We start from the raw sequence: 72,089 nt of genomic DNA, 5'->3' as shown, positions 1-72,089 counted from the left end.
AATGAACAATAAAGCCATGATGTGGGAGAAAATATTTGTGAAGGACATCTGACAGAGGACTATATAAAGAATTGAAAACTCAGTAACAAGACAAACCCAATTAAAACAGATGGATGGTAAACAAACTGTGATCCATCCATACTATGAAATACTACTCAGCCATGAAAAAGAAGAGATTATTAATACACACAACCTGAGCAAAACTTTAGAGAATTATGCTAAGTGAAAAGCTAATACCTAGAAGTTACATACCATATGATTCCATGTATATAACTTGCTCAAAACAGCAAAATTATAGAAATGAAGAACAGATTAGCTATTGCCAGGGGTTAGGAGAAGGCAGAGGGGAAGGGGGAAGTGGCCGTGGCTGTAAAGGGGAACACAAGGGGCCTTGTGATGAGGGAATCGTTCTGAACCTTGACTGCATCTAAGTCCACATCTTGATTTTGAGACTGTAGAGCAGTTTAATAAGATGTTCTCAACAGGGAAACTGAGTAAAGACTCCAGAGGAACTCTATTATTTCTTACAACTGCAAGTGAATCTATACCTCAAAAGAGAAAAAAAAGGTTAATTTAAAAAATGGACAAAAGAGTCATATCAGCCAGGGTGGTGGCGCATGCCTATAATCCCAGCAGCTTGGGAGGCTGAGACAGGAGGATCGTGAGTTCAAAGCCAGCCTCAGCAAAAGTGAGGCAACTCAGTGAGACCCTGTTTTTGAGGCATTAAGCAACTCAGTGAGACCCTGTTTTTAAATAAAATACAAAATAGGGCTGGGGACGTGGCTCAGTGGTCAAGTGCTCCTGAGTTTAATCCCTAGTCCCAAAAAAAGAAAAGAGTCAAATGAATGATAAATGAGCACATAAAAAGTGCTTAGCCTCTTACATCATTAGAGAAATGCAAATTAAAACCATCATAAAATGCTACTACTTATCTTTTGAAATGACTTTAAAAGACAAATAAAATATAAAGCATTGATGAGGGTACATGGAAAAATTAGAACCTTCATTCGTCACTCGTGGAAACTCTAAATGGCACAACACCCATTTCACACAACCCATCGTTCCGCACTCAGATATTCATCCAAGAGAATCAGAAATATATCTACCCCAAATTCTACATGAGTGTTGCAGATTCATTCATAATCACCCCAAACCACAAACAACCAAATGTCTTCCAATTGGTAGATAAACAGACAGAACACCTTCATACAGCAGAGCACTGGTCGGTAACAGAAGGCAGAGAACTACTGATACACACAGACGGACGGACTCCCATGCATTAGGTGAAGTGCCAGGAGCCCCACCACAGGGGGCTACACACTGTGGGGACGCATTTTATGACACCCTAGAAAAGCAAATGACAGGAACAGGAAACAGATCAGTGGTTGCCAGGGACTGTGAGAGGGGAAGGGTAGTGACTAGGGACGTGGAAGAGACGGGCAGGGGCTTCCAGAGGTGCTGATCGTTTAGGATTTCACATCGATCATGTATACATCACATATATCTCAGATATCATGTATTGGTGTAGCGTAGATCAAAACTCACGGAATTGAAAAGGGTGGATTCACTGTATGTAAAGCATTCCTCAACAGACCTGAGTGGTAAAAACGGTTAGAGAAAAATCAATTATGTCTATGAAGTGAAGAATGAATACAGCATGGTATGTCTGTCCATATAAAGGAGGATTATTCAGCCATAAAATGGAAGGAAATACGGACACATGCTCAACGTGAATGAAACTTAAAAGCTGTGTGGCTCTGTTTATATGAAATGACTGAGAAAGGCCGCTGCAGAGGCAGGAAGTAGTCAGTGTTTTCCCAGACTGAGGTGAGGGGCAAATAAGCAGCAACTACTAATGGGTCCAGGGTTTCCTTAGGGGTGATAAAAATGTTCTAAAATTCAATGGTGGTGACGCCAACCAACTTTGCAAATATACTAATAGCCACTGAGTTGTACGCTTTTTATTTTATTTTATTTATTTATTTATATTTCACATGTTTTTGGTATTGCAGATTGAACCCAGGGGTGTTCAACCCCTGAGCTACATCCCCAGCCTTTTAAAAATATTTTATTTAGAGACAGGGTCTTGCTGAGCTGCTTAGGACCTCCCTAAGCAACTGTTTTTCACATGTTTTCTAACATTATGTGAAATTACTAACAGTAATTATTTTGGAAGGTTTCAATTATTATGACTAATAACATAATGTTAAACAATTAGTAAAATATTATTTGACCGTGAGAAACAGACTAGGATATTTAAGAAATTAAGACTGATTAAGCTTTCTGTGAGAAAATAGGCCTTTCATCAGTTAAAATATTCTGCTATAAAAATATTCTGTAAAAAATCAAGGAGAAGCCATAGTTCTTTTTAAATCAAAAGTGTCTGGGGCTGGGAGTATAGCTCACTGATAGAGTTTTTGCTTTGCATGAACTGGGCCCTGGGTTAGAGGCTCAGAAATGAAAAAAAAAAAAAAAAATTCAATTCAATTCAATTCAAGTATCAAAATGGCACAACTTTTCCAAGGATTGATCATGGTTAGTAACACAACCTGAACTTGCCTTTGTATAATTTTTTTGTAGTTATAGCTGAAATCCTGAAAATCTGTATCTTGTATTGAAAAGTTCTTGTTTTCTGAGTATTCTCTCTATTTTTTTTAGCTTGATTACTTGTATTTTTATCTTATCATTTAACAACCAAGGCTGGTGATTTAATTTATGGAGACTAATAAATGTTTATACATATTCAAGATAATGGTAATTCAGGAATACTTACAGAAGAGATAAATTCTAACTCCACATGCTTTAAGAATGCTGGCCCTTTGAGAAAGTTTCAAACAAACAAAAATCTCTGGGTGGCAGTTCAGTAAAAGTGTTTATTGGCCTCTATGAATCACTCAGAATAGGAACTCTTTCAACTTAGGTTTTAGAGTCCAATTTATTAACCCCTTCCAAAGGTAGCCGGAGAGAGAAAAAAATCTATCTTTAGAAAGGTCTTCATACTCACACAACGGGAGCATGTCCTCAGGTCAGGTTTGTTGACTCCGAGGTGCTGTTTATGGGTGATTTCTGCTGTTCGGGTTTGTGCTGTTTTCTATGTTTTTGTTCAGAAAGGTTGTCTCTTAAATCAAGAGCCCAAATTTATGAATGGCATGAACCTTGTTGTCGAAGCTTTTCTGCAATATTGGAGTCAGCCCCTCAAACCCCACTTCTCTCTAAAAGCAGGAAGACTGCCAGCAAGAACCGTCGAAATTTGATTTTTCAGATGTGTGGAAATTCATCAAAGGCTTGCAACAACCCAAGGAGCATTATTCAAGAAAACCAGCTGGAACTTGGTAAAAACAATGACCTCGTGACATTTTAATTTGCTCTACTTCATCCTCCTCTGTGACTCTGCAGTAGCCTTGAAAACCACCAGTCTCAGAATCGCAGCAGCTGTGACCCTAGCTGCCCACTGAGGGCTGCTGAAGGGAGAGGAATGGCTCTGGAGTGTCCCCCAAAGCCACATTTAGAGAGAATTGTCATTATCTGACCTGCCTGGCCGCTTCCCCACCCCACATAGAGGCCATGGACAAGGCAGAACCAGATTTGGCCCAGAAGTAAAGTCAGAACTCAAGAGCCAATGAGATGGAGCCCAGCGTGGGGGCACACACCTGTAATCCCACAGCTCGGAGGATGCGGCAGGAGGACCATGAATTCAAAGCCAACCTCAGCAACTTAGTGAGGCCCTAAGCAACTCAGTGAGACCCTGTCTCTAAATGAAATATAAAGAAGGGCTGCGGGTGTGCTCAGTGGGTCAGCTCCCCTGGGTTCAATCCCTGGTACCAAAAAAAAAAAAAAAAAAAAGCCAACGAGCTCAGTGAGCCCATAAGGACACTCACCAGTGGACCCAAGATAAGGCAAACCTTGACAAGGGGTCGGGGGTGTGCTCTCAAGCTCTGAGCTTCTGATCTCAGTGGGGCTCCTGAAAATAATGTCAAAGAACAGTTCAAAGGAAGGGAATTTAGTGAAGAGCATGGCTAAGGCTTGCTTGTGTACAAGGCAGATCCATTCTGTACAAATTGTCACTGAACGAAGGCAAGGCAAAGTTTATGCAAGTAGAAATCCCTGTGCGTCAGAGACTATCCTTATTTTTTGTGCTTGGGCGAGCTAATAGAATGAAAACTACCAATGCAGGCAATTTCAGTGATTTAAGGGTTTTCCAAGAAATCTTGCGGTTTCAGCTGTGGACGGACGTGGCCTCTATCTCTCACATAAAGGAGACTAGAGCCTGCGCAGTGGTACCAGGGCCTCACGTCAGGACGGCTTCACTTCCTCAGTCACCACTCTTCACAGGTTAGAAGCATTGGCCTAGAGCCCCTTAGATCCGGCCTCTTGTTGTCTCTTACCTGGGACAAGTAATTTTTCCATCTGAAAATGGAGACAATTATATGTACATTATAGCATCATTATTAGGGTTAAATCAGATAATGTTCGTAACATGCTTAGCCCAGTATTTCCCATATAAGAAACATCAACACATGGTAGCCTTTATTGTACATTATTATAGGAATAAACTCACTGAGCAAGGCATAGCCCAATCAGACAAGATTTTTTTTTTTGTGGGGGGTAGTACTGGGGATTGAACTCATGGGCAATCGACCACTGAGCCACAACCCCAGCCCTATTTTGATTTTAGTTATTTTTTATTTTATCACTGAGTTGCTTAGCACTTGGATGGCTTTGGATTCCTGATCCTCCTGCCTCAGTCTCCCAAGCTGCTGGGATTACAGGCGTGCGCCACTGTGCCTGGCCAAACAAGATTTTAATATAATTTATTCAGTGTAGCTGGGCGCAGTGGTGCACACATGTGATCTCAGAGATGCAGGAAGCTGAGACAGGAGAATTGTTGTTCAAGGCCAGCCTCAGCAGCTTGGTAAGACTGTCTCAAAATAAAAAGTGAAAAGGGCTGGGGGTGTAGCTCAGTGGTAAAGTGCCCCTGGGTTCAATCCCCAGCACCCTCCCAAATTACTCAATGTAATGGAGGATTACCTAAGGGATATAGGGAAAGAGACACCACCTCCAGGGCCAAGGTGGAGCACCCAAGACAGGAGGAAACCTGGCAGAAGAGGAGGAATCCCTCTGGTCAGGACTGAGATCCAGGCCTTGCTGAAGTGGCTGAGGCTATGCCCACCGGATTGTGCAGAGGTTGGCTAAGATTCCACACCAGCAAAACTCAATGGGTCTCTGTTAGGTCAGTGGTGGCGACTTGGTGGCGACTTAGTGGCTACTTAGAACAAAGCAGCCTGCGCAGGAAAAGAACATCAATCAGATGCCGACGGAAATGCCTGTCAATCAGCAGGACCCCCTGGCCAATCCTGGAGTTCAGCCAACTCCCCTGACCAACTCCAAGGGGGCAAGGGACCCTAGAAACACCTTTTCCTGTCCCAAGCCCTTCCCTTCCTGCTGTAAGCCCCATAAAAGTCCAGTCCGGAGGAGCTTCCACGCGGTTTCTCCTCAGACCCTTCCCCTGTCCCCTCTGTGGGTCTGATAGAGTTCCGCCCGGGAGTGATATCTCAATAAAGCCTGTTCAGCGGCACTTTTAAATCTGCCTCCTTTGGCCGCTGCCCGCCTCGCCTGATCTGACAGTCTCTGCCCTCTGGTGCCTGGGAAACCTGCCCCAGGGAGATGCTGATTGTGGAAATCCCTGGGAGGCCACCCATGGGGGTGCCCCAGGAAACTAACCAGGGTGAGCTCCACTGGGTGACTTGTGACCACAGGACAAACAGAAGAGCCCTTGAGTCAGTTTGGGCTGTTTTAGCAAAATATTTTAGACCTGGAATTTCTATATAACAGAAATTATTTCCTGAAGTTCTGAACTCAAGAGCCAATGAGCTCAAGCCCAGCATGGTGGCACACACCTGTAATCCCACAGCTCGGAGGCTGAGGCAGGAGGATTCAAAATCCAGCCTCAGCAATTTAGCCAGGCCCTAAGCAACTCGGTGAGACCCATCTCTAAATAAAATATAAAAAAAGGCTGGGGATGTGGCTCAGTGATGGAGTGCCCCTGATTCAATCCCTGGAACCCCGCCCCCAAAAAAAAAGTTCCTCCTGGGGACACCATGAAGGATGGCTTGGGTTGTGGTAAGGGTCACTCACCTAAGGGCCCACAGGTGCAGCTGCCTGTGACCTGCGACTGCTGCAGGCACCGGACCTGGTCTCGGGATGAGCTCTTTCCTTCCTCTGAGCTTCTGCTACTCTGATTTCTGATTCCTGGCAGGTTTCTTTAACCTGGCACTTAAATGAAAACAAAGGAATTAGCTGACAAGAAGCAAAGCTAAAGTGAGGCTTAGCCATGCCCGGATTTAATAATGTGTGATTTAAGCATATAAGCGCAGCTGATCCCGGACATTTGTATTTCACAGGTGTGGTCTAATTTCTAATGCCAATTTCCTCCTCTTATGGAATTAGCAGCTTTCTAACAATTTTTTTCCTGTTCTTTAAAAAATTGTGTTTCAATGGTTCATTATTTTGCTTGATCTTATTATTTTGAATTAATCATTGGTGCAAGTTCTGTTTTTATTTTTTTCAGTTTCTAGCTTGTCCAATGCCAATTTGTGGAACAATATTCATTAATTTGCTCCTTTTCTAAATCTTTTAACGAGGTCTGCTTTGTACCTCTTTCATCTTCTTTTTCACATGTGTATTTGGAGAAACTCATTTTCTTCTGAATAAATCTTTGCGCTCATGAATGTGGATGGGTGGAGTTGTGCTTTAAATGGGGTGTGATTAATTTCTGTGGACTTTCTCGGTGACTCCATTGCCACTGTGGGGAGTGATTCTGTGTGTGTGTGTGGGGGGGGGTCAGGTAAGGCGTTTTCAGTTTTGGGATAACTTTTGCAAACATGGGGAGTATGGGAAGGAGCCCAGAGCAGCTCCAAACCAGGAAGGGAAAAGCAACAGCCGGCGCCCCGCAATCTGGGGCCTGCAGCCGCGAGGGCCCGTGGCTTCAATGGGACCCAGCTGGACAGTCATGTCAAGCCGCTCTCTCTGCACCAGGGTTAAGTTACTGGGAAAAGAAATCTGGTTGGCCCTACTTGGGTCAGGTGTCCGCTTTGGAATGGAGAGAAGATCTAGTGTCACAGACATGGCTGTTGGGGACTGTCCCCCGAGGGTCCCAGCATGGAGAAGGCTGACCTGCACAGCCATTCCCATTCACGGGCAGGGACCATCACTTCCTAGTGAGGCCTTTGGGCAGTGACTCAGCATCGCTTCAGTTCTCTCATCATGAAATGCTAACAGCAGCTGCCTCAGGGTTCTGGTGAAGGCGGGAGGAGTTCATATTTGTAAATAGAACAGTCCTGTCACCTGAGGACCTGAACTTGCTATTCTAATTTTACCAGCAGAAGGCCTATTGATCTGCTCTTTTTATTAACTTGAACATTCTTCATGTAAAATGCAGTTGTTTGGGGTGTGAGAGAGGTTTATGTACTTTTCAAAAAGGTGGAGTCTCATATTCCCACCAGATTCTCTGAAAACTGATAGTTCTGCTTACGAGTGGTGCCATTTGGCTTTGAGACATTCTGTTGTTTATTCGATCTGTCATATTCTGAAAACAGGGTACCAAGGAATCCAGAGAGTCTCACTTATTTCTTCCTGGATATCTGTTGCCTGCCCATTGATATTTTTGTTGCTGGTGCCTGACAAGTACTTGCTGTGGGTTTGTCAACCAAATATGTCACTCTTGCTATGTCCCCAGGCTTTCCTTTAAAGTCTGTTTTGTCCAGGATGGTGATTAAAACTCCTGCCTTCCTTACATTTGCATGAGCATTAATTTTAATCCGCCTCTTGTCTTTCAATATGTCCTTGGACGCAATTCTGAGCCATCACATCCTGGATTTCATTTACAAATTCACTGGATGACTTTTCCCTTTCAGAGGAGAATTTGGTCCATGGTGTGACTGTCCCGTGGCGCTCTAGTTCACCATCGTGTGTCTTACTTGGTGGATAAGCTCCTTATGTAACCTAGATGTCACCTGACCTGTGTCCTTGTTGCTAGTTCTGCATTCGGGCTGTGCGCTGCTGAACGCAGAACTTGGCCTGGCTTCGCGCATGCCCGAGCGGGCACACGCACATGCACACACACTTGCGTAAACACACACAGGCACAGGCACACAGCCCGCTTTCCCCAACCACCAACAAGACCACTAACGACCCATTTGTCTCCTCTGAGGACTGGGGAGGATACAGGAGGATGACAGCCCCCCCCCCCCCAGGACGCTGCCATCTGCTCCTTTCCCTGCAGGCAGCTCCGTCCTCTCAGAAGCCTGTGGCTGCCGGACCTCACCTTCTACCCCAAGCACTGCCCAGAGCACTTCTCCAAAATCAATATTTCTTGGAGTTTATTCTCCTTTGTCTCATTATATTTGTGTTATTAAATTTCACCTGTTGCAAAATGTGTATTTACTTAATTCTTTTGAGGTGAGACCAAGAAATAATTCTTTAATCAGCCCGAGTCTAAAGTCTTGCCTCCTGCAGGGTGGTTTGTGGATGAGTGGAGTCTGCTCGACTTCAGGGCCCGCCCAGATGACGGAATCAGAATCCATATTTGAACAAGACCGCCTGGTGAGCCTACACGGGTGGAAATTTGAGAACCGCCGGTTTAGTGAAATCTCCTTAACACTTCCAAGTTCAAGTTCAGTTCAATAGAATTTGCCATTGTTCTTGCTCCTTAAAACCTGGTCCTCTGTCAAAAGCCTTTCAGACAGCCCTGCCTCCACCCCCAGCCACCTGCCCTTCAAGTCCAGCCAGTGTCTGTGTTCTCTTGACTCTGTCCTTGACATCCCAGTTCCAGTCCCATTGCCTCCCCTCCAATCCCACTGCCAACCCCCAGCCCCGGTCCCTGGGTCTCTTCTCAGGGACTGCTGCCACATGGCCCTGCTCAGCCCACCCACCACAGCCTGCCCTTCTCCCCAAAGCACAAAACAGAGAGTCTTCCCAAACTGGGAATCGACCCACCTCTCTCTACCCAGATCCCCACGCTCCCGGTTGCCTTCAGGATGGGATCCAGACTCTTCATGGAATATAGGACCTTCTTACCAGAACCCTGCCACCTGCGCAGTCAGGCCCTCCTGCTCTGCCATGTCCTCAGATGCTGACCTCTCCCTCTGCCTCGGGTCCCTCTTTCTTTGCCTGGACAAGCCCTCGCTACCCTCAACATTTCATTTCAGAGGCTGCCCCTCCAGAAGCCTTCTCTTTCTTACACCTTCCTCATCTGTCTCCTCATGCAGCTTGAGTGGAGCCAATGGCACCTATTACAGTGGCACTGTTGCCACCCCGGCTTGCCCATCTTACCTGTACGCCTGTGAGCAACCCCAGGCCAGGCCTGTAGACGTAATCCCTGCTTCCCAGCTCCCAGAATGGACTGTGGCTCGTAGCCAGCACTCCATAAATGGTTGTTGAAAAAAATGAGTGAATGAGATATGAATCTTGCCATTTGTGGAGTTTTGAAAATGGCCTGAAGTTCCTTTTGAGGCACAACTGGTTTCATTGTCTTCTCTCTTATCTTTGTTAAGTCATTAATATGATTGCTTTTAAAGCTTCTTGGTTCCTTTTCTGGGAACGTTTTATATATTATATTTTCCATTAAGACAAAAGATAATAATTTGTGCCATCAAACTTTCCCCATTAGTCATCTTGACAAATTTATCTTTCCTTTGAGTCTGTTTGAAATGCAAATTAAATTGTCCATTTTTAATGATCCCTGAAATGAATGATTTTCCATGGTAGCCCTTTCTGTTCTCGGGGACTTAAAAATGTTGCTCTTCTGCTTTCAAACAGAGCAGCTTGACAGGCTAGTGACCTGGGATTGATAATGCCTGGTCTTAAATCGCCCTGCAAATATCTTCCCTGATTTTTTTTTTTTTTTAGTTGTAAAATTGAGACTTTCCTGTCTTCACATCTCTGGGACCTACTTAACTCTGGTGCCTGCATTAACCTTTAAAAAATACTGTTTAGTCATAGAACATAGTAACAGAACAGAGACGCTCCATTTACAGTGGCCGCTAATAAGCAAAACTACTGAGGAATAAATTTAACAGATGTTGCTTGTAAGGACTGAAGTTCCATGGGCTGCCATGATAACCCTGAGGCCTACAGGCCCCAGGGGTTCAGCCACGGTCTCCTGTAGCCGTCAGACACTCCCAGCCCCTGCGCCCAGTGGGAAAGCCTCCCCATCTTTATTCAGGCAAGCCAATCACAGGGTCCTGTGGGAGCCAGGGCACTGCCCCGCTTGTTACTACTCAGCCACCTCCTGAGTCCCCGCTGGTCTTCTCTGCTTCCTGCAACGTGGTGGGGCTCTGCATGGTGTCCGGTGTCTTCCTCCCCGGGGCTGGAAGTGTGGGTAACTCATGCACTACCAGCCAGTGCAGGTGCCCAGTGCTAGGTGTGCTCAGCTCACACACATTGTGCGGGGTGGGGCGCTGCCCTGACCGATAGGGGGAAGAGAAGTGAGCAGACAGGGGTGGAGGAAACATTTCAAATGCTCTGGAAAGACAAAACCTAGACTTGAATAAAAAGAAAGACATCCTCTCGACTTGGATAGGATGACTCAACAGCTTGAAGCTGTCAATTATCTCTAACTTAATTGACAAATTTGATGACATCCCACCCAATAAGAATACCAACATGACGTCTTTTAGAGTTCAACAACGTGATTCTAGAATCCTGTGGAAAATAAGCATGCCAGAAGAGCCAGGAGAACACCGAAAAATAAACTTGAAAAATGAATCTCAACTTAAACCTCGTACAAAGAAAAAAAAAAAAAAAAGGTGAAAATGGATCATAGACTTAAATATCAAGCCCAGATTCAAAAGCGAGAATCTAAGCAACTCAGTGAGACCCTGTCTCTAAATAAATACAAAATAGGGCTGGGGATGGGGTTCAGTGGTTGAGTGCCCCTGAGTTCAATCCCTGGTACCAAAAAAAAAAAGAACCAAAGCTTTAAAATGTGAGTGGCAACTTACCTTTTGCCACGAGTGAGAACTCCTTTCCATGATATGACTTCATCAGTCTCAGGTTAGTCATTCACAGTAGTGAAATCTCAGTCTGCACAACAGGCCCTTTATTCTTCCCTTCTAGAGACATCACCTGGGTTGTGCGTGTGCGTTTGTGTGTGTGTGTGTGTATTTTAATAACGTTATTTTCATGTGGTGCTAAGGATTGAACCCAGTGCCTCACACGTGTCAGGCGAGCACTCCACCACTAAGCCCCAGCCCCAGCCCCATCTGGGTTCTTGTTTTTACCTTCACTCGGAGCCCTGGTCCCAAGGAGGAGACACTCTTCCTGTCTGCTGGCGCAGGAAGCCATCGGCAAGTTGAATGAACAAAATCAGGGTCGCTGCTTCCCTTTTTCCGCTGCCTGTGTTACTAACCTGTGAAACCAGCAACTCTTATTTTTAAGTCTTACATTGCAGAAAACTGAGGGAAAATGATTCCATTCCAGTGCCAAAAGAGAATCTGAGTTTGTTTTATTTGCTTCAAAGAATGTCTTGGTTCTTAAGGACTCATGGGAAGAGAGAATCTGTCTGCAGATTTATTTTCAGCCCCTGGCTGTCTCCTTGGCCCATGCACAGCAAAAGATACAGATATCTCACCAAACAGGAGAAAGGGATGGCAAATATGCAAATGAAAAGATATTCAACATCATTAGCCTGTAGGAAAATGCAAATTAAAACTGCAGTGAGATATTACTACACACTCATTAGAATAACTAAAATGCAAAATAGTGACAACACCCAATGCTGATGAGGATGCAGAGAAACCCCATCTTTCACACTTTGCTGGTGGGAATGTAAAATGGCCCAGTTGCTCTGGAGAACAGGTGACAGTTCTAACAAAGCTAAACATGCATTTCTCTTTCAGTCTAGCTATTCATAGACTTCTTCCCCCTAGAAAAATAAAGATTTGTTTCTACAAAAACCCTCTGTATGGATGCTCAGAGCATCCTTCCTGGTTATAACCAATTGGAAATAATTCAAATGTCCTTCAGTGGCTGAATGGTTGAAGGAACCTTCTTATGTCCATACCGTGGCACACTTAACAATAAAAAGAAACGAACACACAACCACGACCCCCCCCAGATGGACTTGAAGGACATTATCTTTGGTGGGGGAAAAAAAAATCAACCTCAAAAGGTTACCTTACTGTATGAGTTCATTTACGTAACATTCTTGAAATGACAAAACCGTAGAGATATTATAGAGATGGAATACAGAATGCTGATTCCACTGCTGCAGCCAAGCGGGGACAGTGTTGACACAAAGAGCAGTGCAGGGCATTCCTTTTTGCTGATGTAACAGCTGAGCCTCAGCTCGTCTCGGGTGGTAATTACCCTACAGCCTCTACAGGTGACAAAGTCCTATGGCCTATACAAACACATATACACACACATAAATGGATTTTTATGTAATCGAATAAGGTCTAGTTAATAATAATGCACACATGTCAATTTCCAGAACTGCACGTTGTCCTGTAGCTAGGGAGATAAGATGTCACCATTGAGAGCGGCTGGTGAAGGGTGTCTGTGTTGGAAAACTTCCCTTCTATGGGCGACACTAGACATAGCCATGAGGAACGATATCATGGATGTGGACAGAGCGTTGGAACTTGAAGGATGGGTGAGCCACCCCTAGAGATGGGCGAGGGCTGCTGTTTGTGAGGATGAGCCCCTGGGGGTGAGAAGGGGATGGAGGGTTTTGGGACAAAGAAGACCAAACAAGAAGATGGCCAAAGGCTGAAGCACATGAAGTACTCAGCAGGGAGTCAGGGCTTCCAGGACCCCAGCTGTGCTGCTGCATTCAAGACCTGCAGCTAGCAGGGAACCAGGAAGGCAGCATTCGGATCCTGAGAATAAAGACCCATAATTTATTTTATTTTTGTGGCACCGGGGATTGAATCCAGGGGCACTTGACCACTGAGCCACATCCCTCAAAACATGTTTTGAGACAGGGTCTCACTAAGTTGCTTAGGGCCTCATTAAATTGCTGAGGCTGGCTTTGAACTTGCGATCCTCCTGCCTCAACTTCCCGCTGGGATTACAGGTGTGCACCACTGTGCCCAGCTAGGACCCATAAATTTTTAAAAAATATTAAAAGAAAAAAAAGCTTGACTTCATAATCTCGAGAGTCGTACTTTCAAAGACAAACCTATTAAAGCAAGTTCCTTTGCATTTTGTTTAGGTAGGATAAGCTTACTATAAAACCACACTGCACAAGAAATATAAAGCCAGCTACGTACGCAATTTAAAATGTCTTAGTAAGCCATCCTTTAAAAAGTAAAAAGATGAAATTAATTTTAGTAGTATTTTTATTGAAACCTGTATACCCAAAATAGTATCACATTAACGTGGGATCTTATTATTAAGATTATTAAAGAGATTCTTTTTTTCATGCAAAGTCTTCTGAAGGCAGGTGTGTGTTTTATGCTTGCAGCACATCTGGACTCCTCAGCCACGTCCTGAGTTCCACGCCACGTGCGCTGGTGGCTGTGGTCACACAGCTCAGCTTTAGAGCATTACCTTCACACGAGACCTTCCGAGGGGTTCGATTCTTTGAAGACAGAGAGGAGTCATCCATCTCTGACTCTCCAGCGTTCCCTCTGAGCGGGGATCATTTTTCACTCACACGTGTGAGCATTCAAATGCCAGCCTGGCCATAGCTCGCGCTCAGCTATTGAATCCCTCTCAAATTAATCACAAGAAGGAGAAAAGCCGCTGCGTCTTTCAGATCTCCTTGCCTATGACTTGTCTGACACCCACCTGGGAGAGGCGAGCAGGTGACAAGTTCATCCTCTGGTATTCCAGCCCCAGGTGCTCTGGCTGCAGGCGTGGGGGGCACTGTGCCTCCCACGGGAATGCCCTCTGCAGCAGGCTTCCCCGAGGCACCCCCATCTGCTCTGTCTGCTCAGCGCTGGTGACAGAAACTCATTCCCCATGGTTCTGGAGGCTGGAAGTCCAGGACTGAGACACCAGCAGATTCGGTGTGGGGAGGGTCTACTTCCTGCTTCATAGATGACTTTATTTTCGGGGGTGGGGTGGGCATCATCACATTGCAGAAGAGGTGAGAGATTTCTCGGGGTCTACTCTATAAGAGCACTAATGCCATCATGGGGGCTCTGCCCTTGGGACCTAATCATCTCCCACAGGACCTGCCTCCAAATACTGTCACATTTGAGCTTAGGTTTCAATATGAATTTTGTGAAAGCATCCAGTCTGTAGCACCACTCCAGTCTAGATGGGGACTCTGTTTATATATCCCCAAATCATCCCTTCCCAGTTCTGGGCAGGGCAGTGCAAACTCCCATGTGTTTGTGTGCACACCCATTTGGCTTGGAGGGCAGTGGGCTGTGCTCTTTCCCAACTGCTCTCACCCCAGTACTCCACAAATACTCGTTGAGTACCCAGCCTTCATACAGGGGCATGTCCAGCCCCATTGTGACGTTCTTCTCCTCTTAGGTCTGGCTTCAAATACCTCATTTAGCCCCCAAAAGGTCTCTGCAGGAAAAGGCTAGCATCTGTTTGTGTTATCAGTTCAATGAATGAAGACTTTGTAAAGTACTTCAGCTCCTCAGGGAAGAGTTTTCTATGGAGCATCCAACACCCAGCCACCCACACGCACATGGGAAAACATGGAGCACGTGCGGGCACTCGTTCGACATCCCCATCTGGCCACCAGCTGTGCTGGGCCCCACCCTCCACGTATGCAGACTGGCCTGCCCGCTGCTGCTGTCTCCACCATCTGGTCTGCTATGACTCGCAGAGCCATCTTCATTTCCCCTCTGCCTCCTTCTGTCCTCCCAGAAGACTCTTCACCACTGCCCCCCACCATTGTGATCCTTTCAACACACAAGTCAGACTCCTGCAAAAACCCGTGACAACTACAGTCTCAGAATAAAGTCCCAAGCCCTCACATGGTTTCAAGGACACACACACCCTGATGCCCTATCTCACTGAGCCTGATGTCCTCAGGGGCCATCTGTGGAGCAGCATGCTTCCTTTTGAAGGCTGAGTTCTCCACTGTGTGTGTGAACACATTTGGTTTACCTGTCTTCGAGGGACACTGGGGTTGATTTTCCCTTGTGGCTGTCATGAACAGCACCACGATGAACACAAGTGTAGATACCTCTTCAAGCCTCTGATTTCCATTCTTTTGGATACATACCCAGACATGGGATTGCTGGACTCTAGAGTAATTCTGTTTAATTTTGGGAAGGGATATGCTGGGCATTGAACTCAGGAGCATTCTGTCTCTGAGCTGCACATTCCCAGCCCTTTATACAATTTTTTGTTTTGAGACAGGGACTCAGTAAGTTGCTGAGGCTGGCCTTGAACTTTGATCCTCCTGTCTCAGCCTCCAGAGCAGCTGGGATTGTACCACCCTACCGGCTAGGTTAAATTTTTTCAGGAGCCACCATGTGTGTTCCACTGCAGCTAAACTATTTTACATTCCCACCTGGAACTTTTCTCGATTTGCAGATCTGCACTTCCATCTCTTTCTAGAGGACTACAGCACTTGGGGCTATGACTATGGCTCCCACAACTCCTGCTATGCAACTCCTGTGACTTCTGTGGATGCCACTGCTAATGACTCCTCTCTGCAGAGGGTCACTCTGTGCCAGGCACTGTTCTAAATGCCTCAGGGGCATTAATTCATTCAGTCCTCACAACCACGCTGTGAGGTGGGTGCATCACACATCCCACGGGATGAGGGTGGGTTTAGTTGGTTATTCCTGCGGGTTAAACTCCAGCTTTTCCAGGGACTCACAGTGGCAGTCCCATTAGTCACAGTGTGGTCCCTGGACTGAGAGCACTGACACCACCTGAGAGTTTGTTAGAAATGCAGACTCCGAGCGGAGCCCTCCCTGGAATGAGTGAATTATGATCTGCATTTGAACGAGGCCCCGGGAATCTCCCTGCAGGCTGAAGTGCAGCACTGACCCCAACCTCAGGGGCTCCACTTCCGGAGCAGAGTTGCTCTTGGTGCTGCAGGAATGGTCTTTGCTTGGCTCAGCCTCCTCCTGTTCTTTCTTGCCTGCCTTCAGGTATGGCAAAGCCTGGAAGGGCGTAAACCATCCTTCCCAGACTGCCCCGCGGTGGGTTTCACTGGACAGGCTTCCATCCTGTGCTGCCTGCACACTGGGCCTGAACTGAGAGCGGACGCGGTGGTGAGAGGCCGCGGGGCTCGGCAGAACCACCCATGGAGAGCTGCTGGGCTGCCGCTGCCTGTGAACTAGGATGGGTGCCTCTGGAGACCAGAGGATTGTGGTTGCCTTCCTCCTCTTTCTAGCACGCAGAGGTCACTGCGGTTGTTCTGTGGTCTGGAAGTGGTTGAGCAGAGACTAGACTGAAGCTTTGGGTGCGACCCCCACAAACTGGAATCCATGAAGGAGAAGTCCATCTCACAGCTCACCTATATCAGCCTCCCAGAAATTGTGAGCAGCGCCTACATCTGGAGATCTTGGATAAAATGTCTTCTTAATCACTGGGGCTGCTCCATGGGTGGAGGCTTTTGAACTCTTACTGGGGGAAACGCCAAAGCGCAAAGTCCCCAAACCTCCAATCCAAAGCCTCTTTGATCTGCAGTTCCTAAGCCAGGATCTGCCTCTTTCCAGAATAATGGAAATGAAAATGTTGTTCCCATTTAAGGGAAATTTCCATGCTCCCTCAGGGGGTCATGGGACTGTCTTTTAGGCTGCAAAGAAAACCACCATATGCTTTAGAACACACAAGCTTTGACTGAATCCTGAAAGCAATCAGTGGCGTGTTCTTGTTCCCACATTGTGTGGGAGAGGAATTCAAATTGGGCACTAATGACAAAAGATAGAATTTAACAAATCCAGTGATATCAAAATCATGTGCTTTTATCATATATAAAAGGCTTTTATTTTCTTCATAGGCATATTCCAAATTTCTAATAATGTCAAAACTACTCACCATCTGGTATACACACTACTTTTCAGAAATGTGTTCAGTTCAACTTGGATTTTATGGTAACATGTTATTTCCCAAATTTTCTAATATTTATCATCAATGACTTCCTTAAATTCATTCTGGTTTTAAAACTCATTTCCTCCAAATTCTTCGTACTTCTTTGCTTTACCGTGTTGGAGGCCATAATTCTGATGGGCACGTGTACAACTTGGGACCTAAGCATTGCCTTAAAAATAATGCTAGATAATTAAACAGCAATGAATTCTTCCCCAGGTATTAATGAAGGTCAAATAATTAGTTGCCATTTATTAGACACTGAATGAATACAAAGGATGTTTTAAAAATCCTCCTGCTTGAAAGCATTGGAGGACCAAAAGAGAGAATGCAAACATACAACTAATTAACCCAGAGGAGCGCCGGCTGGGCTGTGAATCACCTGCTCTCTTTTTTTTTTTTTTTCCTGAATGGACTAATTATTCATGATAACCTGCATTTATTGCTTCTTTGTTTTCTGAAAGTTGCAGGGAAGGCCAAATGTACCATCTTACCGCCAGCAGAAAATGGCAGACATGTTATAGCTTACCTGACAACTGACGAGTTCATAGCTTTCAGGGGTGTGTGTGAGTGTGTGTGTGTGTGTGTGTGTGTGTGTGTGTGTGAATGCTGGGGATGGAACACAAGGTAAGCACAGGTTCTACCACTGACAAGTCCCCAGCCTCAGGCACTCCTGGTGTTACCGGTGCACTTTATGAACAGCTTCAACACAGGCCAGTATTCCCTCTCGTCCCCTCAATAATCCTAGTCATTGTTCTCTAAGTTTTTAAAGCAGCCACACGCCTCTACTGCCCTCTCAAGGTCCACATTTTTTTCCAGAGACACATTTTTCAATAACCAAAAATACGAGCCAAATGTAACCTAAAAACCATGCAAAGCTGCTAACAGTGCAGACTACTTATTATTAAAAAGCAGTAATACTCTTTTCCGCTCACTTCCCTGTGTGGGTTGGCTACTTTCTTCCCAACAGTGCGATTCAGAGATGATGAATCCTTAAAATGTGTCACTAAAATCATATTTTTGCATACATTTCAAGGTAAAAGGGTAAAATATTTTTTCATATATAATGTTACTAGATTTCAAGATGATGTTATAAATCCTATCATGCCCACTATCTTATCTACTAAATTTCTGTTCTAAGATGAAAGAATTCACCAGGCAATATAAAATGTCCACTTGCAGATAATGTAAAACTTTTTTTTTTAAGAAAATGATGTAAAGTAGGTGGAGAAAGGCCCACTGTGGCTACCTGCAGATGACTGTCTACAGGAGGGGTGGGATGTGCATTTAGGAAATGTCCATCACACCCATCTTTCTACTTTTCATCACTCACTGCTCTGCAAGGCGAGTTCAGTGAGGCGGGAAAGCAGAAGGCCTGGGACGAAGCGGCCCGTGCGGAGCTGGCGCTCTCCCTCTGCATGATTCTGGCCACACTCTCAGAAAATACTACATACACCTCGTTTAGGTTATAACAGAAAAGTCAATTTGCTGGTGTTTGTGATAATTTATTTTTGATTCTTGCACAAGTGTACATATTTAGAGGTGCAATGTAACGTCATGATCAAATCAGGGTGACTGGCACTTCCATCACCTTAAACATCATTTATTATTTCTTTGTGGTGAGGACAAAGCTATCTTGAAGTACACATCATTGTTATACACAGTCACCCCACCATGCAGGACCCAGAACGTCTATCTCACTTTAACACTGTACTCTTCCCCCTGCTATACCCTCCCTATCTTCTGGTAACCACTATTCATCCACTCTCAACTTCTATGAGATCAACTTTTTTAGATCCTACATACTAGAGAGATAAGTAGTATTTTTCTTCCTATGTCTGGCTTATTTCACTTGTCTTCAAACGTTCCTTTCGTAATGCTGCAATTGACAGAATTTCATCCCTTTTTATGGTTTAATAGTATTCCATGTGTGCCCATAAATGCACGTAAGTATTTACACCGTATGTACTTTACATATACACACTTTCTTTATCCATTGATCCACTACTGGACTGTTAGGTTGATTCCATCTCTTGATCTGGGAGAAGTGCTATAATGAACATGGGAGTGCAGATGTCTTCTTGACATACTTGATTTCATTTGCTTTGGGATTGCTGGATCATATGATATTCTACCAAAGAAATTTATTTTTACCCATAATGGGGATTGAACCCAGGGGCATTTAATCACTGAGCCACATTCCCATCCCTTTTTAAATTTTTTCAGACAGTGTCTTATTAAGTATTTTAGGCCTCGATAAATTGGTGAGGCTGGCCTTGAATTTGGGATCCTCCTGCCTCGGCCTCCAGAGTTGCTGGGATTACAGGCATGCACCATCACGCCTGGCCTATATAAAAATTTTTAAGGAATCTCTATACTTTTTTTGGTAATGGCTGTGCCAATCTACATTCCCTCCAACAGTTTTCTCCACATTCTCATCTATTCTGTAGTTTTTTCTTTGTTTTCTTTAGTTGTCGATAGACATTTATTCATTTATTTTTATGTGGTGCTGAGGATGGAACCCAGTGCCTCACACATGCTAGGCAAGCGTTCTACCACTGAGCCACAATCCCAGCCCCTCTGTAGTTTTTTTGATAATAGTCATTGGGAGGCCAGATAGTGTCTTCTGGGTTTGATTTGCATTTCCAACAACTAAACTAGTGATGCTGGGCATTTTTTCTTACACTTCTTTGCTACTTGTCTTCTTTTTGGAAGTATACAGGTCTTTTGCCTCATTTAAAAATCAGGTTTCTTCTATTTATTTATTTATTTCTTAGGTTATTTTAGGTGTCAATACCTCATCAGATGTGTAGTCGGTAGGCTGTCCCCTTTATTTAGTTTGCTGTGCAGAAGCTTTTAGCTCTCAACAAAGCCATATTTATTTTTGACTCTGTGGTCTTATTTTAAAAAGAAATCTTAGCTGGGCATGGTGGCGCATGCCTGAAATCCCAGTGACTTGGGAGACTGAGGTGGGAGACTGCAAGCTCAGGACAGGCCTGGACAACTTGGCGACACCCTGTCTCAAAATAAAACAGAAAGGGCTGGGGATAAAGCTCAATGGTTAAGGTCCCTGGGTTCAATCCCTAGTACCACAAAAAACACCACTCCCAACACTGCCCTGTTTACTTCTAGAAGTTTCAGTTTCACAGCTTACATTTAAACCTTTAATCTATTTTTAGTTGATTTTTGTATATGATCAAATAGGGGCATAGTAATTTCTCGACATATTCAGTCTTTCTGATACTATTTATTGAAGAGACCCCTTTCCCCAATGTGTGCTTTTGTCATCTTTACTGAAAATCAGTTGGCTCTGTGGATTTATTTATTTAGATCTTTTTTATGTGGTGCTGAGGATTGAACCCAGTGCCTCATGCATGTGAGGCAAGAGCTACATAACCCCAGCCCAGGCTCTGCGGATTTACTTAGAGGCTTCCTCTGTTTCTATGTCATTACCATGTTGTTTTGATTACTACAGCTTTGTTGGGTTTTCTGGGGGTGGTACTGGGGAATTGAACCCAGGAATGCTTTATCACTGAGCTACCCTATCCTTCCAGTCCTTAATTTGTTTTTTGTACTGGGATGGAACTCAGGGTCACTCACTGAGTCCACATCCCCAGCTCTGTATTTTATTTAGAGACAGGGTTTCATTGAATTGTTTAGCGCCTTGCTGTTGCTGAGGCAGGCTTTGAACTTATGATCCTCCTATCTCAGCCTCCTAAACTGCTGGATTACAGGTGTGAGCCACTGTGCCTACTGGCATTCTCATCACAAGAATGGATGCATTTGCGAGGAACTGTTTAGAAGTGACAAAATCCTTCCAATAGCTCCATTGAGGAGTCGCTGCTGAGGGGCAGAACTGCAGTGGGCACAGGTGCAGGAAAGGCACAGAGGCTCTCAGTACCAAAGGAGAGAGGGAAAACTGCCCCTTACCTGCAGCCAGGCAGTTTTGGAAACTGCAGAAAGCCTGTGGGTGTGGGCCCCTTAATTGGCAGGGAGCCAGTTGGGGCTACTGGGAACTTCGGGAGGGAGGGGCTTCAAGTAACTGGAGTTGGAGGAGAGGGCATTTTAATTAGGTCCCGCTTGCTGTCCGTCCATTCTTGCAAACCTTTGCCAAGTGACTCCTTGGAGTTCACCATCACTACAGCCCAGCAGTCACTGGGGGGAAGGTACTCAGCCTGAGTGGCCCTTGGGCTGAATGAAAATAGATCACACCCGAAGACACTGCCCCAAGCCCAGTTCCCAAGTCTCTTGAGGTTTGTTCCTGGAGGGCAGCAACAGGGTCTCCCCTTTAGCCCTCAATCTAAATCCCAATCTCCGTCACAGGCCTCGGATATGAAACCGTTGCTATTAGGACAGTCACTATTCTTTCAAGAACTGATCACAGTAACCATTTTCCTCCAGTATTAAGTGTCCTTGTTTGTGTTGCTGTTTCATATTTTTACTCTTTTCTAATAGCCACAATGTGAGCTTTTGTCTTATGGCATTTGTCTTTTTATATTTGGTAACCTTTTCCCTTAAGAACCAATTTAAGAACAATAAAAATATTGCTAGACCATATTTTTCTTACAGTAGCTCATATTTCTTTAAAATGTTGGAATTTTTTCCCTTACATTTTCCTTAAACTATAGAATAATTTAATTAGCTAACGCAGTTAAGGGTGATTAACTGCTTAAATATTTTTACTTTCAGCATTTCCTGGCCAAGGGGATTTAATTTGTAAAATACCATGTGTGTAAGCTGAGACCAAAATTTTGAGGAAATACAGGTGCATGAAATTAGGCAATGGAAGATTTCAGCTGGGACGCACCAAAGGAGACCACCTGCCCCTTCTAGGTATGGATGAATGAAGTAATTTGAATTTGGGGGTGGGGTCAACTCTCTAAATGGTTTGCCCATAATCTGACACATTCTTTCTCCACTGTCAACTCAATTATAATTAGAGGGAAACTAGCTTGCAGCAATATTTGCCCTTGAAAGGATCCACAGGTGGGTGACAGGTAAGAGGACTACTTTCCTGGACTTCTGCCTGTCTGGCTGAGTTCATCCTCCAAAACAGTGCAGACTGTGTGTCAGTCCTTAATGAGACCCTCTGGCAACCCCAACAGTGGGTGGCAGGGCTGGAGAGAATGTCCATCCCAGGCTGTATTTTCTCCATGACTAGGAGTGCTTGTTTGATCTCTGGTGTAGTTTGCTATAATTTCCTGGATGCACATCTTAATGGCAGTGTTAAATACACAGTGTGATCTTTTCCCCATCTTCATACTACCCACTTGGTACACCCCCTACTTTGCCTTTGTTTATGAAACTGTGTACTCCGTTAGCACAAACCATGTCTACCTCAGCACTTCACTGGTAACACAGTCTGGTCAGTGGTGTAATGTCACTTATTGGTTACTAATTACTTCCATTTTCCATGCTGTACATTTATCTGACACAGATGTTATACCAATTTACTTCCATCTATTCAAGCACATGTACACATCATAGCAAGTCTACATGGCTAGATGCTTCACATGTAGGCCTTACAACAGCCCAGGGGACAGCTGTTCCCTTTGCTTTACTTGGAGCTCACTGGGTCCTGAGGTAGAAAGCAGCAGGGGTGGGGAGACAGCTGGCCAGGCATGCCAGCTCTCCTTTCAGGTACATGGCAATGATAGTGACCTCACCCTACCCAAGTACCAAGTTCATGTCAGTATGAGACACAAGTTCTATTGATCCAGAGTTTAGTGAATTTGGAACCATTAAGTCCAAGTGAGCAGATATATAAACCACCATTTTTTTAGTCTGTTTTTGTAAAAATTTCACTAACAGCCTCACCTAATTGTTCAGTATCATTTGCGGTGGCTACTTTTATGCTACAATGGCAAAGTTAGGTAGTTGCAACAGATTGTGGCCTGCAAATCCTAAAATATGAACTATGAGTCTTCACAGAATGAGTTGGCTAATCCATGGTCTTAACTATGCAATATTATGATCTTTTAAAGTATACTTTAAACATACAGTAACAAGTTGTTAGACTGTAATTAAAAACCTTTTCAAATGTTATTACCAATAAACATGAAAGCATGGAAAAAGAGTACTTAGGAGTGAAAAATTAGGCTATGTTACCTCCAAAATGTTTGCACTATGTATATTTTTTTCATTTATACACATAATGAATATATGTAGAAGTATAAGTCCAAATATCATGTGGCATACACTGTCAGGATTACAGCTGTATGTGATTAAGGGCAGAGAGCCAAATTCAGGATGGATTCAGAAGTTAACCTCTGTTCTAAATACGTGCTCCCCTTCAGAAGTTCCAAATGCTAAAAGTAAAAACCCAAGCGCATCCCTAAGTTTGATGTGTGTACTAGTGGGTAATTAACTTTGTTTTAAAATAGTGTTACCTGTATTTTTGGGATCAAGAAGGAGAATCTGCTTAGGAAAATGTAACATGGTAGGTTTTAGCTATTACTCCTTTTTATGGCAAAGAGTGATAAAGAGAACTCTAGGAAATAAGACAAGAAACAGAGACACCAACAATACTCCTAGGCAGAAGCAGGGCTAATTAAGTAAAATATTTAGCTAGCTCTTTAGCCTTTCAAGATCACCAATTCTTAACTCCAAACAGGCAATCATTCAATATGACTAAATCATAAAATACAACGTTTACTAGGCTATACATGTACATGCAAACCCCCTATTTATTGAGACCACGTGCATCAAGAATGTTTATTCTTATGGATTTACTAATAATTCTATTAACTCAGATCACAACTCCATAGTTATGAAAAAAGTGCCTGTTGTTACAGGAATGATCAATTACCTTAAAAGATAATTTTACTTTAAATTTACATCATAAAAAATATTACAAATTGAATTATGCTAAAAGTTTCTAACACTTGAGCGTGTAACTGAATTCTTTTAGAAAATTTCCCAAAATGTAAGAGCCACACACATTGTCCCCCCTCAGAAATGGTTCAGATTCATAAAGAATACAGCACTACTTGCTAACATACAAGGCCACTAAATGTGGTACAAAAGAAAAAAAATTTTTTCCCCCATTTTGCTTACACAGAATGAGGAGCTATCAAAAAAGGTTTCAAGTTTATGTCAAAGAATTGTTAGTTCACAGAATATCATCTTACAGTTAGTTCTGAGCTCTGGGTTTCAGGATCACATGGCATTAGCAACCTTTAATGCCACCCATTCTTATGAATTCGATTCTATTTCCATTACTCCTTTGCTATTGCACTTTTATCAAAAAGGATATATACAGTCTATACTTAGCAGATGTACCCATTTGAACTCTTCTTCCAGGAATTTTAGATCTTAATTACTACAGGTACATTTTCTGAATAACCTGAAATGGTTTAACTGGAAGTAGATTCTTGCTCCAACAGTACTTTTAGCACAGTGCTCTTTTTGCAAACACAAGCTTCTCCATAAAACCCACACACCTTCTGACCGTACTGCCACCACCTGTACTTAGAAGGCATGTCATGTTTTTCCACTGGTTTTCACTTCAATTCCCATTTTTTCTTCCACAGGAATACAGGATAAAGGTAGGTCTAAACACCTTACAAGAGTCCCAGAGGTACCACCCATTCAAAGCAATGACTATGCTGGTGGAATTATGCAATGTTGTTCTGCCAAATACCAAAGCCTTGAGACTAATAGCATTGTGTTGCAAACTGAAAATATATTTGAAGGGAATTTCCTAACAAGTGAACCACCTAAATATAGTCCATCCTCTTCTCTATTCCATTTCAGATTTAGTTTTAATAAAGTAATGCGAATCATTTAAAGAAAAAAACTTTAATTTAAAATTCTGATCTATGCATAAAATTCATTTTCATATCACGGTTAAATTTAGTACAAACTATAAAAATGTTAACACTGAAGTTTTCAACAGAAATCTATTCAGATCCCTTAGAAAAATTACTTAAAGAAACAACAGCAAGTCATTTACTGCTATAAGGTTAATACATAAAGAAAAAAAACATTCACACATTTTACTGAAATTTTCAGTAAGTAATTTTAGCCATAATACTTATTGCAAAATTAAAGTTCAAAAGTTGTGTGTGGCTCTACAGCAATTACAGTTTGTAATGAAAACACTAAGCCAAATCTCTCTTATCTAACCATAACAATCCAAGCTCAAAAAAACTATTGGTTGAAATTTGTAACCTTACGAAGGATACCAACTGTGAACGGAATAGGTGTATCATAACTTAGCTTAAATTAACGTGGAAGACAGTAAAAACTAGATGCTTTTAAGGTTGAATTGCACAAGGAAAATATTAGAGGGAAAACCATTCAGAGCCATAGCTATTGCTTTAAAAAAATATTAGATCATTTTTATATTAAAAACACTAAAATGAATCAAAGCCAGACAGTACTGAATTTTTACACAAGCTTCTTTTGTATTTCAATGTTGTTTATTGAGGAGTGAATGAGAGACTACTGCCAGACATGCCAACGACACTTCACATTCAAGGGCTGGAAGCTGAAAAGCCTCCCAACTGAGTCCCTGTATAAGCCTTTTGGGAAAAACAACCAAAACTGACAATCAAATGTGACAGCCTCATGCGTGTTGTTTATCATCAGGTTTTTTTCCCCCAACTTTTGCATCTACTGCTTTGCTGGGGTGAAGGCTTCCTTTTACCCCACAAAAAGACTCCACTCCGATTAATAGAATGAACACTAGATGTCTAGCAATTTGTTTTAACACACACCTACACTGAGTAACTGATCTTAAAGCTGTTTTTCCTTAAGTTTCCTTATGTCTAATGAGAAAAGTTAATTTTATTTCCCTTCCCCTTCACATGGGTGGGATATACCAATAGAAAAATACTTTTCAGTGCTACTGTAGGGCTTACGGGGAACTCCTTCAGTGATCTGATAGAAATCCACTGCAACTCCACTCCACACACAGGGATGCTCTTCCTGCTTGTGGATCTCCAGAAGAATGGCCTACACACAACACTACCGCTCTCTTGCTCAAAAACAAAACAAAGAAACCTAAACAAAAAGGGTAAACGTTTATTTGGAGTTAGTTTTCTGGTGGGTGGTATTAAGGCCCTTCAAGCAGAGTTCAGGAGCTCCTGTATGGCTGCCTGCTGCTCGGGACTGAGCTGTGCTATGCATTCAGTCCACAATCCTCCAGAAGTCTAGGGAAAAAAACGTGCACAAATTTAGATAAGGTGAAGCAATCATCTGGAAGGATTTTAATAATCATTGTGTAGATACTGTAACAATGCCAAAACACCTTCTAAGTATCTTAGTTTGAAGGAAATTATTGTAAAAGCAATTTATCTATCCATTTCCTCAAAATTCATTGTTTACAGCAAGTTTTCATTTTTGCATTAATAAAGCTACACTAACAGATGATACCTCAAAGTTACCTATACACCATAAGAATCCAGGAAGCAAAAATTAATTTTTTTGCTATTTGACAACTTATTATCAAATCTCATCTACTTTACTTCTAGATAGGCAGGAAAACTATTATATAATGAACATATGCTAAGTACCAACTGGAAGGCTTAATTTCAAGTTTAAGATGAAAAATTTAGTTCTAATAAGTAACAGAACATATGGACAGATTATATTAAGTATAATCCTTTCAATGCTTAGAGATAGAGAATACAAACAATGTAATTTCTTTGGCTCATTAGATTTCTCATTTTCTTCTAATACAGAATATGAAAACTACTACTACCAAAAGAAAAACAAACAAACAAAAAACCCTTCTCCTTTCCCAATTCAACCAAATCTGCTCACCTGTACTTGGCGAACTACATTAGCCAAACGTTTGGCACAAGGATCTTCATGTTTTATGGCCTCATGCAATTCTCCTTCTGCAATTATACTGAATATTTTGGGCAGATTGGTATTGTTTGGGCCAAGAACAATTGGGTGATTACTGACAAAAGAAAAAAAAAGAGATAAAAAACCTTCACAAATGAAATTTATAAGTAGAAATCACTCAAGCTCTTACACTGTACTATATCCTTCCCTACATAATGATTATGTGTTCACTAAAATCAACTACCTTTTAAACCTCAACAGGAAGGAAACCAAATAATTTCATGTTAGATCTTAACCCAAGAAAAATACTTGGCTCACCTCTCAGCAGTGTTTTAAGAGCCAAATAGAATGTGCTTTATAAATAATTTGCAATGTGTTAAAAAACAAATAAAAAACCCCCAACAAGATATTAGCTGGGCAATGTGGTGCATGCCTATAATCCCAGTGGCTCGGGAGGCTGAGGCAGGAGGATTGTGAGTTCAAAGTCAGCCTCAGCAACAGCAAGGCACTAAGCAACTCAGCGAGACCTTTTCTCTAAATAAAATACAAAAAAGGGCTGAGAATGTAGCTCAGTGGTTGAGAACCCCTGAATTCAATCCCTCAACAAACAGACAAATCCAAGATATTACCATTAGGTTTCTTAACATAGGTACATAGCTTCTACAATAAACTCAAAGTTCAAAAGGATTATATGCACATTTCAAGAGTAAGTGGGAGCTGGGCACAGCAGCGCATGCCTATAATCCCAGATGCTTGAGAGGCTGAGGCAGGAGTTCAAGCCAGCCTCAGCAAAAGTGAGGCGCTAATAAGCAACTCAGTGACACCCTGTCTCTAAATACAAAATAAGTCTGGGATGTGAATGAGTGCCCCGGAGTAAAACCCCTGGAACCAAAAAACAAAACAAAGCAGAGTAATAAGCAGGGAAATAAACTCTTGGCAGGTTTAATGGAAAGAAACATAATAGTGAATTTAAGCAGAATTTTTGCCTTCATTATATTTAGAGAATTTCAGAGTAGTCACTTCCAAGGAAATGATCAAATAGCCTGACTGATGCAGGACTTAGCAAGGATGGTGAAGTCTATAGGGTGACTACCACATTTCTCTTACTGAAGTTCTCAATGGGAACACTCACAGTATTTGTGTGAACCTGAACTTAAACAGGCTTGAAGGAATATGTTGGTCTACTGGTACAAAACCACTATTTGTACCCTTGGAATTTTTCCCAAACTAAAAATAGTAATTAAAGTGACAGAGCCAAGACTGAATTAATACTGAGGGAAAGGTGGGCTTAGAAAAACAGACACCAAAGATTATCACTTTGATCTGAACATTTCTACAGCCTCCCTTTATTGTTGCAACTCTTAGATATATTCAGGGGCATAAAACAGCATTGGTAACACTATAGCCCAGGGCTAGATCATGGTGACCTATCTGGAATACTGATTCTTGAATCCAGAGAAAAACAAAAGAATTCAACAAGATCAAATAATGCTACGAACAATGTATTTCAATTCTGATCTATAACAAGTGTACACTAGATAACTTTCTGAAAACATTATTGTCTCAAGTTCCTAACTACTAAATTTAATTCCATAAAGGAATTCAAAATTCGATCTTATCATAAAGGTAAATTTTAACTGATACAGTTTCTTAGCACAATGTATACAGATAATATTATAACTGATGGCTATGCACAAACAGGAGGCACTGTTCTGAAAAGGAGAATGAAATAAGGCCAGTCTGTGCTTTCTTACCTTTCGATCAGGTCACAGAGATAATTAAAAGTCTGAACAGCTTCTTCTTTATCTTCATGTAGTGGAAGCCAAGACAACCAATGTGGAAGGACTTCTTCAACGTTTACACAGTCGGGCTTGAACTTCATAATTTTCCCTACAGCTGAGATGCAGTTCTCAGTAGCGTTCACATTTTCTTTGGTCTTAGAATCTGCAGACTGAATAACTCTTACAAGCAGCGGTAGTGCTTCTAAAAGAAGCATTTGTAGGGGGGAAAAAGACTGTGGTCATTTTCATGCAAATGAACCTTTATCTTTGTTCCAGTTAAAGATTATGGTGAAAAAAATGCAAAAGTATAAGGACTTTAGTTTCTTGGCTTCACCATCACAGAACAGTAACAAGGAGGCATTGCCTCAGCAAGTATGGGGCACTAGCACTCATAAAGACAAAGAAAATAGGAGCCTCTGGATTTACACTGTTCATCATCCAAGGGTACTAAAGTTTTAAGAGTGGCCCATCTATATTCCCCAGGAAGTTTTTAAAGTCCTATACTAAGGACTATGGTCCAAATCTCAAATGCAATGTGCCCTGGAAGGCTAGGGTAGGGGAGGTTTTTGTTTCACTCAGATTCCATTTTAATTTCTTTGAGAATAAACACGATAAATTCCTAAGTGCTATAGATGATGTATTTGAAGAGGGAGAAGAGAATAAAGCAAAAATAGGCACATAATGTTTAGAGGTGTGGTGAAGAGAACGAGGTAGAAACAAAAAGGATGGCTAGAATGAAATGTATGCAGTGCAATAAACAAAAGTACCTGTACAAAAAGGGCGATAGTTATCTCCACCATACTGTGCCATGACTCCCAGGCCATATGCTGCTGCTTGCCTGACTTCTGGGCTGTTGTCACATACATATTGGAGCATTGGCCTTAAGAAATATTCTGCATACTTAAATGAGGCTGGACTACAATGTTCTATGACATCATCAAAGATGCACAATCCCCATTGTCTGTCTGGCCATGGTCTATGTGGACACTACAAAAGAGATGCCTTTTTAAGTCACAAACATTGGTTTAACGAATACAAAGAAATAAATATTGACTTATAGACTATGTGGTTACATGGATATACCTGATATAGGGCAATAAACAAACCAACCTGTAACAACAACCACTTCTTATGACTATTAATATTTAAGCTAATAAGACACAGATTTAATGAAATTCAGGATTAAAAGACTTGTATAACAAGCCTATAACCCCAGTGGCTCAGGAGGCTGGGGCAGGAAGATCCCAAGTTCAAAATCAGTGTCTCAGCAACTTAGTGAGATTCTGTCTCAAAATAAAAAATGAAAAAGGACTGGATATGTGGCTCAACGGTTAAGTGCCCCTGGGGTCAATGCCCAGTTACCCCTCCCCCACAAAAAAGTTGGGACAATCTTAAGTTCAAAGCACTGATTCAACAGGTTAGGTTATATGTGCCTAAATATTTTCAAATGTGCCAACATCTGAAGATAGCTTTTAATTTATATTATTTTTTAAAGTTGAAGAAAACGTAAGGCTGTTATATAATGATGTCAATGCAGTTCATCAAATTAAGTACATTAACTATTTTAGTGGGGAATAAATGGAGGCTATGTATATGTGGGAGAAGTATACGGGAAATTTGAACTTTCCACTCAACAACAAATCTAAAACTTTTCTAAGATATAAAGCCTGTAAAATACTTAAAACTTGAGTATAAGGGTTTATTATCCATAATTTCTAACTGTATATGAGGATCATAAATAAATTTGCTATGGTCCATTGAAAAAAACATAAATCATTATTTCCATTTATTAACAGGACAAAAATATTTGAAATAATGAAAAACCACTTATATTTCTTTAGAAGACATTATAATTGGCCTATGGATAACCTAATTAGCAATTTTTAAGAATACATATTTAGTGGGAAACTATATAAGGCAATAAACTTTTTTATAAAACACAGTGGAAACCACATTTCTGAGACTCATTTTAACCTGAAGAATAAGGTTTTATAAGTTACAATGGAAGAATTCCAAGTCAACAATTTCAAAATAACAGAGAGGTAACACTTACAATTAGGTTGACAATTAATGGAAGAAACTGTTCAAACCATGGTAACACCTTTTCCTTGTAGCTGCTGAATATTGAGTGTAAAATATCTGACACTTTGGTCAGAATATAAACATCATTATCATCCTAAGAAAAAAATAACAGAAAACACACACTCAGATGGGTAAAAAAGCATTCTACCATCATTAATGACATTTATAAATATCTAAGAAATATAAAAAAATAATATTTTCCTTTGTTGACTTTAAGGGCACAGCAAGAACTCTAGGAGACTGAAGTAACCCTAGATGCCACTTAACCGTATTTGGAAAAAGAAAATTGTGTGGCAAATACTGTATTTATTGTAAAAACTTTCTTTGGGACACAGTTGAAAAATTATCCTTAAAGTACTATTACTACTTTTTGGTTTTGGCAGAATATTCCTCATTTTAGAGTGAGATGGTGGGGAACTGGCTGAGGTCTCACACATAGGTGCAATGTGGACCTACTGGCATGGGAGAATAGGGCCACATTTCCCAGGTGCTGACCCTATAATAGTTGAAATATGTTTGATGGCGCAACATGGTATGATGAGGAAGGAACGGAGAAACACAGTGAGGAAGGCCTTAGACTGTACATCTGTTTGGGCAATTATTTAACACTGGAGTTCGAGGCCACTCATTGTTAAAATGTCAAAAGCACCATCAAATATAAATGACTGCTGTGAGCAACATGTAGACAGAATACAGGTAAACTCTAAGGCATTTTGGTGTGCAAGCTATATTACAACAAAATTCACAGTACCAAGAAGAAAAATCAGTTAATTTTAAATTACTTATTCTATAAATTAATAAATGAGCGCCAGATTCTTATGCCAAAGATTACTGATAATTACATCAGAATGACAAGATGAATTAGAAACTCAAGCATTTAAAAATCTTTCAGAGGCAAATGGTCATGTAAATAAAGTTCTGAAGGGAATAATTTACCTCATCTTGTAGTGACTCTTCAACCTGTTCATCATAGTCTTCATCTTGTCTTTTAACTAAAACACACCCAAATAAATGTTTTTAAATTATCACCAAAAAGGTCAAGGATTTCCTTCAGAAATAAAAGCACTGAAAACTTACCTTGCCGCAATTCTTGATTTTTAAAATGTTCTTCAAGTTTTGCTTTCAGTATACCCCCCAGTTCTTCAAAGTGTTCATTATTTAGGCATCCATCTCCCATTACTTCAATGCACTAATGAGATTAAAAAAAAGAGCAATCCATAAGATCTAAAATTTTTTGGAGTCAAAAGTTGAACTCCAGGGGCTAGGGTTGTGGCTCAGTGGTAGAGCGCTTGCCTAGCATGTGTGAGGCCCTGGGTTCCATCCTCAGCAACATGTAAAAATAAATGAAATAAATGTATTGTGTCCAACTATAACTAAAAATTATTTAAAAAAGTTTACTCCATATTAAGAATCATACGGATGTCTAATAAAAATGTACCTAATTCAATATCCAGGGAGATTAATGATTAAATATGTATATACTTGTGTATTTGTCACAATAATAGCATTTTAACTCATTGTTCCATTACACCAGATGCAGAATTTCTTTTATAAAAACTTAAATGCAGGGGCTAGGGTTGTGGCTCGATAGATCACTGCCTAGCACTTATGAGGCCCTGGGTTTGATCCTCAGTACCACATAAAAATAAATAAAGGTATTGTGTCCAACTAAAATAAATATTTATCCCCCCCCCAAAAAAAACCCACAAGAAATTTAAATGCAAAAAAAGAAATAAAAAACCTTAAATGCAGTATAATTATATAATATTAATAATACAACATATAAGCTCCACATAATGATTTCCAACCTATTTTAATGAGTCCATTACAATTTTTTGACAAAAATTGAAGACCTGAACACTTGGGACTTAACAGGTTAAAAAGAGAAATCACAAATAATATTTCTTAAAAAAAATTTTTTTAGTTATAGATGGACACAATACCTTCATTTTATTTATTTATTTTTATGTGGTGCTGAGAATCGAACCCAGTGCCTCACATGTGCTAGATGAGTGCTCTACCACTGAACTACAACCCCAAACATGTACTAGGAATATCTACTGTGACAATCATTAATTATGCTAGGCACTGAGGATTCCAAGATGGAATAGAAGTAGTAAACTGGCTCCCCTAAGGAGCACAACCTATAAAGAGAGCACTGAAGAAAGGGAAATGTGCCTTGGAAGGGGATAACAGATGGAGGGAATGATAAGGAAATTCTTTGCAAACAAGAAATTCTGAACTTCAGGACTGTGAATGAGGACAAAGTGAAGACATTTAAAGAAAAACTTGAAGCAAGCTACAGAGCTGTGCAGAGTGGGGGTGCCACTAAAGATGGAAGGGAAGGGACTCAATAAATAGCAAGTTAAGGCAAGGGAGAATGGACTGGAGGAAAACAAAGAAGAGAGACTTCTGGAGGAGACCAGTGAGGATATTCTCAATAGCACAGACAAGAGATGAGGTAATAGGAATGTGCATTGTCGGGGAGGGGAGGTGGAAATCCAGAAGAATGACAAGAACTGAAGATGAGCTGATACCTAAACTTCTGCAGTTCGATTATTAGGTGTATGATGGTAGGAATTTATCAAGACTGGTATAAGAGCATTCAGAATTTCTTGTTTCCAAAGAATGCACGTTTCCATGCCTTTGCCCAGATTACTCCCTGCACCTGTAATGCCCTTCTCCAGGGCATGTATACCATTTCTCCAGTGTCTGCTCCTAAGCAAACAAAAATAATGACAATACCAAAATATATATATATATTTCAGTGAAAGATTTTAAATTGCATGCCCTAATTTTCTCCTAAATTATTTAGCAAGATTAATAAACAAACACACAACCTTACAAATATTCTTGAAGATAAAAAAAATATTCACCTTTGCAAAAGAATGCATTATTTCTGAGAGGACATCAGAATCTGGTTCTGTGCCTATGGCCTTGATTAGAGCATCACACATGAAATGCCACATCTGGGTGAGGTACTCAGGACCCCGAACCCGTGCACACTCCAGGAGAAGAGGCATGGACTCCGCTGCTGCCACACGAACACGTTTTGTTGTTAAGGAAATGTGATCATTAAGGAACTTCAAAAGGCTGCCATTCTACTTACTTAAGCCTTAGGTACCATTGTGTTAAGAGGAATGTTAGGCAATTTCTTGTTTATTTAAGATAATAAATCGTGTTCAATATAAAGTGTGTATAAAAAAACAGAAGTCTCCATGGTCACATGACATACCTGTCTTTCTTGTTACCCTATGATACAGGAGGGATGAGTCCAGTGACAAGATAGGCATCCCATTGCTCAAATATATCCCCAAACTCAATAAGGGCTGTGAAAGATCTGTGATCTTTAAGAACATGAGAGCATTTCTCAAAATGCACCTTTATCCAAAACTTTAGGTAATACACTTCTTCTAATAAATGTAACTGAAGCTGGGTCTCTATGAGAAAACCACTGAGACCATTCTATTCCTATACTAGCTTTGATGGTTTTCAATAAAGATTTAGTCACCTTTCCATATCTAATACCATTTATAAAATAAGATCATGATAACTTCTCCTTAAAAGCAATTCTGCTTCATCCCTGGCATCACTGTAAGTCTGCTGGGCAAAGCCATCTCCATAGAGTACAGCACTGTTAGGACATTACAAGGAATGACTCCAAAGCTTGGGTCTGATCTGTGTTCTTTCTACCCCTCTGTTTGGCTGTGCTAACTTTACCCAGCTATGGAATTAAGTGTTTATACTTATACACATTATGACTATTGTTAAATTGAGGATCAAAACAATAATGTTCAGAGGTACTATTCACATTTGTAATGTAGGATTCTATTACAGAAAATTAACTTATACTTGCTAAAAAATAATCCTTAAAATCCTTAAGTAGACCAAAGAAAACTGACAACAAGAACACAGTTAACATTTTTCTCTTCCATGATTTTGACACAAGGTGAACAAAAGTATATGCAGAAAACCAAGCTTACAGAGTAAAACTAGGTTAGGACACAAATAATAATGGTGATTTATACCTCTCAAAACTATAATAACCGAAGTAACTATACTTCTATTCAATCTAGATGTTTTACATCCAACTACTGTATAGGATATCATCATGGAAATAAAATTTCAGTAAAGGGACCATCAGCTTGACAACCTGTTCGGTGTATTCCACAAAACCTTCTTTTAATTCCTTGGCGTAGCAAACCTGAAACAAAAATATTAGAGAAAGAAATAAAGATTCATGTTCTTTTTTTTTTTTACTTTGGTACTGGGGACTGAACCCAGGGTTCAATATCCCCTGACCCATATATCCCTAGTCATTTCTGTTTTTCTATTCTGAGACAAGGTCTTTACTACTAAGTTGCTGAGACTAGTTTTGAACTTGTGATCCTCCTGCCTCAGCCTTCCAAGCTGCTGGGATTACAGGTACCATAGTGCCCAGCAAGATTCATTTTGTTGTTTTTTGGTGGAGCTGGTTTTGAATCAAACCCAGAGCTCTGTGCATGCAAAGTAAGTACTACATTCTCCAGCCCAGTTTTTAGGTGTTGATGTATTTATTAAAAACAACAGCAACACACATACCAAAAAAAAACCCAGCAAAACCATGAGCTCCAAAATGTTGTATCTTGACTAGCACTACATTTAAAGTTGTATATAGGACATAAAATTATTAGACTTCTAAGAAAAACCATATGAGTTTAGCTTTACTTTTAATCCCATAATCACATTTCTGTTCATTCATTCAAAACATAGTTATTTACATTGAGCACAAAACAGACAAAATTCCTCATTTCACAACTTATACTCTAATCCATTTGTATCAGCTTTATAATACTCTAGGGACATAGCAATTAAGTCATTTTCATTCAAGTTGTTCACTGTTTCTACTATTAGAAATAGTATGAATATGAAAGGTTTAATTCACATGATTTTGTTAAGACAAAAATCCAGAAGTAAAAATGTTGGTCAAAAAATATCTACACTTTCTTTTTTAAGGAATATATTCTTGAATCTTTAAAATTATTTCTTTTCCAGATATTTATTAAAAACATTCCTATGAAAACTAGAGAGGATATAAATGAAGTAGAGTAACAATTATGACCATACCAACATCTGGCAAGCAGTTGATTTTTCTTCCAGTCCTGCCGTTTTAATACCAAAACTTTGCTGATCTCCAAGGTTCACAAATTCCCAACCATCATCATCACTCATATTCTCCATGTCTTGGGCTATTAACAGGGGAGGAAACAAATGCTTACAAAAAATAATAGTAAAGGCAGAAATATTACAACTGATATGTCCTTGTGAAGACACTTACTATCTAAAAGGGCTACTTCAGGCTTAATTGAAGCTGTCTTCATTAAAGGCCCCATAACCACGGGAAGGTATTGCTGAAATTCTTTCCCAAGGATTTTGCACATTCTGGCCCATGCTGAGATCATGTAAGAGATCTAAGGAAAAAATTAAAACAGATTTTAAAGTAATGGGTAAACAGAATATAATAAAGTTATTTCTCTATTTCACAGAGAATGTTTTCTTGATATGTTCATGGAACTTTAGTAAATGTAATTCCTAATGTTATATATTAAAAAATGTTCTGAATCAATAATGAAATCCTGTGAACTTTCAACCCTGGGATATAGGAAACAGCAGGCAAGGCTTATTTTATTCCCTCAAGAGGCAATTATAATTAGTTTTCTTAGTATCTGCATCATCTGAATAAAACTAAATATGCCAACTCCTAGGCATGAGTTTTCTTTGAGGCAGAAACATTATCTGATATGACTTTCTATCTTTACTTCCTGGCTCCTCATTCATTAGACATTGTTAAAACTCAAGAAACAAAATATCCTGTCCTTTTAGCTGTTATAATTTATGTGGTAAGTAGCTGGTTATAATTAAGACACCTCTGTGTTACCATTTTGTTCACATGCACTTACCTGTTACCCATGGAATACAGTTCTCTATTTGTTTGCTTATTTATTGCACAGGTACAGTTATACTTTCCACTTTTTTTTTTTAATACCTTTAGTCATTTGTTCACTTATTTATTTACTTACTCATTAATTAATTAATTAATTATGTGGTGCCCCAGCCCACTTCCCACTTCTAAAAAAATTTTTTTCCATTATAAAATAAAGTCCACTCATTCCACAAATGTGTACTGGCTCTTTTCCACATGAGGTGTATTATGATTTGCTGATTCAAAGGTTAAAGCCACAGTTCTCACTACCCTCCTCCTTGCAGTTGACTGTCCCACCAATATTCCTAATGTTCGCAATTTGCAAACTGTCCTTCTAGCCATTTACTTCTGTACACTCACAGATACAAAGACACAAGTATATTTATATACCACTTTAAAAACAAAGTAAATACAAAACAAAAACAGAACAAGCTTTATTGTAAAATGATATTTTCTTTGTTAAGCTATATGAAACAATTACATTGTGGCTGTGTAAAATAAAAATTTAATTCAACAATTAACGAGTGCCTTACGTATTTAGGCACTAAGAATACCTTTAAAACTATGACAGACATCTATGATGTTGCTGCAAGTGTTAAATGCCCACACTGAGAATGAACTCTTGTAGAGGTGGAAAAATATGACTAGGACTTAGCCAGGCATATATGTTTGTGATGGCAGGGGTTTCATCTAAATTAATAGAATATGTGTGTCTACTCATGTGCAGAGAGAGGAGACTGCAGGTTCTGAAATGGTCAAGTTTCTGTAGTTATCTCTCCTGGTAGGGGAGACAAGTCATCTGGCATTCAAAGGGGTAAAAGACACTCAAGTGGAGATATTTAGTAAGGGGTGTTGACAAATGAACCTTGATCTGCAAGTCACAAGTATACAGAGGTAACCTGCAGCCATGAATGAATGCTACTGCTTCCAGGAGAGAAGGTAAGAGCTTTGCACAGAGTCCAAGAGCAACAAAACTTGAAAGAGTCAAAAGAAGCAGAAACATGTCACAACAGAGTAAGAAAACCCGACTCCAGAAGAACAGAAACCAGTGAAAAGAATATCTGAAAATGTAACTCAAGAGAACTATCATTCTTTTTTTAAGTACATTTAACGTTGCGCTGTCCACAACTCATAAATGGATCAAGGTAAGGACAGGAATACTGCTTACCTGAGGATCATCATCTTCCATATCATTGAAATCTGTCTGAGTCTTCAACAATAGCTGCATCACATCTGAGGCATCCTGCATGAACTAGAGGAAAATACATTACAGGTATTTAACAGTTCACAGCACCAATGTCGCTATCTAATTTTGTTTTTTACGTAATACCAAAACTTAAAAAAAAAAATCTATCTTTTCTACATGGGTTAAAACTCCACAGATAAATGTTATACTGAAAAATTCTCGTCTACATTAACAGATTTAATGCTCTTTCTGGGAAAACATACTTTCTCCTGAAGGACAAAGTAAACTGCAGTTTAAAAAGACACTTCTAATGGAATCAAGCTTTGGTCTATTGCTCATGTATTTCAAACAGTAGAATTTAATTCAAATCCGAAGGAAAATTTTAAATGGCTCCATAGAATTAACTCACAAAGATTTTATTTTGTAAATGATTTCATATAACCTGTGCAGTTCTGGCAATTTCCACTGTTATGATCAGGCAATGGTATTTCAAAGCTAGATATACATAGTATAGAACATACAAATGTTTGGTTAGAATGGTCCCACAACTTAAAAGAAAAATTAAGCTAGGCATAGTATAGCATGTCTGTAATACCAGCTACTTAGGAGGCTGAATTAGATGCCAGCCTGGGAAATTTAGTGAGACCCCGACTCAAAAAAATAAAAGAGGTAGGGGCTGTGGCTCAGTGGCAGAGTGCTTACTTAGCATGTTCAATCCTCAGCACCACATAAAATGTAAAATAAAGGTATTGTATCCAACTAAAACTTAAAAAATGAATATTAAAAAAAAATAAAATAAAAAAGGGAGACAATGGGGTGGGAGGTGGGATGAGTGGAGGAACTTTGGATGGCATAAAGCGGAGGGAGGGAGGGGGCAAGAGGGTAGAAAAGATGGCTAAATGAGACAGATATCATTACCCTTGGTACATGTATGACTGCACATATGGTGTGACTCTATTCATGCACAACCAGAGAAGCTAAAAATTCTGCTCCATTTGTGTATAATGAATCAAAGAGCTTTCTACTGTCATGTATAACTGATGAGAATTAAAAAAAAAAAAAAAAAAAAAAGAGGGATTAGGACAGTTCAGAGTAAAGCATTCCCTGGAATCAATTCCCAATACCACACAAAAAGTAAAAGTTAATAATAATGCTGGTTTTGGAAAGGCAAAACAGAGAGGTTTCATGCTAAGTTCTGAGGATCAGAGTGCAAAATGCCCATGACAGAAAAACTTTTGGATCAGTTTCGACAACTGAGATGTTGGCTGAGAATAAACACACTTGCCTAATGATTCTTGTTAATTATTTTATGAAGAGTTATATGCACATATAGACACTTGATGCTTTCGGATCACCAAGAAAACAAATGGAACATTTTTAAGTGGAACTAAACATGAGGATGTTGAACTACACAAACAATGTATGGTGGCAGAGAAGGGGAACAAACATATAACTGAGTTAAGAAAAATCCTTAATATTCACAAGTAAAAAAAAGCAGGCAACAATTTATTTATATAGGAAATTGGAGTAATGTTAAAGAAAAGATGAAACAAAAAACCCCAAGTATCCAGAAAACCATTCACCAGAAGGAAAAACACTCCAGTTCACTCAGTGCCCACCCCACTGCCAAATTATATATAGTAAATTTAACATAATACAAAGTCACTTACTTTTTCCTTCCCAACAGCCAGGCCAATGAGACTGATGCATTCAATAGTTTTCCCTCTCAAAAGTCTGAGTTCCTTTTGAACTGCATTCTCAACAATGTGCTTCAGTGATGGCATAAATAAATCATAGTAGGGTACAAACTTTTCTTCTGCAGTATCTGCAACTGATGCAATGGATGTCACAACTTGTTCCAAAACTAACTTGGTACCTTTCTGAATCAACTAGAAGAAAAACAAACAAAATAAATGAATTAAATGAAAATAAAACAACAACCAAACCAGAAATCATTTCAATTTGCTACTTCCTTCCAATTCTTGAAGGCTTCTCTGAATTACCTCTCCAAAGAGCAAGTAGGAAACTGTATGTTTTGGAAGAAATTTCTATAAAAAAATTCATGTTGAATTATTTATGTGGCTCTCTCTCTCTTTTCTGTTAACAAAGAACACTTTGTTTTTGCTTTATCTCAAACAAAAACAAAAACAAAAAAACAGCTGGTTCTAGAGTCCTAACTTTGACTCCACTTCAATTTTTAGTATCCATATACCTTAATGCTTTATTGTTCTTATCTTTTACTCACTGATTTCCACTATACTGTTATATTTTGTCCTGACCTACTATGTTTCTATGGAGAAAATTACTTCTTGGGGAATTCCTTTATTTTCTAATCAAATGCTCCTTGGAGGATCCCACTAAGGAATTCTGGTGCCCTCTCTGGCACACATTTCTCTTTCATGCTGAAGCTTAAGAAATGACACTGTTCCCTGTAGCAAAGGCCTACAACGTGCTCTAGCCTCCTAGGCTTGCAACAATGCTTCCTGGGTATCTGTAGCAGAGCCCATGCTGTTACTTTGCAAGTTTCTAAATAATTTCTGATTCGGAAATATCTGAGACCTAGCAAAAATTTTCTTCCCTTTCCTTCACCAATAAAAAGTATACTCTCAGTAGAGCACTTCCCTTTGTATTACAAATTGTACCAAGCCTTAAAGAAGTTATCTTAACTCCCTTTCTTCTGCATTTCAGCATTTGCTATGTTTAATGTCTTGGGCCCTCCTGCTACCCTCTTTTCAAACAACCCTGAACATTATCCTCCTCTTCACCTCATCTCAGCAAACTCCACCCTTCAGTCTTTAAAATACTGGACTCTTGAAGGAATGACAGGGAGACAGACTCTCCTCACACTGCAGCCCCGTCTATTCAAACCCAATTGTGAAGTTGTATTGGTCCCAACTATTTGTGATTTACCAACCAAATTATCTGCCTTCAATGTGGGTCCATAGCTGTCTGTCTTCATATACTTTGAAATTCCTCTGAGCATATTTTTAGTCTATTGTTCACTGGATACTGAAAACTCAGGTCTATTTGAAACTTTACTTTCTTTGGATTTTAATATAATAATTTCTCATTTTCCTCTTCTTTGACAGTGCTATGCAAACGGTAGTCTGTGAACTGTTACTAATCTACCCTAAGTATAGGAATTGAGGGTATCAGAAATGATTATAACAATGTGCTGATAAGTTCACATATATTGAATCCCATAAAAAACAGTCTTTTATTCTTTATTCCCTTAGAACTATTCATTTCACTTTTATAGTAAAAATCCATTTTTTTCTACTTAACAACAAATTGGGCTTTGATCCTTGTTTTTCTTATCTGTGTCTTCTCTCACACCTGATAGTATACTCCTGGCACACTGCTATACTAAAATCACTCAACTATTTCAGCATACATCCCCCCTTACTTAGACTATAGTTACGAACCAACTACTTGGATAATAAGCCTTATTTAAAAATTCAAATTATTTACAGAAAAAAGGATTTTTTTCTATAGTCTCAATTCTGTCACTCTGTAGAATAGTTAACACATTTTTACTTGCTTCTTATTATAGTTTGAATTTGGAATCTCCCCCAAAGGCTCATGCAGCAATATTCAGAGGCAGGACTTTAGGAAAGTGATTGAATTATGAGAGCTCTGACATTGTTTAAGTGGATTAAGGGCCCCAGTTGGATGAAGCATGTCACTAGGAATACATCCTTAAAGGGTATATCATGTCTCTGGCCTGTTCCTTTATTTCCCTCTCTGCTTTCCAGCCACCATGAGGTAGGTGGGCAGTTCTATTGTGAGTCTCTGCCTCATCACAGACCCAAGCAATGGAGCCAGCTGACCAGACTGAAACTGTGGGACAAAAAGACCTTTCTTCCTTTAAGTTGATTTTCAAAGATACTTTGTCACATATGAGAATTATCTATTCCCACTAATTTCCATCATTATCATCTATGCCCCGCCCCCCCAACAATGATGGTGTGATGACCTTACTTTCAACCTTCCCTCCACCTTTTATTTATGCCCCCAATGTTACCATATTCCTTACCTACTATGATGTTACCATTTGCTGAGCACAAAATAACAAAAAATGGTTCCTCAAACTTACATAGAACAAGTCAAGAAATTCTTCTCTTTTGTTTTCAAGGCAACTCACAACACCAATTTTACCTAACATTTAGGCTGTGTGTTTCAGTTTCAATACTGGCCTGTTCTCTGATTGAGCCTGAATTACTCTACTGAGAATAGTTTGGCTCTAACTTTCTATGTTGATAGTCTTACTGAAATCCCTCTTTCTTATCCAATAACTAATTTAAATTAATCTATAAATCTATAAAAAGATCTTAAAGAGAATCTGCTGGGTGCAGTGGCACACACCTGTAATCTCAGCAGCTCTGGAAGCCAAGGCAGGAGGACCACAAGTTTAAAGCCAGCCTTAGTAACTTAGTGAAGCCCTAAGCAAATACTGTCTCAAAATAAAAAAAGAGTGGGGGAGGCAGCTCAGTTGTTAAATGCCTCTGGGTTTAATCCCTGTACACCCCTGACACCCAATCTTAAAACTCACCTCTTGAAGTTTAAGTACCATAATAGAGTGCAGATGTTTCACTAAATTATCTAAGTATGGAATAAGTAGAGACTTGGGACAGTCTTCAGTAAAGTTTATGAGAGCAGCAGCTGCATGGGCCTGCACCCGTTGATTGCCTTGGTCTTCCATGGTCTGGAGCAAAGCTGCAATCACCTGGGAAATGAAACCAAATAAATAGGCATATAATTTTAAATGCCAATCCCTCTTCTTACAGTTTGACTGGAGTATTTGAGGACTTGTTATTTACCTTTTCATGAAATTTCTTTTGGAAACCAGGTGCAAAATCTGTAGCCATCTGTCCCACAGCATTGCAGGCAGCATATCTTACTCTTGGATGCTGGAATATATTCCCTTGTATTAGTAAGGACAACAGGGTTCCATGTGAAACTACAGTTATGATTACAAATCAAGTATTTACTGGTACTTACAGGATCTTGAAGGAAAAGCAAAACAAAATTTACTATCTCATTTAGAATTCCTTCCATTTGCTGGTGGCACCCTTCGCCAATTGCAGATAAGGCCATCAATCCTGCATGCCGGTATTTCCAGTCAGCTACCAAAAAGAAATACATCCAAATGAATATTAATTAGATACTGCAAACATCATTCTGGAAGTGCAAATAACATTTTTATTTGGAAAATAACAAAACATTTTACACATTAGAAAAATGGACAGAAAAAGTGCCAGACTGGACTATTTCATTTGTAAGACTAGTTTTGTAACACCACTTTATTCCGAAAACTTTTCCATGAATTTACTATAAGCAATAAATACCTGGATTTGGTGTCATACGTTGCTATTTATTAAATACAGATTTATTGATTACTATGATCACATTACTTTAAATTTAAAGTAAAGAATTTAAAGAATTTTTACTGAAACTTATTTGTATTCTAATAGTAACGATGGCTATTTGCTTTTAGGTTAATAGAATATTAACTAAACAATATTTATTTTACTGGCCTCTTCTATTTTAGTATAATTTTCCCCTCTCATTTATAAATATTTCTATTTACTATAAAACAGTCATAACAAGCTATGCTTCTTCCAATTTGTTGTGTAACAAAGCAAGATAAATAAAACATAGGTCATGGTCTGAGTATATGGACAGCAACAATGGTTCTCAAACTGGGACCCAAAACTCCTGAAATTCCCCAATGTTCTTTCTGGGACTGGGGTTGGGGGTAATTCATCAGGTCAAACTGACAAAAATTTAGCTAATTTATTTAAAAGTATTTACAAAAATGCAAGTCTTTTGTGCTACTTTGGTGGTGGTGGGATGGACAGTCATTCTTAATAGTAATGCTATTTCTGTTAGTATTTCTGGATGAGCTTCTCATTTTTAAATGAATATTCACATAATATTAACAGTATGTATATTTTCAATTACTCCACATACTTTTTTTTGGCAGGGTAGGGTGGGGGATGGAGATTGAACTCAGGGGCACTAAGCCACATCCTAAGCCTTATTTAGAGACAGGGTCTGAGTTTCTTAGTGCCTCACTTTTGCCAAGGATGGCTTTGAACTCAGGATTCTTCTGTGTCAGCCTCCCATGCTGCCACTGGGCCCGGCTAACTCTATATACTAAGTCAAGAAATCTCAAATGAGCAATAAACTTAGGAAGAGAACATGTGAACATGTGATACTAATCTTTACATACTAAACATTAAAGAAGAAAGGCCAATGTACAACATTTAATGATCCAGAAAGCTATCCATATTTGATTCAGAGAATCTGAATATAATCTTATTTATTTCCAATGTATGGAATTATGGAAGTATGTTTAGCAGGAATGTGATGACACTGGTAAGAGGATAAAAACTTTTCAACAAATCTTTTTGAAATAAAGTAGCATATGGTAAAGAAATATATTTAGAGAGGGAACAAAAATAGAATGCTGTGGCCAGGCATGATGGTGCACAACTGTAATCCCAATGGCTTAGGAGGCTGAGACAGGAGAATCACACGAGTTCAAAGCCAGCCTCAGCAACTCAGTAAGACCCTGTCTCTAAATAAAAGACAGAAAAGGGCTGGGGGTGTGACTCAGTGATTAAGCACCTCTGGGTTAAATCCCTGGTACCAAAAAAAAAAAAGACTGTTGTATAGAAAAAAATGTTATGTAAATGATTCTTCCACAGCATTAATTACTATATTATTTTCAAACTAGAAAATATGTATAATTTTTCCACTATTAAATAAGCATTTTTCAAATATATAAAATAAATTAATAAATTCCAGTCTCCAGCCTGGGTGTAGGGCAAGTATTATTTTCCCATTATATAGTCAGAAAACTGAGATGCAGAAGACTTGTTAAAAGCCTTACACTTAGCAAACAACAAAGTTTTACTAAGAGTTCACAGCCAGTGTGATGGTGCATGCCCATAATCTAGTGAGCTGTAATAGACAAACTCTTTAACTACAAATCACAACCACCATCACACTAAATCCACTTGAAGAACTGTGTCAATCAATAGAGAAACAGAAAACTGTTGACCTTATGTAATTTTTCACTGTCTTTGGGCTTAATTTTCTTCATCTTAAAAATGAAAAGGCTGGGGCTGGCGATACAGCTCATTTGACAGAGTGCTTGCCTTGCACGCACAAAGTCCTGGGTTCACTCCCCAGCACCACCAGAGTGGGGCGGTGGTGCGCAGAGAGAAAAGGCTAGATTTATTCTTTCTAGCAGCTCCTATAGGTCAAGCAATGTGTCTTTTTTTCCCCTACATATCCCTTTGGGAAAAGATTCTCTATAAGATGGGACTGGGGTGGAGACTACTTTCCAGACCCAGAATCAGAATCACATCTTTAAAAAGAGGCAATGGTTTTTGACCATGCCTTTTTTGGGATAAGAAAGAATCTTAAAGGATAAGAAACTAGGTGAATATCATAAGAGCAGGAGTACTCAATCATTCAAAGCTGCTATTATTACTGAATCTTACTAATTTAGGATTCCATAATCCTGAGGGTGGAGGCAGAGAATACGCTCAGCATACAGGAGACCTAGAATTCAATTCTTAGCATTAATAACTAATTAATAAAATTAATAAAAAAAAGATCCTTTAGCTATGGTTTAACTCTCATTGCCTGGCTCTTGCAATCTATTCCATGTAGATAAAAACACTCATATACAGTGTCCTAGGAATGTAGCTTTCTAGGCACAACCTATAGCATCATAAAAACAAAACAAATACTCATAAAAGATAAGCCAGGACTTCTGTAGAAAAATGTTGGCATAAGCTTTATTTATAATCAACAAATCTATTCATATTTGAAAGGGATTGTTGAATGCTATGTGACTATTAAAAAAAATGAGGCAGACTGTTACATGGTGATATGATAAAATGTTGAACAAAAGTTTAGTTAAGTACTCTGTATCCATATTATATATTTACATTAAAAACATCACACACATGAATAAATGAAATCAGAAGTCTCAGAGAACTGACAACAATGGTCATTTCTGAATATGAAGTAAAGGACTTAAATTAAAATACATCATGCAGGTTAACTTTGCAATTAAAAACAACCCCACAAATTAAAATAAAGCATACACTTATCTTTGGTATTGATAAAAACTACAGGTATAAGGGCTGACAACTAACACAGTATTACATGTAAATAACCTAAATATTTCTGAAGACAGAGTTAACCATAATTTCCTTTAGATTTTACATACTTTTTTCTAAACACTGATGCCAATTTTGTGAAGAGAAAACTGAATAATTGTTTCAGTACTGAGAAAAATATTCTTTAGCTAGTGACTGAATGTTCCCAAAAATGACTAAATAAAATTTCATCAGTAGAATACGAGAATTAGGTGAAATATTCCACAAACGCCATTTGTTAAGAATTTAACATTTAGAAAGACTCGTTCTACTATGGTAGCATTTGAAGCAGATAGCTTACGGTTTTGAAGCATTTGCATAATGTGTTCCTTGATCATTGGCAGAACAAGCTTTCCACCAAGTCCACAAGCCATCCGGTCTAAAGCGCTCTCGCCAGCAACTGCATTGCTAGATACACAAACAAAATAATGTAATCAAAGACACACAAAAAATGTTGTGCTGTACATACTTCTATCCATGTTTTTAAACTGGGACTGATAAAGAATTCAAGCAGTCTTTTGCATGTGATATTGAAGTTGAATATTAGAAACCCTACAACTTAAAAAAAAAAAAAAGAGGAGGGGGCAAGCATAAATAAAAACTTTGATCATGCTCTACCATGATACTTTTTAATAAAAGTCTTCTGTCTTGCTGGGTACAATAGCACACCTGTTCGGCAGGCAGAGGCAGTTCAAAGTCAGCCTCAACAATTATGAAGGCTCTAAGCAACTGAGTGAGACCCTGTCTCAAAAAAACAAATAAAAAGGGCTAGAGATGTGGCTCAGTGGTTAAGTGTCCCTGGGTTCAATCCCACTTAGTTACTGCCAGCCTCCCCCCCCCAAAATCTTGTCTGAATCTTTTTCAGAATTCAGAGATAAAAGTGGGAGGTTGATGAACCTTGTGTATCTCCCTTCCTAAAGATATCCTTCAAACACAGGACTGTCCACCTCCCAATATTAACTTATTACTCATCTTTAAAGGAATACAAAGTGCACCGCCAAAACTATGCACAGGTGCAACTGTTTTCACTGAAAAGATCAAGGCACAGAAACATTTGTACATTTATTCTGCTCACAGCTGCCAAGACTAATAGTATTTTGTCATATGCATAATCTTTAATTGTTCTGTGAAGACAAAACTACAAAGATAAAATTATAAATAATAAAAGTTTTTATTATATAAAATAATCTTTACAATAGGACTTTGGACCTAAAATTTTTTATTTTGAAAATATATTTATGATCTGCTTATTCACAGATAAGAAAATCTTATCCATTAAATCCAGAAAAACATTTTGTAAGCTTAATGTAAATTTAAATATCATTTACAAGGCAAATTAGAGGACAGGTAGCAGCATGTTATGGTAATTGAACCAGAGAAGGAAAATATTTAACCTGTCTTCTCTTTAGCCTAATGAAGGTTTACTTTCATACACTTCAAAACAGTACTGAAGCCAGAAATTAGTCTTGAGTTCAACAATGTGATTAAGCCTCAAAAATGCAGCATGCATATTGTTGTATCGTGTGCATGTATGAATATGTAAAAGCAAGTTCCATTAGTAGTACAACTATAATGTACCAATAAAAAGTGGGAAAAATGCAGCAAATATTCTGCAAGCCAAATATTTTTAAAAATTTTTATCATGGTTAATTTAGCAGCTTATCATGTACCAGTCTTTTGGGAAAATAATTCAAGTTCTTTATAAGAAAGGTAGTAGAATGATGCACTAGGAAGAACACGAAGAAAACTAATATTAAACCTCAGCTTGCTAACTGGCTATGTAACCCTGACAAATAACACATCTTCACTCTTTGATTTCTGCCATCTATAATACATGTTAGGGACTACTGAAAAAACATCAAGTGGTAGGCAATTCAGGAGGGTTAGGAAGGAAGATCACGAGCGTTTAAGATCAGCCTCAGGGATTAAGGAAGACCTGTCTCAAATAATAAAAAGGGATGGGGATGTAGCTCAGTGGTAAAGGTTTCTAGGGTTCAACCCCCAGTAAGTACTCCCTCCAAAAAAAGAAATTAAAACAACAGAATTTGAAGTGCTTTTTCATATGTCAGGTATCATCATCAGTAATGCACAGGAAATACAGATTTTGGTTCACTTTTCCATAGGAATTTAGATTCATGGGACCTACCTAAGCTAAAACATGCCAGTACCACACAGTATTACTGTCACTCGGTGTACATGTGGTGCATTTTGCGTTTCTAGTTTTTTCAAAAAAGATAACTCTCTTTGTTGTTATAGGTAGCTTTCCTGATTATTTATATAATACAGTTTTATGTACTATTTACAATTAAAATAAACCATGTCTTAAGAACTTTCATTAAACATTAACTTCAAATTACATTAAGAAAAATAAATAAAATACAATTTGGAAAATGTTATTCAGAAATGCATACAACAGAAAGGCAAAGTGTCCCATATTCCAAATTTAGAAGTTTAACAGCATCCAGTGGTAGCCCCAAAGCTCTCACTACCACCCTAGACCCAGCTCCGCCAGTAATCGATGTGATTACCTATCAAAATCATCATCTTCTAGTTCATCAGCATTTGCCCAGTCCTCATCTTCTTCGAGATCAACCATCATTGCTAACATCTGAGGAACTAAAGTGAAGAATTATTTTATTCCTGAAGACTGGCTTTTATTACTTTGTTAATATCATCATTTATAAATAAGAATTTTAACTTAAGTTTTACTTTGCCTTTAAGAAGAGTAAGACAAAACAAATATAATAGGCCCTCTGTATCCACAGGTTCTTCATCAGTGGGTTTTAACCAAACTCAGATAAAAAATATTCAGGGCTGATGGGGGGACTGCCTGTACTAAAATTTGTACCACTTGTCATATTCCTTGAACAATACATTTTAACAATAATTTACATAACGTTTTTATTACATTAGGTATAAGTAATCTAAAAAAGACTAAAAGTGAAAGGATACGAGGTTACATGTAGTTATTATGCCATTTTATAAGAGATTTCAGCATTATGAAATTTGGTATCTACAAGAGGTCCTAGTATTAATTGTCCCCAGATACTGAGACAACTATATTTGTCTGTTCCCCAAAAAGTTAACTTCTTGTGATAATTGCTTTGGATCTTATTTTTTTCCTTTAAAGTAACAAAAACGACATTTAAAATTTTTTTTAAAAGTCAAGATTAACCAATTATGTCCCATTATCCTATATAAAGAACACCTAATAGAAACCTATGAAAAAATTTTAAGAAATCTTTAAAAACAATTGCTCCATTTAAGTTTTTATAGGCATTCTATAGATTAAATGGGACATAATGGATTAGGGAAAACAGTCAAATTTCTTCTGAACTTTCTACTGCAGTCTCTCATATCCCATAACAAAATGAATGTTTCATTCCTAATTTTTATACTTGAATCTATACATAAAATTATAGTACTCTTCTATTTTAAAAATATGATAAATGGCTTCATGTTTGTACTTTTTGGAAATCTGTTTTTCAACAATCATGGATTTCACAGAATTCCATTATACCAACAAACTACCTATTGTCCTGCTGAACATTTTGTTTCCAGTTTTCCTCCCACTTGGAAAATTTAATTTGATGAGATTATTACGTATATCTCCTCCTTGACAAGTTATGAATCTAAATACGAAGTTGTTACAAATATCTTCAATAGTACGAAAAATCAAACTGCTTTCCACAGTACTTGCATAAACTTCCACTGTTATCAGATGAAGAGAGGGCCTGTCTTATTTCACAAAAATGTGTGAAGTGCCCTGGAGCTAGAGAGTAAGAGCCCTGTTGGCTCCACACCTTTCAACACTTGACAAGTTGTACTCCACAACTACACTTGTTCAATTGGGGCGCAACAGTGCTCATTAACTATGTCAGAGTTATCTTTTGTGAATTTCCTCTTCTTAGCCTTTATCTATTTTCAATATACCAAAACTTTGTTGACTGTGCACACTGTATTATTTTCTCCCAGTTTGTGGGTTTTTATTTTCATGTAGCATGTATTGACCTAATCCAAAAAATCTGTTTTATATCAATTTTTGTATCTATGGATTGTGACTCAGTCTTAAAAAAAATAGTTCTTCATTATTAGACTTTACTTGTGAAATGTACCAGTAATATTGAGGCTTTTCATCCACCCCAAATTATTACGTTATCTGGAATTGGGATATTTTTTCTTACTAAAAATAACTACTTATCCCAACCATATTTGGTGAATTTCCTTTTAATTCAACTTTGTTTCCATGTGCATGATTTGCTCCTACTCTCTCTACTCTGTTCATTTCCACTGTCTGTATCAGTACTATCAATGAATTCTAAATTCTTAAGACTTGATAAGGCAAGAGCTCAAATACTTTCATCAAAATCAGCTTTGCTTATGAATTGAAATGCATTCTGCTGTCATGCATGACAACGTGAGAACAAATTAATTAATTAAAAAAATCAACTTCGCTGCTCTGGGAACTATATTCTTTCACAAAAATCTTAAGGTCAACTTTATTAGGATTTTGACTAAAATAATATTGGATTTATAGGGTGACTGAGGAAAACTGATGTTTAGTTCTATTAGTCTTTTAATGTCACTTGATTTTTTTTTCCACAAAGGTCTTACACTTTTTAATTTATTCTTAGGTATTAGCAAGTCATGCCTACACTACGTGATCTTTCTTAGTAAATTTTCTAAGTGATTCTTATTAGTTCATATGCACACTATTATTTTTGGTTTTGTTGTTTCCTTGAGGTCCTGAGAATTGAACCTAGGAATTGAACCTAGGGCCTTGTCCATTCCAGGCAAGCACCCTAACCACAGAACTATAGCCCCAGCTCAACTTTAAAATAATCAGTTCTAACAATTTTATTTTATTTTTTTGTAGACAAGCACACAGACTACAAAGAAACAATATTTATCTTTTTTTGTCAATACTTATAATTTTTTTTGTAGTTGTAGATGGACAGAATGCCTTTATTTATTTTTATGTGGTGCTAAAGATCAAACCCAGTACCTCACACATGCTAGGCAAGCACTCTGCCACTGAGCTACAGCCCTAGCCCTACTTACGTTATCTTGACAATGTCCGGAACTGTCAGCATAACAGAAACAGTGATAGTGGGAATACTTTTCTGTTCCTATCTTTAATGGGAAAGTTTCTAAAATTCTAATCGCTACTTCTTTGTAAAATAAAAGGTAGGTGCCACTACAAAAACCAAAAAACCAAAACCAAAACAAAAAACAACCTTGGTGATGTATTTTCTAAACTAATGGTTCAGATACAAATTAGCACAGAAATAGCTAGGTCAGAAACCATCAGTTCATTTTGTGAATCTGTATCCTAGGCACAATAAACATAGTATTTCCACAGTACAACAGTCATGTAAATTTCTCCGCCAAAGAGTATAAACAAAGCAACATAATAAAGAGAGCTCTGATCAGTGTTAGATTTGTGTTCTAATCTTATCTTCACTTTAAATACCACAATTAAGTTATCTCAGTTTTCAGCTTTCTATTAGATGTCTAGATATTCTCTGATTACTTTTAATTCTATTGACTTTGTTCAATATTTTAACATATAAATGGTAGTCTATCACACTGTTCACTATAACAATTTTACTTAGCAGGCTTTCTATGGGTCTGCAGTCTTTAAAAAAATAGCCACAACAGTGGGTCCATGCATACACATATAAAGATCCATTTCCCTAGGTTCATCTGATTTTTAAAAGACATCCATTATATTCTCAAATAAATCTGAGAAATCACACAATCCTTAGTACATTAATCCAACAATTTCGCCACATTACACACAAACTGTTTGAAGACCTCTGACTTACTTGTCTGAGCAACAATATTAGTATGTTTTCTTAACATAGCAGCTGCAGTCTCTGAGAGTGTCACGATCACTTCAAGGGCAAGCTGGCGCTGCATGTTGTTGAGGCTTGTGTCTCCACACAACTACAAAGACGACGTATTTGAATACATTTAATAGTTTAGGTTGTACTTGAAAATAATAAGCACAATATTTACTGAACTGTTTAATTTACCTTTAGACTTAGTTGTAGAGTTGCTTCCAAGTGAGGACGCAAATACTTTGGAACAGTATCTGCAATCTCAACAAGAGACTTTAAGACTGAATCATCATTCTGGTAGCACGAATCATTTACAGCCTAGAAAAGATAAAACAGAGAAAAAAGTCTCTGTTCAAGACTCATTTTATGCCTACTTAACCAAAACGTCCCCCAAAGACAGCCAATAGCAGAATAATATTACTAAACCTTTTCCCCCACCAAATAATTTAACAGTCTATATTAGGCAAATGTTCTACACATACACACCCTTGTTTTGAGGACTGTTAACTAGAAATACAAAAACATTTAAATCTGAGCTAGAGGAAATACAAATCAAAGCTGCAATAAAATATCATATCAACCCATATAAACTGGCTATTATCAAAGTGAAAAAATAATAAATATGGTGAGGATGTGGAAAAAGGGGAACTGTAAGTTAGTATAGCCATTTATGGGAAACTGTATAGAGGTTCTTCAAAAACTAGAAATAGTACTACTATATAATCCAGCATTCCAATTATCCTGTGTGTATATATACACAAAGGAATTAAAATCAGTATGTTGAAGACACATCTGCACTTGTGAATTACAACATCATTTGTAATAGCAAAGAATCAACCTAGGTGTCCACTGACAGATGAATGGATAAAGAAAATGTGTTATATATACACAATGAAACATTATTCAGTCATAAAAAAGAATTTCTATCATCTGCAGTAACACTGATGAAAAATATTATATTAAATTAAAATAGGTGAACAAGACAAACACTGCATGTTCTCACTTATATGTGGGAGTTAAAAAATACAACAAAGACTGAAGGCTGTTAGGGAATTTTTTTTAAATAACCAAATATCTCTTTATTCTGTCTTTTCTATATTCATGTCCCAGTCTTTCTCATACATACAGTAAATACTAGATCCTATGACATGCATTAAAGTGTTCAACATTACCCATTTTATTTTTCATTGATACTGAGTTTGGTCTCTGTGGTACTTGGGCATTTTTTTTTTTTTTTAAGAGAGAGTGAGAGAGGGGGGAGAGAGAGAGAGAGAATTTTTTTTAATATTTATTTTTTAGTTATCAGCGGACACAACACCTTTGTTTTGTATGTGGTGCTGAGGATTGAACCCGGGCCGCACGCATGCCAGACAAGCGCGCTACCTCTTGAGCCACATCCCCAGCCCCCATTTTTTTAAAATCTACCATTATTCCAAAGGAATAAAAATTTCTGGAATTAGGTATAAAAAGAGTAACACGACTTTAGGTGATAAAGTACCAAATAATAACATACATACATACATATATATATATATATATATATTTTTTTTTTTTTTAAGAGAGAGAGAGAGAAATTTTTTTTAAATATTTATTTTTTTAATTTTCAGCAGACACAACATCTTTGTATGTGGTGCTGAGGATTGAACCCAGGCCACACGCATGCCAGGTGAGCGCGCTACCGCTTGAGCCACATCCCCAGCCCGATAGCATATTACATTAAAGTTTTATAATAGACTTAAAATATCTTTTCAGTATGACAACCTGGGGAGAAAAGTCAATAAATTCTATTAGTATCTTTTTATCACACGAAAATCATCTGATGCCTTACATCCTAATGTAGTGGTTCTAAACAGAGCTAATGATGAGAAAAGGCCAGGGATACTTGATATCCTATGACACAAAAGCTTACAGGGATTCATACAATCTTTTCATCATGCAACTCACATGATCACAAAGGTCAAATATTTATAAAAATGATAAACTATGATCTGAATCTAGAAATTCTTAAAGTCACAGATCATTTTTTGCCTGGTTTTAATGTACACTTGACTATTTGTACACTGAACCAAACAAGGATCAAACATACATGGAAAAAATTCGCATTTGTACTGAACTTGTATAACTTTTTCCTTGTTATTATTTTCTAAATCAATAGAGCATAACACCTATGTAGAAGCATTTATCCCTTATTAGGTATTCTAAGTAACAAAGAAGACTTGAAGTATATAAGAGGATATGCGTAGGTACATACAAATACTGTGATTTTATATAAGGGACTTGGGCATTTAGATTTTGGTATTGGCAAAGGGGCTGGAACCAATAACCTGAGGATACAGAGGGATGACTATATAGTTAACACCTCTCCCCAATGTAACTACTGTATAAACTGTGGCACTGCAGAATGGATACTTTGTTTCAGAAATCTAGAACTTCATTACTTCACATAATCAATAGTAAGAGTAGGGGTTTTTTTTCTTTGCCTCCCGTTATTCTATTTTTCTTTATTATTTAAAGGTTCATCTGTTTTTACAGTGTTGGGGGTGGATGAACTCAAGGGCACTGGATGACCCAACAACACCCACGGACATTGTTGGTTTTTTTGGTTTTGTTTTGGAAAAGGGGTCTCTTGCTGGGTTACCCAGGCTTGCCTTGAACTTGGGATCCTGTGGCTTCGGTTTCTGAAGATAATAGGCTCTCAAGTGTACAGATGTGTGCCGCTCTGCTCAGCTGACACAAACTCTGCTCAGTTGAACACAAATGTGCTTCTTTGCCTAATAACAATATTGTTATGTAATTCTTTATTTTTTTTTTGTTTTCTTTTTGGGTGCTGGAGATTGAAACCAGCCCTTTTTATTTTATTTTTATTCTATTACCACTACTACTAGTATTCTACTTACTACTACTGCTGCTATTATTAATTTTTGACACAGTGCCTTGATCAGTTAATAAGGATCTCACTAAATTGCTGAAGCTGGCTTTGAACTTGGGATGCTTCTGCTCACCTCAGCCTCCCAAGACAGGCAGGGGCCACCATGCCTGACCTCTAGCTTACTTTCATGGTATTCAGAGAAGGCATGTGGTATGATTTCATCCTTTAGACTTTGTTGAGATTTGGTTTATGTTCCCTTTTATGGTCAACTTTGGTAAACATTTCATATTCACTCCAAAAGAATGCATACTGTGTATGCATGGAGTGTATGCATGTGTAGTTGTGGCATTGCAGTGTTCAGAACATGCCCATTAGGTGAAGGTTGTTCATGATGTAGCTTCCACTGTCCTTTGTTTCTATTTATTTATTGCCTATTTCATCAGCTGCTAAGGAATGAGTGCCATAATTGATTTGTCCATCTTTCATTTTAATTCTGTCTGGTTTTCATGTATGTATTTTGAGTTTATTTAACTAGTTGAACACTAGCTTGTTTATGCTTTCTGAAAGATTTAACTGTTATTATTGTGTATGTCCCTCCTACACCTGGCAGTGTATGCCTTGTGTATACCTTGAAGTCAGACTGAAAATAAACAAATGACTGGGTACAGTGGCATATGCCTGTCATCCCAGTGGCTCTCGGGAGGATGAGGCAGGAGGATTGAAAAGCCAGCATCAGTTTTGTGAGACACAAGCAACTCAGTCAGACCCTGTCTCTAAATAAAATACAAAATAGGGCTGGGGGATGTGGCTCAGTGGGTGAGTGCCCCTGAGTTCAATCCCTGGCTACCCCCCCCCATAAGTAAATAAATACCTTTATTTTGTTTATTTAGATTTTTTTGTTTGTTTTGTTTTTTATGTGGTGCTGGGATTGAACCCAGTGTCTCATGCATACTAGGTAAGTGCTCTACCACTGAACCACAACACCAGACTGCGAACACCATTAAGTGCTCTTGCTCAGACTGTGGTCTCATTGATAATCCCCTCAGTTTGGTCTCTCTTTAAAGTGTCTGGGAGACAGCTTCAGAGAAGTCTTCATGACTCCATGGGGACAATTTTCATTTTCTGCTCAGAGTGTGTCTGTTTCCCTCTCCCCATGTCCATCTGACTGCTTCCTTCTCTCTCTCTCTCTCCTCCCTCCCTTCCCTGTTTTTCTCACTTATAATCCTAGAATGTAATCCCAGGATGACTACAGGGGTCTTCAACAGGCTGCTCCAAATGCAGCCTCAGTCTTCAAGGGGAGGACAGAGATTGGGTATATTTAGGGCTGACAAACATTGGCTGCACTGCTAGTTTTTACATGAACACTGCCTACTATGTGCAGACAGAAAAAAATGAAGATAGAGATGGCAAGCTTTCTCCAGCTTACGTTGACCCAGAGCATGTGGTGTTTTATGTTTTAGTCTAGGTCAAGAGCCTGTGCTTTTTTAGCCAAGGCAGCCTCTCTTGGAGCCCTATTACAGCTTCTTATTACCAATTGTCTAAATGTACAATTTCAGTCTGTTACCAAATGTAAAATGACTTGTGGTTTAAGAAAATGCTTATTTCTTAGAAACAAATAACAAACAACAGCAAAAAGAAAAAAAGAAAAAGAAACTAGTAAGAGTAGGGGCTGGGGTTGTAGCTTAGTAGTAGAGTGCTTGCCTAGCATATGAGGCATTGGGTTCAATCCTCAGCATATTAAAAAAATATCTAAATAAAATAAAGGTATTGTGTCCATTAAGAACTATATATATATATATAATAGAGCAGTATTGCATGGTATTTGACTTACCAATGATACCGCCCGTTTAGCTACTGCATTTGTATATATCACTTAGAAATCACTTACTCCACCTTTGAATTTTAGTAATGTTTCAGCATTTTATATCTAGAAAAGTACACCATTTTATTATACATTACTTTTTATTTCCTTGTATTTAATTTTAGCCATATATTGGTATTTAAAAATATATATGAGTTTTACTTCTTATGCGTTTCATTTTAGGATAAAATATGGGAAGTAGCAAAAATCTGTCAAAACAACACAGTTTGGAGTTTTGAAAAGTTAAGAATCACTACTCTACCTTATCCAACATTATTTTGCTGATTTAGGCAGGAAGGTATCCTTAAAACATTAACTTGTCCTTTTGTACTAATAATGTAGTTTTAATAACAAACTACTTAATTTACAATGTACTCTTATAGGGACCAGTGTTACGATCCTGTAGTTTGATTTGTGATACTACCACTTACTACACTGTAAGACTTGTATGAGCATATAATAGGCAATGAATATTAACTTAATAAATGAACAAATATACCTCAAAACCCTGAAGAAAACTTGAAACTAATGAATATCAATATGGAATGTAATTATTGTTTATTCTATACTATTTGTTTTTTACCTGTAAGAATCCGGGTAACAAATCTGCAAAATGTTTGAACAGAGCAACATTATGCTCATTTGCAAGTATGAACGCAGCAGTAGCTCTAGCAGATAATGTCCTGATCTAAAATGAAGAGAGTAAAAGAGGACAAACATGAGAAACTTTTTTGATATATTCAAGGTCAAGTTTTTTTTTTTTTTTTAAGCTCAGGATGAAATTATTTTCAGTAAAACTAGCACTTACAATCTTCTAATACATAATTTCACAAGGTGGATTAACTTAGATGTTAAGTAATGGAATTGAAATCATTTACCGATGGATGTTCCTGATCTTGCATACACTGAACTAACATCCGTTTGATGACGTCTAAATAGTGCTGCTGCTGGTTCCCAAAAATTCCAGGGAAGTTCCTGAGAAATGATCCAAAAATACTCTTTAAAATTACATTTTATCCTTGTAAAGTGTGAGTAAGAGTCTCTAATGAACTGTTCACCTGGCTCAAAACATGCATTAATGTTTAGGCCAAATGTATACACGTGCTCTAAAGAATTCTCTTTCTGGGTTGAGTGAATGGAAGCAAACACAGCAAAAGCTTGAACTGGGCATACAGATTACTCAGCAGCCTATTTTCAGCCCATGCTTTATCTTTACCACTATGTCACAGCTGGAAACTGACCTGAAGCATAGGATGGGACAAGAGCAAAAGGTTTCAGATGGTAACTATAGTAATCATGCTTTCTGACCATCTGTTCCTAGTCTTAGTGACCCAGGGAATTCAAGATCTATTTTACTTTTAAATGTAGTAAACAAGTCAATTGAATGCTTTTCATTCTTTCTATAATCTGAATTACTTAAATAAGCAAAATATTGTGATATTTTAACAAACTTCTCTAAATAATATACAAAATAATATACACTTGACAACTGAAGTAGAAAATGATGACTAAAAACTATACATGTAATGGCTCACCTGAAAGTTACAAATCTAACATATACTAATCATTTTGGTGGGGGCGGTACCGTGGATTGAACTCAGGGGCACTTGACCACTCAGCCACATCCAGTCCTACTTTGTATATTATTCAGAGACCGGGTCTCACCAAGTTGCTTATGCCCTGCTTTTGCTAAGGCTGGCTTTAAACTTGGGATCCTCCTGCCTCAAACCCTTGAGGTGTTGGGATTACAGGCATGCACCACCGGACCTGGCACTAATCATACTTTAAACAGCAGAAAACAATGGGAACACTGTAGGACAAAAAATAATCACCTAATTCTAAACTTAAACCACATGTTCACACACACAGAAGTTTGTTAAAATATCACAGAAGACCCAGAAAACACACTGGGAATTCACTAGCACTCTCATTTTCTTTTTCAAGATACCAATATTAAAGTGGTTTTATAAAAGCTACAATTGGTAGTGTATTAACCTCCAAATAAAGGAAAAAAAGCCATTCAAGAAAAATTCTGGGATCCTAAGACAAAAAAGAAAACTGCAGAGTGAATGAAAAGCTTCATTCCCAACCTCCAATGTTGCTTTTAATTCAAATATAAAGCTTATATGAAGACCTAATTTTTATTCTAAGTCCTCAAACCAAAATTAGGCTAAAACAATCAATTAAAATGTGTTTTGGACTTTCATGACATTAAGCTAAAAATGACAATAACAGACATAAAACAAGATCAATGGATATACCAGAATATGTGAAGGGCAGCTTCCCGCAGTCCCATATTTTGAGAGCTTACTGAATCGAAAAGGAACTTCAAACCTTCAGGCCACTGGTTGTTGCCATCCTCATCTAAAAGGGGGAAAAAATCCATTTTGAAGCCAAACTTCAAAATATTAATGATGAATCCCTTTATTTCATAAGCCTCATTCAAAATATGTAATAGTATGTCACTTGTTCTGTATTTTTAAAAATACCAATAAAATTGTTTTCTTTAACCATAACAATGGTCAAAGATTAATTTAATATTAAAGGTATTTTTTTGTATAAAATATTAGGTTTATAATTTCTGTATATGGGTTACAAAAGCACAGAGTAACATTTTATATTTATTTATTCATTTTTGGTACCAGGGATTGAACAAGCAGGGACACTGAGTTACATCCCTGGCCCTTTTTATTTTGAGATGGGGGTCTCACTAAGTTGAGAATCCCAGGACTGAGAGAGGGTGTTCATACTTTTGTAGTTTTCAAGTGCTATAGGATAGTATCAATGTTTACTTTTTAACAAGAGTTAAAAATCTAAATTTTTGTGATACTTTGTAATAAAAATGAGTAGAACCACAAAAGCTATTGTGCCACTTATGAGACTCATTAGTTATATTGCCACAAAAACCTTAAGGGTTGACTAGGAGATTCAAGTCAGCCCGAACAATATAACAAGACCCCATTTCTTAAAATAATAATAATAAAAAAGTGTGTGTGTGGGGGTCCTTGGTGCATACCTATAATCCCAGTGACTCAAGACACTAAGGTAACAGGATCACAAGTTTAAAGCCAGTCCAGGCAACTTAGTGAGACCCCTTTTCAAAATAAAAATAAAATAGGCTAGGGCTACAGTATCAGTTGTAGAGTGCCCTTGTGTTCAATCCTCGGTAATACCCCCCCTCCCAAAAGCTGATTGTCAGTGTGATATTTGATCAGACAGTAAAATAAAATATACCCCATTTCCAGACCCTCAGGCATGCTAGGCAAGCCTTCTTTTACCACTGAGTTATATCCTTAGCCTTAATAAAATACCCTTTAAACTGCCCCTTCAGCATAAAACATAAAAGATTATACCTTAAAGGTGATAAAGATGTTTGCTTTTAAAAAAATTATTTGAAAATGTTTCCATTATTAAACAATTTTGAACAAGAAAGGTCACCTATAAACCTGTGCACCACACATTTAAAACCTGAAAAATGAATTATCTACTCTATTTAAAAATATTCTAAATTAAAGTTCAGTGGATTTTGAATTTATTTACTTGAAAAATAAAAATCTGAGCCAGCAGCAGTGGCACATTCCTGTAATTCTAGTAACTTGGGAGACTGAGACAGGAGGATCACAAATTTGAGGTCAGCCTTAATAACTTAGACCGTATCTCAAATTAACAACAGGTTGGGAATGTAGCTTGGTGGTAAAGTACTCCTGGGTTTAATCCCCAGGACATCCCCCACAAAAATCCAAAACATATTTCCTGCTGGTTTCTAAAAATTTGTAGATATCAGAAAAAATGATAATTTGCTAGTTGTTTGACAAAATTAAAAAATTAGTGTCATAATGTACACAAAGCACAATCAACAGTGTTATATTTTTGGGGGGGGATTGAATTCAGGGGCACTCAACCACTGAGCCACATCCCCAGGCTTAATTTGCATATTATTTACAGACACGGTCTTACTGGACTGCTTAGAGTAGTTACTGAGGATGTCTTTGAACTTTGGATCTTCCTGCCTCAACTTCCTGAGCCGCTGGGATTACAGGCGTACGCCACCATGCCTGGCTAATATTCTCCTATTTAACCCCTATTTCATGAGGTAATCCTCTTAATTATTAAAAATGCCATGTAGATGAATTCTGCTTGCAATCACAACTATGAATCCCTATTCAAAATTAATGTATGCAGCTGGGTGCAGTGGCACATGCATATGATCCCAGCAGCTTGGGAGGCTAAGGCAGGAGGATTGCGAGTTCAAAGCTAGTCTCGGCAACAGCGAAGCACTAAGCAACAGTGAGACCTTGTCTCTAAGAAAAATACAAAATATGGTTGGGGATGTGGCTTAGTGGTTGAGTGTCCCTAAGTTCAATTCCCAAAACCAAAAAAAAAAAAAAAGTATGGGTTGAGGGTGTAGCTTAGTGACAGAGCATGTACTCAGAATGCACACATAAAATATATATAGTAGTACATATGTATATGATTTATCACTATACTTTTATAGTTGCAAAAGCCCCTGGAGTTCACGGATTTCAACTTCAATTGGCAAATTTTTAAAACATTAATTATTTTCTTTAATAATTCTGGTGATTGAACTCAGGACCTTGTATATGCTAGGGCAAGTTCTCTATCACTGAGCTACATCCCCAGCCCTTTTTAAAAAAATATTATTTTATAGGTCCTTTGAAAATTTCATAATTTGAGACAGGGTCTCATTAAGTTGCCTAGACTGGCCTTGAACTTTTGCCAATTGGTAAGCTTAAATTACAAAGTACTTTATACCAGGAGTTAGCCTGTGCTTCCAAAACTTCACAGATTAAAGAGGAAAATATAATTGGCAACTTTCAAGCAAATTACAAAACTATATTTTCATATGGATGTTAAATACCAATAGGTAATACCAACAGGACTAGATTTTTTAAGTACTTATAATTTTTGGCTGTAATTGAATAATCTATAATCATATTCATTTTGAATAGAATAAACCATACTTGTACTGAGAATCTTCTTCCCCAAGATTCCAATAGAGAAAAAAAAAAAAAAAGAAAAAAAAGGGAGGGAGGTAATATTCCTTTTTCTCTGTAACATAATTATACATGTACTTGCATACACACCTATTAAATTCCTGGCCAATTCTGCAGCAATGTCACAAATTTTTTTCCTCATGCTAGACTGTGTTTCCATCTGAATAATCATCAGTAGTTCACTCTTGATGGCAGTCTGAACATCTGATGGAAGAGTTGGATAGACTTCATCAAATGCAGAGGACAAAAGACGTCTTAGGAGAACCGCAGCCATTTGTCTAGCCTTTAAATAGATAATAGTGTTATAACTTCATATCTTACTAGAGAAAATATTTTCAACAGATTCACTCTACCATTGATGTATTTCACTATCCTATTTTTATAATTTATTCACAAAGCATCTTTATTTTTTAAAAAGTAAAACATATAATAAAACTCTTTCGAATCACATTAGTATGTATAGAAAATGCCATACCACAAGACATTTTACTTACAAGTGAGAGAAACTCCTAAGCACATTAGAATTCAGTAGGAACAATTTTGCTGTGATAAACTCTATAATTCATATTTTTAATACATTACTTAGGGGAAATACCTTAAACTGTAAACCCTCTTTCCTAACTCTTTATCTGGTTCTCATTCTAGAACAAAAAAGTATTTTTTCCTACCTTAGCTTTAGGCTTTCAGACTATCTTGTTATATAACCACTCTTTTTCATTAGGGTTTTAGAAAATCTGCTATGAAATCCATTTATCTTTATGATTCTTTGCTTTGCTAAGTTGCTAAGACTGGCTTTGTTCGAGATTCTCCTATCTCAGCCTCCTGAATCACTGGGAATATATGCATGTGCCACTGTGCCCGGCTCCCATTTTTAAATCTATGAAATATATTTAAGTTTGGGGTTTTCTATATAACATTCCCCGAGATTATCAAATGGAAGATTGCAAACAGAAGGCTGGATTGGGCAATTTAGCAAGACCCCCCTCTCCAAATTAAAAAAAAAAAAAAAAGGCAAGGATGTAGTTCAGAGGCAAGATGTTCCTGAGGAGGCTGAGGCAGAAGGATCTCTAAGTTGAAAATCAGCCTCAGCAACTTAAGTGAGACCCTGTCTCAAAATCAAAATTTAAAAATGGGCTGGGGATGTGGCTCAGCGGTAAAGTGTCCCTGAATCAAATCCCTGACACCAAAATAAATAAATATTATCCTTTCAAACCAATAAATCATTGAGAATATCAAACCGAAATCTTTCCTGCTTTCATTTTTTTCAGATCATTACTGCTTATTATCACTATACTTTGGGACTGTGATCAACAAAAAAAGGTAAGCTATACAAATAAAAACTTGCCAGTTGTCTCTCTTGTGCTTTTCAATAAGAAATCCTTTTGTTGTGCAATGTATGGTAGGTAGCAAACTTAAAAAACTTAATATATGCTCTAGAAAGAATTCAAAGCAGTTAAAATTCTCATAGATGGGGTTAAAAATCAAGTTTAATTCTTGTACCTCCTTAAAGACTATGAAGCCATAATCAAATGAAGTTAATTAATACTCATCATCTGGTTCTAAATCTTTTTTTTTTGAGAGAGAATTTTTTAATATTTATTTATTTTTTTTAGTTATCGGCGGACACAACATCTTTGTTTGTATGTGGTGCTGAGGATCGAACCTGGGCCGCATGCATGCCAGGCGAGTGTGCTACTGCTTGAGCCACATCCCCAGCCCCTCATCTGGTTCTAAATCAAATTAAGATTAAGAAAAAGTTTAATACAAGTTTTAAAAAGGAAATAATTTTCATATTATTCTTGGCTTTAAAATTTGTTTAGGAATATAACTTGCATTAATCTCTCAATGATCAAAACAGCCATTTGTTTAACTGCTAGACGTTTACCTTTTATATGCTTCTTCATATCTGGTATTCATTTGAGTTACAGATAAAAAATGTTACTAAGGTAAAGAAGCACCATTTGTCATCTATTTAAAGAAAAACTTGGGCATTGTCATACTGCTTTCTAAGTGCTATGACAATATGAAATTGCCAGTGTGAACTGAGTGGAAGAAATCAGGAGAAACATAAAAGTTTAAGTACAACTCCATTTCCATCAAATATTACTATAAGCATATACAGTGTGACTTCTGGCAAAATCTTATTCTATAAACTCTAAATGCAATGCTTTATAGGCAAGATAAGTTTTCTAGAGTTGAGTTCTTCAACACCTTTTTTCAAAGTAAAGCGATAGTCAATGACACTCAATACTTACAGGGTATTACCTGAATAAAGAAAAAAATCAAATACACTAAATGCAAAGGAAGAATAGTAAGAAAACTATAAAATCCTAATACTTAAATAGCCTTGTTTTATCATAAGGAAAAAGGAGACTTAAAATTCAAGCAAACATTAATTTAGCATACTAGGTAACTTGCTAAAAAAAAACAACCCATAATTTCAAAAGATTCTAGAAAGTGTCTCTGTTCCAAACCATCTTGCTAAAGATTCATCTAGACAGGATTATAATCATAAATTTTTATGGATAAAATATATATTTCAAAATATTTGTAACATTAAAATATTGAATGAATATCCTCCTTTAGAATGAAGCTTCAATGAAAAGAATTTTTATAGATTAGAAATCACTTCAATTTTAAAACTTAATTATTTATAAAGCCATTAAATTTTACCTACCCTAGACATATCATCTTATTTGGAAAAAAGGAAATACTCATACAATAGGTAGTGCTTTAAAAACTCACATCACAATTTGTAGGTAGCTCTTAGCCAAAAAGTTCAAAGTTTAAGTAAAATGTAATAATAAATAATTCTCATTATCCTCTCCTGACAATCATCCTAATCAATGTTTAGTAAGAATTTAATATTCTCAAATATTAAGGTAGTACCTCCTCAGCAGCTGTTGTATTTCTGATGGCTTGTAAGAGGAACGTGATCTTTGACTGACCTGGGATATTTTCATAGGTTTCCTACATGGAAAAAAAATTAAAGGTTAGAATATAAAGTCAGAAAAGTTTGTAACTCAGAAATGAAATGAGAAATGGGAAGCACCCATGCATAAGCCCTCTGGGTCTAGTGTCAACAATTTCTATTGTGACATGAAAATATACTTTGAGTAGGTTATGAAAGAGGATATCCATTTACATATTCTTTTCTACCTAGCTTTCTTAATACATGTTTCTAAGGTGTCTGTATATTTTCTTACCTTGGGCTCCCTGGTTAATACATTAGAGAGTGAAAATACTGTAGAAAATGATTTAAGGTATTCTGCTGAAAAATAAGTGCTCAACTTAACATTATCTTATATTCTGGGGAATGACTTATAAACATTTGTTAGACTAAATGATATAGAATTAGTTTAAATCACTACTACTTAAGCAGCACCAGATATATACCTCAGATTAAGCAAATCAAAGAAAGGAAAGTGTTCAAATTCTTTATGCTATGTTTTCTTTCAAGCAAGGATTATATTAAAACTATATTATATACATAAATAAATGGTTACATTTAAGAGAAATTCGGTCAAGAGATTTTTATAACATTTCTAGATCTATTAAAAAGTTTTGTGCCTCAGAATAATTTCCTCTTTGTTAATAATATAAAATCAGAAGAAATTAAATAAGGAAGCAGGTATCAATTAGAAGATTGTCAATATGGATCAAAAAACAAGTCCCAACTATATGCTGGTCATAAAGTAAGTTGAAGGGAATATAGATTCTTGTGTGTGTTCAAAAATTCTAACACTAGGGGGGTTAGAAATCAACTACTTGGAAATCAATTTAAGAATATTTGGAATATTTCCCCTTAAAAATCTTCTTAGTACATAAATAATAAATATCATCCACTATCATTCTATTTCCTTTAAGGGTCTAATGTAGTTAACAAATTTTTTTTAGCCATCTAAGTTCAAAGACCTTGCCTGCTCTCTAACATCGCACTTTTATAATCACCTGGCTTCTATGGACAAAAGCAACGAGATGAACAAGGCTACTTAGAATCCAGGGTTACCTCATACCTTTTAAGTGGTAGATGGCATCCCTGAGATATTGATAGAATCAAAGCTTATACCTTACATGACTTGCCAAGATCGAAGATAACAAATGACAGACAGAACTCTGGTCTTCTAAGGCCAACCATACCCTAAATATCTCTGGCACTGAAGGCTCTGAGTTTCATCCCTGGAGGTTCACTCTACTTAACAGCACAGTTCTATTTATGCAGTGCTACGGTTTTCAAACTTCCCAAACCTATCTCTAAGGAAGATCTTCTGATAACCTCAAGTTCTACTCTAATTAAAAGTACACAGGATTAAAACAATGCTGAAAACTGTGCCAAAAAGCATTCATGGCTGAGAAGATGGTCTGAATTTATTTATTCCAAAATGAGATAATTTATGCAAAGATATTCAAAAGCTGATTGCAAAAATGAATATGTAACTTGAAATATTTCAATTAATTTTTCCAAAGCAACTAGAAAAGCAGTAAAACATCTTCATTTAAACAGTCTCTCACGGGGAGCTGGGGATATGGCTCTTGCCTATCATGCATGAGGCCCTGGGTTCAATCCTCAGCACCTCAGCACCACCACCACCAAAAAAGAAAAAAAGTCTCTTACAGTAAAATAAAAATCTCTTTTAATTCCTTGCATGTGGCATAGCCCCAGATACACTGTAAATGCAATAAATGGCTTACGCTTAAATTTCCAGTTTTCTAAATAGTTTTTAAAAAACAAAATCTTCACTAAGCTATCAATCACTTTCAGAAAACCTGCTAACAATTTTGAGGATCTCTGTATCTCTATCCTTGTTCAGGTAGAACAAGGATATTGATGTGATTATGCCAATTCCAGTAAAGACTTATAAACATGACATCAAATACTCAATACAATCCCATAATAGATTGTGGTAGTAGTGTTTAGCATGTATGAGTGGCATCTAATTCCTGAGGTTCTCACCATTGCATACAGCCTTAAAGTCTCAGCCTAAATAGGCAAATTTTGTAAGGGCAGAGATGGTATATCTCTAGTACATCAGAATACAGCAATTGCTATAAAGAATATTTCTAAGACTGTGCCTAGCACTAATCTAGATCGGTTCAGTAAATGTTACCAATGTGGTGATAAATTTTAATTTCATTTGATTCTACCACAAAGTCCAAATTTCATCTCCCTACTTCTCTGCCCACAAAGGAAAAATGCTAGTAAGTATTCTTCTCACTCATTCCATAAATATTTATGATGAGCCTACCTTGTGTGAGAAGATGGAAGAACAAACTACTTTTACCTCTTAAAACATCTTGGTCCCTCAACAATCAGGTGTATTTTTCAATATTATTCTCCTTAATCCGAATGATTAATGTCTACATTATAATCAATGAGGAGTCATATAAACCCCATGCATATAATTAATAAAATACTTAAGCTAACATTATATAAAAATGTCCAGTCATGAATACTGTTGACAGTCAACTGGGAACTACTTGTCAATTGTTTATTCCGGCAAATTATTGTATTTTGATACTTGAAGACATTCAGATAATTTCTTCAAGTATGGGAAACATTTTCTGTAAAGTTAAAAAAGAAAAATCTTTGCAGGTTTTTTTTTTTTTTGGAGGGGGGGGGGTACTGGGTATTAAACCCGGGGGTGTTTAACCAGTGAGCCACATCCCAGCCCTTTTTGAGACAGGGTCTTGCTAAGTTGTTAGCGGCCTCACTAAATTGCTGATACTGGCTTTGAATTTGAGATCCTCCTGCCTCAGCCTCCTGGTCACTGGGATTACAGGTATACACCATGGTACCTGGCTTCTTGCAGACATTTTAAAAGTAGAAATAAAATATAAAGCCTATCAAATAGCTTATACAATAGGAGAAATTTCAAAACTTATGTTTTGCAGCCCTTCATCGAAATATAACAATAAAATCTTTTATTGTGTTTGGTTTTATATTTGAATACAAATCATTTTAGTCAACAAATTGGTATGTACGTACCAACTAAGTATTTTTATTTTAACCAAGTAAATTACGAAGATATTTACTAAGTACAAGCCAATTCACTTCAAGGGAAATATTTCTACATTTGCTTTATCATATTTGATGCTGAAATTTATTTAGATTACTCATAAAAGGCTTATTTCATAAGGCAAAGAAAAGGGAGGCAGGTACTGAGATGTCCTTATATGCAGTCAATTTCTCTCAAATACTTTCCTAAGTAGCTCTATTCACAGACCAAGTTAGTACTAATTATATGACACTAAGAGGCTTGCTCCTAGCATTTACTTTTTTGACAAATTAAGAAAATTCTGTATCTCAATACTTACTCCACATACAAATATATTCTCAGGATATTAAAAAATAATAAAAAATAAAAATGTAGTATCTAGATGTTTTCACTAGCAATAGAGAGACTAACAGTACTTATTTCCAATTGTTCTTTATGAGAAAATGTGCTGAATGCTGCTAACTACCCCCAAAGTGATGTAAGTGATAAAAAGATTTACAACAGGCACCAATTGGAATTCAAGCTGAACCAGACACTGGTATTTAGTTCAATAGAAGAGAGATTCCCCACTAGGCTTGACAATAGAGACTTAAGCAAGTGGAGGAAAGAGGGAGAATTAAACTAGCTTACTAATTACACTGCTGTTCTGCTTTGTAACACATGGAAATTTCTATTATCGGTTAGGATTAAGAATTTACTTTGGTGAAAAATCATCTCTGAAGTTTGTAGAAAGCATCAACATGTTTTTTAGGATCATCATATCTTGAGAACAAAATTGATGTAACATATGCATATTACTTCTAAATACAAATGCTACTTTTAAGTATTCTAAAAGTAATCCCACCCCCCAAGTATGCAAAGACAGGCTTACAGGTTAACACACATATAGCACTATTATTAAGAACAGAACATAAAAACCATAATTATCCATTCATAGGGGGCTGTTTATATAGATAATACACCTTTGTCTATATAATGAAGTCTCTAGCTGCTTAAAAAAACTCTTCAGTGGTAACATGAAATACAATGGGTGAAAATCCAAGCTGCAAAATAATGCGTGTATTGTAATCCCATTCAAGTAAAAAATGAATGTATACACCTATGTTTGTAAACACACATTTTCAAGGAAGATCCAGAACACACTTGAAGAATGGGTTAAAAACTATCTGTGTCGTTTGAATTTTTACCCTGAACATCTCTCACATGCACAATGAACAAAAATTTATTAGGACAAAGTTAACAGTTTTAAAGTGTTTTTTTTTTTTTCATACAAAAGTGAATTTCCAGTATATTAACTTCACTTATTACTAAACCATTAAGTATGATGTGTAAATCCTACCCCATTGAAAGCACATATTAACAACATTGTCGTTTGTTTAAAAGACAACTCTCAACTCTTCAGGCCAGTTTGGGGGAAAAAAAATACACACACACACATATGTAAAAATAAATAAAGACCCTCCTCCCTCAATTTCCTTATCTATATGTAAAGTAAGTGTTGGCTCTGTAAAAGTATCTCAAAAATCCCTCCGTGAATCTTATAAAAATCTTCAATCACATGGTTGCAAAGAACTCCACGAATAATCAAGTTTGAGGGTCGACTGGAAAGTTTCTCCCTTTCCTCCAAGTATCTCCTACAAGCCCAGGTCTGGGCACTGACAATGTCTTCTACGGAACGAGCGTGTCTTACTGCTTGCTAGTCCGCAGGTGTATTTCAAATAATGTCCCTTGAACTATATCCGAGAGAAGGGAGAGAGATGCAGATTAGAACTAAAGAAACGGAGACTCCAACCTACGGTGCTGGCCCAGTTGGACAACGGAAGTCCGGTGCATGCCACTTAGGAGACCGCCAATCTCCAGAGATCAATGAAAAGCGGTCTGCGGGCGCGCAGGGCACGGAGGGGCCGCTCAGGAAGCAACCCCGAAGGCAACTTCTCAGGACTGGGCTGCGTGGCCGGGGCAGCGGCTCCTGACGTGACTAGACCCCGGGGCTGAATGGGAAGAAGCGAGGGAGCGAAGGCAGGACTGGGAGGGAGCAAGAGCAAGGCAGGAGAGGAGCGAGGTGCGGGTCCGGGTGGCCCGGGGGCTGGGCTGGGCGCCGAGCGGACCCGGAGAGCGGGAGGCCGGGGCGCGGCGGCCCGCCAAGTTGCGGCCGGGCCCGGCCCGCCGGCGGCCCACCCCCTCGGCGCGGCCGCTCCACACTGGGCGGAGGCGGCGTGTCAGGCGCGGCCGCACGTGTGCGCGGGGCGGCGGGAGGCAACCGGCGCCGGCGCCGCGGCTGCAAGGGCCGGAAGGGCCCGGGGCGCGGCGGGAGCCGCGGGCCGCCTCACACGTGGGCTGCGGCCGCCGCCCGCCCGCCGGCCGGCCCGGCCTGCGCGGCGTCGCGGAGTGGCCGAGGCCCGGCGTCCGGGAAGGGGCGGCGCGCCGGCCGGGGCCCGGGGACCGGGTCGGAGAGCTCGCTTACCTCCGCCTGTTTCCGGACCACATTGTCGGGGCTGAGCAGGTTTCCCAGGAGCAGGTAGAACTGTTGCTGCTCCGCCGCGGCCGCCGCCATTGCGCTAGGCGTGAGAAAGAGAAGGAGGGAGGGGAGACAGGAGCCGTGAGGCGTGCTGGCGGGCCGGCGGGAGGGGCGGGGGCGGGCCCAGCGCGGGGACCGGCACCAGAGGCGGCTCGGGGCTGGGGGGCCTGGCGGGAAAGGGCGGGGCAAAGGGGAAAGGGGAGGACAGGGCGGGGCCTCGCGCCCTTTCACCCCGCCGCGGCCGCTGGAGCCGGCGCCTCATTGGCCTGGGGGACGGGGGGCGGGGCTGAGGCCGCCTCCTCGGGGGCCGCGCCGATTGGCCACGCTCCCTGCAGTGCCGTCACTGGCCGCGCGCGGCGGGCCGCCGGCTGAGCTGTTGGGGGGCGGCCGACGGCTTAGCCTCCCTCCTGGGGCTAAGGCCGGAGCTGAGACTGAGGCTAGAGCCGGGTCCCGGACTCGACCAGAGTCGAGTCGCAAGGGCGGGAAGCGGGAGGAGTCGGCGGGCAAGCCTGGCAGCGGCGAGGGGCCAGAGGCCCGGCTGGGGAGGAGGGGCCGGCTCCTGAGCGCGGGAGATTTCGGCGCCGCCGGCTGGCGGGCCTCCTCCCTGTCTGCCCCCAGCCCCTCCCCGCAGCTCGGCGAACGGGCCCAACCCTCTGGGTCCCTCGCCCCCAGGATTCCTAGCCGCGACCCCCCGATAAGGGAGCCCTTCGTGGCACACTTCCCCTTAAAGTTCCCCCACTCCTCCGACGCCTCCTGTGTCAGACCCTCCGGTCTCCCCCGGGGCCATGACTCAGGCCGCCCCTTCCTCCCGCGCGCTCACCAGTGACTCACGCCCTGGGCTTGCCCGGAAGAGGGGTTACTCAGCCCAGCCTCCCGCCCGCGGAGGCCGGGGGACGTCCACGTAGCTCGCACGCCCCCGCCCCGCGAGCCTGGACTGTTCCCTGGTTTGGGGTCCCGTTCTTTCAGTGACTGAGAAACTGCCCTCCCTAGAGAGGCAGTGGTTTGTAGGGCTGACCTCTATCAATGAAGTCCACCAGTGTCCAGGGGCCCAGACACCTGGTTTGAGTGGCAGCTCTCTGCATAGGTGCATAGGTAATACAAGCCCAGGCTGCCCTCACTGCCCGGGCTGCCTGTTTAAACCATCTTCCTTCTGCTGAGACCCTGCTGTGTTCAGTGTATTTGTTGATTGGGCTGAGGGGTGACAGTGGAAGGAAACAATTCACTTTTGCCTCAAAAGGACACTGTATTCCTAGTGAGGAGGTCCAGGTGGGGTGAGATGGAGAGGAGTTCTACACCTCTGGCAGCTCATAGTATTTAGGGAATTTAATTTCCTGTTGGCTATTTCTGCTCTTTGAAAGTCTTCTTAAACATTTGCTCTTAGATGATTTTAAAACTTGGCCTTGTGTCACCTCCTGGCCACTGTGTGCAGAATCTGGGCTGAGGCTCTGGGATCCACATGGAGTTGTGATAGCCAGCCAAGATTTTTATGAAGGAATCAAATTGATTAGTAAAATTCCCTCAGTAAGTTTTAGCTGTAGCAGTGTTTTAGCTTTGAAAACTTCTCTTCAGGAGGTTTACGGACCTATATTTGTAGAACTGAAGTTTCTTTTTTCATTCATCTGTCACATTATTTCTTCAAAATCAAACATGTTAGGATTCTAAGGAGGCTTTTTCCTCACCCAAATTTCTTAAAATTTAAGGCGTTACATACTAAAAACCATTCTCAATAACTAGGGTAACAGTGAAAAATTCTCAAATATTTCAACATATCTAAGTATTAGATATGCTAACTTAAGTTTGTGGATTTGTCAAAATAAGTGTGCTTGTTTTTTGTTGGTTTTTGTACTGAGGATTGAACCCAGGGGCACTCTACTACTGAGCTACATCCCTAGCCCATTTTACTTTTGACTTTTGAGACAGTGTCTTGTCAAGTTGCCCAGGTTGACTGAACCTAGTGGTCCTCCTGCCTCTGCCTTCCCAGCCAC

General features: G+C 38.9%; 1 protein-coding gene across 1 annotated transcript; it reads right to left on the bottom strand.

The window, feature by feature from the left end:
* Positions 1-26,023: 26,023 nt before the first annotated feature.
* Ipo5 (importin 5) lies at positions 26,024-70,252 on the bottom strand. The gene is made up of 26 exons (XM_027938863.2): positions 70,051-70,252; positions 64,480-64,560; positions 61,681-61,873; positions 58,837-58,939; positions 57,454-57,550; positions 57,159-57,263; positions 52,041-52,163; positions 51,831-51,951; positions 48,531-48,618; positions 46,304-46,410; positions 42,824-42,948; positions 42,643-42,732; positions 42,375-42,548; positions 39,493-39,711; positions 37,805-37,888; positions 35,992-36,124; positions 35,781-35,902; positions 34,782-34,878; positions 33,551-33,723; positions 31,752-31,863; positions 31,611-31,666; positions 30,646-30,768; positions 29,360-29,579; positions 28,566-28,794; positions 26,785-26,926; positions 26,024-26,171 (listed from the first exon to the last, which is right to left on the bottom strand). The coding sequence occupies exons 1-26, from the start codon at positions 70,138-70,140 to the stop codon at positions 26,085-26,087; spliced, it is 3,294 nt and encodes a 1,097-aa protein (XP_027794664.1). The 5' UTR covers positions 70,141-70,252; the 3' UTR covers positions 26,024-26,084.
* Between the last annotated feature and the right edge of the window lie 1,837 nt (positions 70,253-72,089).

This window comes from Marmota flaviventris, chromosome 4, assembly GCF_047511675.1.
Source record: "Marmota flaviventris isolate mMarFla1 chromosome 4, mMarFla1.hap1, whole genome shotgun sequence".
Lineage (NCBI taxonomy): Eukaryota > Metazoa > Chordata > Mammalia > Rodentia > Sciuridae > Marmota > Marmota flaviventris.
Note: the sequence above shows the minus strand (reverse complement) of the source record. Positions and strands in the feature narration are given on the sequence as shown.

Excerpts from the sequence above, each read along its gene's own strand:
- Ipo5 (XM_027938863.2), bottom strand. The coding sequence starts at position 70,140 with ATGGCGGCGGCCGCGGCGGAGCAGCAACAGTTCTACCTGCTCCTGGGA. Across the intron at positions 39,712-42,374 it reads TGGTACTTAAACTTCAAGAG|TTGATTCAGAAAGGTACCAA; the intron begins GTGAGTTTTAAG and ends TTTTTCTTCTAG. Across the intron at positions 26,927-28,565 it reads CTCTGTGACCTGATCGAAAG|TAATCACCCAATTGTTCTTG; the intron begins GTAAGAAAGCAC and ends TTCTTTTGTCAG.